Source organism: Episyrphus balteatus, chromosome 1, assembly GCF_945859705.1.
Source record: "Episyrphus balteatus chromosome 1, idEpiBalt1.1, whole genome shotgun sequence".
Lineage (NCBI taxonomy): Eukaryota > Metazoa > Arthropoda > Insecta > Diptera > Syrphidae > Episyrphus > Episyrphus balteatus.
Window position 1 is genome coordinate 112,922,140 of NC_079134.1, and position 65,662 is coordinate 112,987,801.

The 65,662-nt window shown below is 33.1% G+C and overlaps 2 protein-coding genes across 2 annotated transcripts; both read right to left on the reverse strand.

The window, feature by feature from the left end:
• Positions 1-13,429: 13,429 nt before the first annotated feature.
• LOC129906982 (protein takeout) lies at positions 13,430-18,155 on the reverse strand. Its single transcript, XM_055982987.1, has 4 exons — positions 17,766-18,155; positions 14,101-14,338; positions 13,898-14,031; positions 13,430-13,828 (listed from the first exon to the last, which is right to left on the reverse strand). The coding sequence occupies exons 1-4, from the start codon at positions 17,845-17,847 to the stop codon at positions 13,524-13,526; spliced, it is 759 nt and encodes a 252-aa protein (XP_055838962.1). The 5' UTR covers positions 17,848-18,155; the 3' UTR covers positions 13,430-13,523.
• Positions 18,156-33,330: 15,175 nt separating this feature from the next.
• Positions 33,331-52,233, reverse strand: LOC129906978 (Fanconi anemia group I protein). The gene is made up of 14 exons (XM_055982981.1): positions 52,017-52,233; positions 51,496-51,947; positions 46,520-46,755; positions 46,345-46,454; positions 44,260-44,710; positions 44,109-44,197; positions 43,788-43,900; positions 43,458-43,723; positions 43,060-43,391; positions 40,405-40,569; positions 40,176-40,342; positions 39,420-40,119; positions 38,969-39,363; positions 33,331-34,127 (listed from the first exon to the last, which is right to left on the reverse strand). The coding sequence occupies exons 1-14, from the start codon at positions 52,110-52,112 to the stop codon at positions 33,446-33,448; spliced, it is 4,254 nt and encodes a 1,417-aa protein (XP_055838956.1). The 5' UTR covers positions 52,113-52,233; the 3' UTR covers positions 33,331-33,445.
• Between the last annotated feature and the right edge of the window lie 13,429 nt (positions 52,234-65,662).

Sequence of the window (65,662 nt, forward strand, 5' to 3'; positions counted from 1 at the left end):
GGGGCGCAGTATAATAATACTACAGAACTTTTCACATTTATATGAGTCTGAATACAATTTAACTGTAGGTACTCTCTTTATTAGTTTGGATATGTTGTGTATCAATAGTAGGAACCTTAAATTGTTATTATTTAATTTATTACATAAATACGAAGTTTTTTTTTTGTAAAGGAGAGAAATAATTTGACGAGAACTAAACAAGTGTACTAAAAGCAATGAAGAAGCGAAGCGGTTCATCGTTCATGTCAACTATAGAACAATCAAAGTTGTGTTACATACCTAATTACTAATTGTTTTCGAAATAAATAATAGGATTTGTTTATTTCTCCGAAGTTCCAATGAAATCTATTTTGGGGTTGAAATAAACACCCATTGCTTGTTCACATACTCTCCGAAATACTTACTGCCAACATCATCAATGGCAGGATTAATAATCGATTAAGCTCTTTACACTCGAATAATCCAAAAGACTATAATACTGACGACCCCAAGCAGTAGAAAACGACAGCGACAAATGAATTATACATAACCAGGTACCGTTCATCGTGAGCCTGAAGTCCTGAAGGAACCCAACAAAAAATCGACGGGTGTCAGTATCATTGGCCGAATCATTAATTCAACGTATCTGATTTGGTATGCTTTGATTAATTCACCACATGTGAAATTAGCACAATTTTCTCTTGGCCGAGTTCCGTAAGACAAAAAGCATTACGAAAAATGATGTTTGTCTTTCGCCTTTCGAAGGCAAATCGCATTCATATATCCTTTCTAAAGTGTAATGATTGTTGGTGACAGATACTTTTTTCGACTTTCTTTCAAAAGGAATTAAATTCGAGGCTTAACCTCAATTTATTTAATAAAACGTACACTTATAAGAAATTAACTAATAGTATAAAGTTTATTTTTAAATTTGTTTTTAATACGCCTTAAATATTTATTTCTCGTATAAGACAAAGGTAACATCCTTAAAAGTTTTGAAGCTGGGTTCTTTACTCGTCCATATATTGTTCATTATTGGAAAAAAAACTTTGTCTGGTGTAGCTCGAAACGCTTTACATGATATGAAAAATTGTAAGAACTTTTATTTCCCAACAACTTTTTTCTTGTTTTCCCTACAAAGTATTCAACATTTTTAATATAAAAGTCAGAGAATACGGGACATTCCTGGACAAAGTAAAAAATACGGGTCACTTATACGTCCCGGGTTTTTTAAATAGAAACCCGAGACACTCTCGGGAAAACCGGGACAGAACGAGAATATGATTTAAGGTGAAAGATTGAACATTTTTTCGATTCACTTTTTCACAGAACCAAAATAGGCTCCCTGGGGCAGAGATACCCAGAAGGAGATCGACAACTTTCTTACGTTTTACCCCCCAAAACCGTGAAGCCAGAACTGCGACCTCTAAATTTTTGAACCAAACTTGTCTAATTCGTTTGTCCACTGTTTGTCCATGTTTGTCCAGCCAAAATTTTCGTTTGTCCACCCCTTCAAAAAAAATTTTAGAGCAAATTCTTTTTTTTTTTATAGGAAGTCTGAAAACGAAAAATCGTCTAAAACGCTCAAGTTTTGAGATAGACGTAAAAACTGCAATCGTTTGTTCAAACTCCCATAAAATCCCCAAAAATTACTTTTTTTCAAAATTTCAAATTTCTTTGAATTTTTCAGTACAAAATTTGTTTTTTAAATATCTCTTTAAACGTAGGGAGGACAAACGACGATTTTTGGGATAAGTAAAGAACTTGAGGTGGACAAACGATAGAAATTAGAATTTTTGAAAAAAAAACGTAAATTTTGGGGATATTATGGGACTTTGAATTTTTCAGTTCCAAATTTGTTTTTTTTTTAATATCTTCTAAACGTAGGGTGGACAAACAACGTTACGATTACGATGGTAAACGTAAAGAACTCGAGATGGACAAACGATGAATTTATGAAAAAAGCAATTTTTAGGGATTTTATGGGACTTTGAATTTTTTCAGTACAAAATTTGTTTTTTAAATGTCTCCTAAGCTTAGGGTGAACAAACGACGATTTTGGTTTGTATCCATTTCTCGAGGACAAACGATTGCCGTTTGAGTTTTTGAAAAAAGTAAAGTTTGAATTTTTGAATACAAAAAAATATTTATTGAGGATTTTAGAAAAAATGATATTTTGTAAGAGAGTTGCTATAAACAACAACAAACGACAGCATTTTGAAAAAAAATTGATTTTTGGGGATTTTCAGTGCAAAATTCTCCTAAACAGAGGGTTGATGAACGATAAAATTTGAGCGACACAATTTTTTTTTCTTGAACAAAACACGATTACCAATACCTACCAAATTGTTAAATTTGAAAAAATCAAGTGATTTTTCTAATAATATAAAGAAATAATAATTTTTAAAATATCAAGGACAAGAGATCAATGCGGTTCTGAATTCATATACTACGACCTACGAGTACCTAATATAGGTATCGAAATAAAACACTGTAGGTAGGTACCTACACAAATGCTAAATGCTTTTTGCATTTTCATGCTAGTCTCTTATTATCTTCATAATTTTGCTATAAATCTTGAAATAGGTAAGTGTTTGCGAATGCATAACTCATCCGAAAGTATATGTACATATGTAAATAATGTTTGTTAAAATAAACCAAATAACTAAATCCTGAAACCTGAATCGGATGTGCAGGTTAAATTAAGTGTAAATGAGCAATCGAAACTCAACTGAAATGGAAGATTTTAATTGCTCCGCACTCATCCGACATTTGTTCATTTAAATATAATTTCTTTCTTCTTTTGCATTTTCTTTGAGTTGTTTTTAATTTTATTTTTCTTCGAAATATGCAAACATCATATAAATTGAAATGAAAAAAAACCTTTGCCAAAAAAGTTTTCAATTTTGCTTTGAAAAATACGTTAAGGACTTTTTTTCTTAACTTTGCGTCTGGAAGTTTTGTTTACTATTTAGAAACTCAGCGAAAAGTTAATTTAATTAATAGCAAAGCCTTGGGTACAAGGATGTGGTCAACAGACTTATTTATTATGTCACAAACAGACGTAAAGACAATCATACCTATATATACACATTTGTGTAGCGTGCAGGCAAGGATGCTTGAAGATACATATTTCCAAATACAATTTGTTCACTGGCAATTTCGGGAACTTTAATTCGAGGTATTTGGTCTTTATAATGTAAAGAAACATTAGTCTTAAAATCTATGTGAATAAGCCAATTGCACTTTATTTTATGTTTCAAATAAAAGAACAAATCAAGCTTAAGAAAATCTCAATCCTGGTTTCTGGACTATATACAAACACGGATAAAAAAAAGGCACCTTAAAATAAGATAATTTTTTTTTGTCAGTTAATTCCGAGTCAAAATTGGTAACTTAACTCGAGGTTAACCTTAAATCCGCACTGAAAAACTGGCCCAAAGTGGCTATTTTTTAAACACATTTTTGTTTATTTGATTTTAAATAGAGTAACTTTAAAGTTGATCTTGCATGATGAATATGGCAATCTTCATGTCACATGTTTCATGTGAAATGTGGATGTCGCATGGGGAAGGAAGTGCAAATACAAATTTATCAACAATTTTTTTGACTCAGGAAGGTTACAGTGCTTAAACTCATATACATACTTCTAATAAAGTGGGTATAATTAAATTTGTGCTTATTGAATGATGATAGAGATTGGAAAAAAAAATAAAATTAGTGTCAAATAATAATGTTGATTACGAAAATATAAATGTTGTCATTTTTAAAACAAGAACTTCAAAGTGGCAACCCTATCTAAATAAAAAGATAGCTCATGTTATCACTATAGGTATTCACCTTTACATTGTAGCTTGGTGAAGTTGGGAAAAGCTTTGTATCTCAAACAAAAGCTAAAATGATAAACAAAAATAAAAAAAAATTTGTACAAAATTTAGATAAAAACTATGGTAACCATAATCAAGTGAAAAAAGATTTAATTGTTAAATCAAAAAGTTACGACTTTTGAAGATCATATGTAAGGCTAAATAACGCATTGAATTATAGATCATATTCTTTTTTATTTAAAAATCGTGGGGTGCCACCTCTAAAATATGAAAAAACACTCGTCAACTATGTTTGAATTCTTTCAAGACACAAAAAATATTATATTTTAAAGAGCTAGGCGCTTGGGGCTAAATTAAACGTCAAATTTAAGCTGTGAATCTTATTATATCAAAACGTAAAACGTGCTCGGCAACTCTGTTCAAAGGTAAAAAACTAATAAAAACTCTTTTTTTTCAGACAAATTTATTGAATTAAGTTGACAGCTACTGATTTTATTGGTCTAAAGGCGACTTAAAATAAATTGCACGACTGGGGTCGCACGTACTTGCTCTTAGAGTTAAAGTTGCTTAAATTTTTAAGACTTTTTATATAGAAATTTGGAAAAAAAAAATAAAATTCGTTTTTAAAAAAAAAATAAAAAAAAATCTGAAATTAAATTGCCCTCCAAAACAAGTATGCAGTTTTGATTGATATATTAACATGCATTTTTAGAAAAAAAATTTTCAAAATCGTTAGAGCCGTTTTTTAAAAAACTAATTTTTTATAAATAATTTTTTGGAAAAAAAGTTTTAAAATAAAATTGGTATGCCATTTTGTAGAAATCAGTAATCAACATCTAAAAACAAAATTTCAAAAAAATTCAATGTCCCGTTTTCGAAAATTTGATTTTTCAAAAAAAAATTTTCAAAATTTTTTAAAAATCCAAAAATATTTTTTTTTTAAATTTTATTTTTGGCGTATATTTAGATTATATAAATGCTTCTTCACAAAAAGTTTCGTTGAAATCGAATAAGCAGTTTCGGAGATAATCGGATTTGAAAAAAAACGGTTCTATGGCAGGTACCGTTAATAATGATTTTCGAAAAAAAATTTTTTCATTGAAAGATAGACCTTAGCTCAAAACTAACATTTGAATTTTTTAAACAAAATCGTTGGAGCCGTTTTCGAGATATTCCAATTTTACTAAAATCGGTATACGACAAGTACCGTTATTTTTGGTCCAAAAAAATTAATTCCAAAAACCCCTCTGGAGAGTCGCCAAATAACGCTACATACCAAGTTTGACATTAATCGGTCCATCCGTTTAGGCTGTAGCTCCTTATACAGACAGACAGACAGACTGACAGACTGACAGACTGACAGACAGACAGACAGACAGACAGACAGACAGACGGACTTCCGGGACCCACTTTTTTGGCATTGTCTACCATCGTAATGTCATGGAAAAATGTTATCTCAACTTTTTTTTTTTGTACGAATACATAACTTGATATATAGTACCTATATCGCAAGTAAAAATGTAACTGCACCGCTTCACTTTGATTGACGGCACCATGGTCTTTTGACAGCATACGACCAGGCACTGTGTGTTGTGTCGACTTTTTAAGAACTTAACTTCATGAAGAAACATTTAGTAAACATAAGAATCGTCCGACCGTTTTGGATTTACAATCGACTTGTAGGATTTCTAACACTGAACAAAAATGTATATGCACGCACCAAGATAAAGGAAAACATAAACTTATACACTTCGTAAACATTCTATCCACAGCTTGGTTTAGCTCGGCAGCTGCGTGTTGTTTTTGTAATGCATGCAAACGCCAACTGCGGAGCAGATACGGATAGCAATGCAAAAAAAATCACAGCCTATATAAAAATAACATTCTTCATTTCGTACGTTATTTCAAGCAAATATTTTATTCTTGCGTTTTTCGTAAATTTAAAAAATATGTTCACAATTTGAAAACGAAAAACATTCATTTATAATCCCATAGCAATTAAAAATAACAATATTTTGCTTTTTTTTTGTAGAGCGTCGAAATAAATCCTTCTCACAACGACACTGCCTATACAAAAAACATTATGCAACGTTCTTTTTTTAATCAAAAAATATCCTATTTCTGATTTTAAAAAGTATCCAACTGTCAACAAGTCAAAGGTGAAATGGTAGAAATATTCGAAACTAAAAGTTAATCTGACACATTTCATTGTTTAGAATTGCCAAGAATAGTCCCCCAGCCAAATACCCCATTGTATTTGCACTTTTACAATGATGAAGTGTTGACATTTAAATCGCCTTCAGCTAACATAAAAATAAAAATAAATTTGAATATTAAATTGCATTCAATTGTTGGAAAATAAAAAAAAATCGTCGCCTCATCAAACCACGATGACAGCTCTCGCTCACCTAACCAGGGGTAGTTATACTACATGTAGAACAAAAAAGTATATTCTTAAGTGGACAACGTTTACCTAACGAACCACAGTAGTCCCCTCTGACCAAATAAATATAAAAATTTCCCGTTTGACACACGGCTTGTAAAAAAGAAACAAAACAACCACTTTGAGGCATTTCCACTGAGTTTTCTCTAAATTAGATCCTAAAATTCAGTTTTGAATTCTAAATTTCCGCTGTAGTGATTTTTTGACAAGAATCCGTGTGACATATATCTATATTATATTGAAATAATCAATGTAACCAAAATGTATCGACATGAAAGTAGCACTCGAAATCAGATTACAAATCACTGAAAATTTCTTTTCATTATAATGAAGACCTCTCTGACCTCTTTTTTCTGCGAAATATTTATTGTTTGGAGTTATTTTCAAATAAAAACAGCATTTTTAACGGTTTTGTTTGCCTATATAGCTAAACCATCTGAGTTTTGTTTTTGAAAAAATCTATGTAAGTATTTTTAGGAGCTAGAAGTCATGTACTGAAACGAAATGGAAGAATTTAATTTAAGGCCGTGAATGCAAAAGAAGCTCGTAAGCGACTTTTTCACAACAGAGTCTTAAGCTTAGTAAGCAAATAGTGAAAAGACAAATTTTGTCTCTTCAATTTTAATATTTTAAACTCCGCGCAAAATTTTTAAGTTGGAGACATTAATTGAAATTTTAAAAGTTTTCCAAATTAAATACATAATACCATATTGAATATATGATAGTGAAATACAAAATAACGAAATTAATACATCATGACTTAAAGACTGCATTATTCAGCTCTGTCCATAACACGGTGTAACACTCAAAATATACGCGGGCGGAGACCTATCAGGTTTTGTAGAGCTAGTCGCACTGAATACGAAACGGTATTTGAAAATCCCCTTACACCCCCAAAATCTGGAGTTACGGGCAAAAAACGGTTTTTTGGACCTTCACCCATTGAAAAAATTCTAGCTTCGACAATTTTTTACCCATTTTCGATTTTTGAATAGTTTCTGATAGAAGATAAATATACCTTTTTAACAATGTATAAAACATGTAACTCGGTTAAACCACTTAGAATTTATAAGATGTCAAAGTTCAAAAATTCAATTTTTTTTGTCATTTGCCCAACTTCGGCATCAATTTAAAGTATATGTTTTCAAAACAACATGCTATTTAAAAAATATATTCTAAAACTATATCTATTTCCCAATTGATCGATGTATTTTTTATGAAAATCACTTCAAAATTGGCTCAGAAAAAAAAATTTTTCGATTTCAACCCAGATACAGAAATTCGAACTTTTAGGTATAGAACAAAAAAATGTTGTTTCGGCACGTAGAAGGATAAGTTGGATGCCAGGATTTGATGAAGGGTTTTTGTAGAGGAGCTCAATACAAACATTTTTTTTCTTTAAGAAAGGGGTCTATCTCCCCCCGTTTAGGTGGGAGGGGTATTTTTCTAAAAAAAAATTATCAAAATAAAAAAAAATTATTAAAAAACAACGGCAACACTTACAGTAATAAATGATACCATTTCCAAAAGGCAAAATTGTGCATTTGATTCTAATTTTTAAATCAATATAATATTACCAATAGTTTTTGAAATAATCGATTTCAAAGTTAAAAATAGGGGAAACAAAATTTTTGAAAACTCATTTTATACTATTTTTGTCCAGACTGTGAATTTTAGTAAATAAATTACTTAGACAGAAAACTGCCTCAATTAATTCCTTATCGAACAGTGAAAACTATATGTTTCTATGTCTTCTTGTTTTTGAGAAAATTGAAAAATAAAAACAAATAAAAACAAAAAATATTTTGAAAAAAGAAAAATCTGATAAAATAATTTTTCAATTTTCTCAAAAACTAGGAGACATACAAACATATAGTTTTCACTGTTCGATAAGGAATTAATTGAGGCAGTTTTCATTTGGTTTATCAAACTAAATAGTTTCTGCATGTGCGCGCGGTCCAGTTACAAGCCCATGTGTTTCATTTTTGAAACCAAACAGTTGAGAAACTAAAAGTTGCAAGTGCACAACTAACGTAAGATTTTATGTTAAACTTCGTTTTAGCAAATGCCACTTAATAGAATAGCGTTTGCTGGCAAAAAGAATGTCTTTTTAATAAAAAAAAAAGCCCCAACCCCAAATCCGAAAAAAAAATCCAAACAGTATAATACAATTGCAATACATTTCCAACACATTCAACAACTTTTTTGGGGGGAACAAATTGTTTGTTGAATGAACAGACTTCCTTTCTTTCGTCTTTGTTATATGTATTTTAAATAAAAATTTTGTTACAAGCTGTGGTTTTTACCTAGCCAAAGTGCCACAGAATCTATCATGTATTACAAAATCAGTAAACAGTTGTCGATAAGAATAGAAGCTAAGTCAAGCTGCAGATACATATAATTTTGACGAAGTCTCTTTTTTCCTGTATCTTGGCTCGTGCGTTTAAATTTTTATTCAATATTGATATTTGGGAAATCCTACTGCTGATAGTTAACTTATGCTTTAGAAGCTTCTTACTTGACGTAAGATTTTGACAGTAGCTTCCGACTGCATCCTCCAATTCGTTCTGCCCAGTGCCGGTTTAAGCACTAGCGGCGCCCCTGGGCAAGATTGCAAGTGGCGCCTCTCAACAAAAAAAAAATTAATTTTAAAACAATTTTTTTAAATCACGAAAAAAAGCAATAGCAGATTATGTCTTACCTCTCATAAACTTGTTAATGCAATTATGTAACAAAGTGAAGTTAATTAAAGTACATTAGCTTAACTTTAAAACAAAAATTTAATATTCATGTTATTCAGGCTCAATTGACAAGTTTACCTTTATATTTGACTTTTTTGACTAAACACATTTGAAGAGTAGCTCCAGTAGGTACAGTTGGTTTTATTTGAACAATATTTATTCAAAAACTTTTTCAACTAGGTACATTAATGTCATTTTCGATTGGAATCACTCAATTATTCACTCATTCTGAAACCCAATAAAAAAATTTGAATCGTTTCCACCCAATTCTGATATTTAAAATTTTTTTGGAAAAAAATCAAATAAATTTTTTTTGTTTTATCACTAGGAGAATAAAAAGCTTTCAGCAGGCTTCTGAATAATTTCGGTCACTTTCGGACGGCCAATCGTAGTTTTTATGAGAAATGGAGAAGCTGTCAATTTTTCAGAAATTGGAATATGAGCTCGGGAGTAGTTCTCGCGTCTATTTTGAAGTAAATGAACATTGTGGGCAATAAGACTAATAAATACCGAAAGTTAAAGAGTGCTTACGTTGCACCTATTTGCAATTATTTAAATCTTTACTTATTTAGTCTTTTAAAGTACAAAAAAATAACCCATTTCGTGAATAGGAACATATTAATTTTGTTTTGACACATAAATATGACTGTACAGCCGAGAGCTGATTGATATTCTTTTCGGTATAGTTCTTTACTCATTATTATTACAGTCTAGATATTCTCCATAAACTATTTTGTCTAGTCGGTTCTTTTCCATATCCGGAAAAAATAAAGAAACACACTCCATCTCCATATTACCAGCTATGATTTAGTGATTTATGCATAAGTATATAATTTAGTGATTTTGGAAAAATTAAATTGGTTGGAGGAGTATTAGCATTGCTTTAGTCTTTTAAAAGAAATTGGGGCGCCTTGTTCTTCAAAGATGAACGAAGATTTTGGACACTATTGTCCTTCCGGAAGCCAAACAAATCAACCCAAAATTTTGGGGCGCCTTCATTCTTCAAAAAGCTTAGGACAAAAAATTAAGAGCGGCTTTGAAAAAGTAAAATAGAAAAAAATTGGGGCGCCTTTGTGAAAGTAAAAATAAATAAAACATCGATTCGGCGCCCCTCAATTCTTGCGCCCCTAGGCGACGGCCCCCCCCCCCCCCTAACACCGGCCCTGGTTCTGCCCTCGGTTTAAGCCTATAATTACAATGAGTGTTAATTTTTTAACGCATTGATTGCAGAATATTTTCAAATATAAACCAACAAAACACTACCCATAAATAAAATCTCATTTATATCATATCTACCTCTATAGTACCTTATTGCTGAATAACACTTAAATACATATAAATAGAGAGAGAGAATTCGTAATTTAGTTTATTTAAATTAAACACAAGGTTATTTAATGAGGGACCTTTTGAACTTTGAAAAGTTTATGAAGTTATTTCGACTTGACTTCTACAGATTCTCGTAATGTAAGTCCATCAAAAAATGTATGTACAATACATAATATGTGTTTATGTACGTACAACGTACATACTTATATATGTAAGATTCCAAAAAATGTCAAGATTTACATAGATAAGTTTAATTAAACTTTTGAATGATTATTATTATTATTTCGTCAGTTGAAGCATAGAATCACATCTTTGAGTGGACCCACATTTGTTCAAATCATTCTTTGAAATCCAAGTTAGGCCACAAATTGGGGGTTTGAACCTACTAAAGTCATGTTTTTTTTTTGTATTTTATGTTGAAATTTTTAGCGATTCAAATAAATTGCTTGTTGAAGGATGTGCAACGGATAGAGAAAAAGTTTTAATTTGTATTTTTAAGAGTGATGCGGAGACTGTTCCATTGATGAAATGTCTCTGGATCTGGACCTCTGGTTGTATTATACTTACCTACATATTTTTTGCTATCAAATTTTCTTTTTTTTTAGGGAAATGTTTTTTGTGAAACGTGAGTTTTTCTCGCCTGCCTACTTTAACTTTATCAAAGTCTTAACAAGCAAAGAAAGTGAATATTCGTTGTTGGATATTTTCGAGTTTTATTGCCCTTCAAAGCTAATTAACAAACGTGATATTTGAGTTTTATTGAAGTTTTCTTCGCGTTTTGTTTTCTTTGAGAGTTTCAAAATCCTGTACCGTATTAAGTTGTAGGAATGAATGTTGGAGGTTTAAAAGTTTTTGGGGAAAGTGCTTCTTGGTTTTCAGTTTTTTCATGGGAGGATTCGGAGTTTTTATTACCTTTTTAAAGGTGGTACACGTTTATGATTTTAACAGCACATGATACCGATGGATATAGGTAACTATGTGACGAAGGTGGTTTAGCTTATAAGTGCCTTTGAATTCTATGAAACGAAGAATAAAAAAAAAAAAACTACAGGTGAGTTATCTAAGCTAAGATAATATTGCAAGTGTAATTACGTTTTGCTTTATGTGGATTTTTATTGCGGTTCTTGTGATGTGGGTTAACGATGATTCGCGTTTTATTACTTACTTTGTACAGAATGGATTTTTTTTACTGTAAGGCTTGGGCACAAATGGAACAGAGCTTCAATGTACTCAATATAAATGTGTACCTACCCATACGATTTTTTATTTAAAAAAATTGTTGTACATATACCTATAATATCTATAATATGTACATACATTACACAATGGTCGGAAAAAGTATTTTGACAAAATGAACATTTTTCTAACTGATGAGAATAATCTGTAACGGTTAAACATAAAATAAGGAAGTTGACGGTTATTTATTAAGTATATTATGGTGAATCTCACGATGGTCAATGTCAGTCATATAGTTGGTATTAGCTTCGTGGCTGCATTTTTTGTATAAAAAGTATTAATTTTTGAGGGAAAAAAGTATTTTGACAAACGTTCTTTTCCAACGTTGGTAAGGTAAGGCAATGCATTTTACGTGTTTCAAGCACGTATACAACTGACAGACTTGTTAAGGCCCCGATTTGTAAAAAATTGGGCAAAACGGCGGAACTTAACATTGAAATTAGTGCATCTTCTGTTGCAAGTCATAACTTCTGTGTGTCTGTTAAAAAATCTGTGGAGAACTGAATTTATCGCGGGAAACTAAAAATTACCAAATATACAAACACAAAAATATAATTATACTATTCAAAATTTACCACAAATGGACAAAAAATGAAAAAAATGCACTAAAAAAAATTGAAGCATTTTGAAGAATTCACTTTATCGCGGATTGACTCCAAAAAGTCTGAATTTGGAAATGCCATTCTTTCATCAAAATCTTTGTTAGCAAAAGTACCCTTTGCATTGAACTCAAAGAAGACAATTTTACCATGTTTATGGGAAGATAATACAGTATTTATCTCATAAAACAAAAATCGAAAAAAATTTAATTCTCAAAGGGACATGTTGTTGTGCTTTTCGCTTCTGGAATAAACTTGACCAAATTTTTACGGAGCTTCAACAGTTCCTTTTCGTTTCCCGGATCATTGAGATAGAAATTTATGAGAATGTGGTCTATAAAACTTTGTTTTTGGGTGAAAAAAGCATACCAATATGTTCTTTTGAGAATTCAGTTTTTTTCAATTTTTGTTTTATGAGATAAATACTGTATTATCTTTCCATAAACATGGTAAAATTGTCTTCTTTGAGTTCAATGCAAAGGGTACTTTTGCTAACAAAGTTTTTGATGAAAGAATGGCATTTCCAAATTCAGACTTTTTGGAGTCAATCCGCGATAAAGTGAATTCTTCAAAATGCTTCAATTTTTTTAGTGCATTTTTTTCATTTTTTGTCCATTTGTGGTAAATTTTGAATAGTATAATTATATTTTTGTGTTTGTATATTTGGTAATTTTTAGTTTCCCGCGATAAATTCAGTTCTCCACAGATTTTTTAACAGACACACCGAAATTATGACTTGCAACAGAAGATGCACTAATTTCAATGATAAGTTCCGCCGTTTTGCCCAATTTTTTACAAATCGGAGCCTTAATAAGTCCGTCAGTTTAATACGTGCTTGAAACTCGTAAAATGCATTACCTTACCATACCAACGTTGAAAAAGAACGTTTGACAAAATACTTTTTTCCCTCAAAAATTAGTACTTTGTATACAAAAAATGCAGCCTCGAAGCATAATACCAACTATATGATTGACATTGACCATCATAAGATTCACCATAATATACTTAATAAATAAACGTCAACTTCCTTATTTTATTATTAACCTTTACAGATTATTCTCATCAGTTAGAAAAATGTTCATTTTGTCAAAATACTTTTTCCGACTGTTGTATATATGTATCTATACTTTCAAAACTAAAAGTTTATACAACTTACTTTTTGTTTTTATATATTGTAGATGACAACGTTGTCTGAATAATAATGTATTTCTTTTATATGTTTTGTAGTATTAAAAAAAAATCAGTGAATCCCCAAATAAGTAAAACTCGATTTTTTCTTTAAATCCTTTTCAAAAGGTGTATTTTGTCGTTTTGATTCAAAGTTTAAATTCTATGAACAGTATTTTAATGATATTTTCAAATTAATTACGACTTAATTTGGTGGAAACATTTCATCATAAGTTGCTGTCTCAAGAATTTCATTTGCAATGAGGAGAAATTTTTGAGACAGACCCTTTTCAAGACCAGGTATTATTTCATTCAAATATAGATCCTGGTTGTCATTTATTATGGAGTTACCTACTTCTCCTAAAATTTTATCACCATTGAACAAATTGTCCAATTGTAACTTCATATTGCTCACTTTAATTCTAATAGGCATCTTAGTGAATCTCACATATTCAATGCCATTCTTGAAGTATTTCGATCCTCGCATTTGAACGTCAGCTTTTGCGTTTTCTGAAAAAAAGAAAATAATAATAATAAATATGTAAAAAAAAAATGCATGTTATTTTGTATTTTAATTACCGAAATATCCTTTCATGTCTCCGGCACCTTGAATATTTAATAGCAGAAGTTTTATACGAAGCGAGTATTTTCCAATAAATGAAATCTTCGGCAAGGTTATAGCAACATCAAAAGCTATAGTAGATGTGTTAGCGCTATAGAAATATATTTTTACAAATTCTGTGACGAATTAGAAAATGTACGAGTAGGTTTTTTGTATTTACCTCAATTTATCTATAATAAAATCACTTCCACCTCTGGCTTGGATATCGCTAAATGTTGCTCTGAATTGTCTACCTCTACCCATTTCAATATTGTCTAAAAGAAGAGGCTCCAAGGGTGGTGTATGATATCCATCGCCAAGATCACCAGTTGCCAATAAGGGACGCACTATATTAACGGCCTTTATAATGCACCCATTTATATCGGGATCATTTCGGGAACATTTCTTCAAAGTTGAGGCTAAAAGCAAAATGTGAAAATCAGATATAGGTAATAATCGTGAATAGGAGTATTTGTGTTAATGCTTTTATGTTCGTATTAAATTGCTGAATTTATATAAGAACAAAACTAAAATCTTCTTTTCAAACGCTTATAATATACTCGTAATAATAGATACCTATTCTTAGGGGAAATGGGAATGAGTTTATTTGTTTGAGGTTTAAGAACAAAATGCACGACTGGGTCGCACGAACTTGCTCTTTGAATTCAAAATTTTCTAGGGTTTTTATATGCAAATTTGTATTTAGGCTGTGGCTCCGGACAGATTAGTTGACCTTTAACTCGCTCCTTAAGGCCAGGCGCACACATGCGATAGTGATCGCGCGATTATTCAGTCGCAAATTAGATGACAACAATTTCAATGACTGTAGACACAATTTTCAAATTTTTAATGGCAGGAAGCATGTGTGTGCACAGGCCAGGGGCGTACACTCACTTGGGGCAAGCGGGGCGACGCCCCGGGGCCACCGACCGACCTCAGGGTCCCCACTGGAGACAGAAGGGTACCAAAAAAAAAATTTTCAGGAATCCCTTTAGTTGAGAGGCAATCAAATATAAATTTGGGGGCCCCCAAAATCTCTTACTAAGGAGCCCAAAAATATTCATCAAATTTTCTGATGACATGACAAAAATTTTTTGAGGGTCCTCAAGAGCTATTACTTCAGTGGTTCAAAACAATCAAATGGAAAATTAAATATCAATTTAGAGGCCCCAACATAAATACATCGGGGCCCAAGATAAAAACATTACATTATTGGTGGCATTCCGAATATTACATCAGAACAGAGGCCCCAAAACCTATTAATTCTTGGCTCCAAAAAAATTATATTATATTTTAGGGGCCTCTATAAGCACTTAATTTTGAGGCCCCAAAAATAAATTTTTCAGGGGCCCCAAAATAAATGAACTATGTTTGATGATGGAAAATCAAATGTGTACACATTATTTCAGAACAGAGGCCCCAAGAACTATCAATTCTAAGCTAAAAAAAAATTATTTTAGGGGTCTCTAAATATTTAATTTTGGGGGTCCATAGTACAAGTATTTAATACTTTTATGATAAAAATTTTAAGTAGGTACAGCAAAGTGCATTACGAACATATTAAAACATTAAAATAAACCTAAAAATAAATAAGCCATACAAAAATGTATGGCGTATACGTACTTTTTTTTTGTATCTAAGGGGCCACCAAATATCAAAGGGGCCCCAAAATTTAGTCTTGCCCCGGGGCCAAGACGACTCAACGTACGCCACTGGCACAGGCATTGAAATCCTTGTGATCCATTTTTGCGACTGAATAATCGCGCGACTAAAATCGCATGTGTGCGCCTAGCCTAAAGCTTTGATTTCCGATATATTAAAATTTGGATCTTAATCTTGTGAAATTGGAAATTTTAAGGCTCCTTTAGGTAAAATTAAAAAGTGAATTTTGGGTATTTCCATTGTAACGGGTGTGACACAGTTATTTCATTTTTTATCTTGGCTTGTGAACTATTCACTATATCAAAATAAGGTTTAATAGCTTCCAACACTAATGTATTTAGTTGTTTATATGTGTTAAAAATTACATTTTGTTAATCTGTCTTTCAAAGTCAAAATCTTTAAAGATTAGATTTAACGAGTGTGACGATAGAAAATCAATTCAATCTGCTTCGGTGGCTTTTAGAAGTCATATTGTAGATTTTTGAATGAAAAGTTTTGGATATCGTGTTCAATATGAAAGAAGATTTTATTACTTTTCTACTAGGGTCGAGCCGGCACCCTTCGACAGTGAAGCACCCCCGACAATCACTATTATCTCTGTGAGTAGACCTTTAAAAAATCTATAAAAAAATTGTGAATGTTCCAGCCAGATAGTGTCAAAAATTTTACACGGTGTCAACTATTTAACGCAATTCACACTCGGCCTTAGTATCAAAACAGCAAATTTCTGCAATATTAAGATAAAATATGTCTTAAAATGACTCCAAAATTTGGTTAAGATAAAAAAGAAACTTTCTCAAATTTAAAAAAAAGTGTCTCACTGTCCGCACATTTCCCCTACATGTATTTATCTAAGAGTGTCTGAATATAAAAAGGTGGCTGATGAGTTATAATTATTTTTCAATAAAAACATTGAACAATTAACATCAAAAATTACCTCTTTAAAAAAAAAAGGTTTCTTATTGTTATCGGCAAGTAGAAGTCGCGAAGTCGATACAAGGCCAATTTAGTTACCAGTCTAGAATAACTAATCACATATATTATTTTAATGCATATTATAAAAGTAGCTGGTTTTCATTTTTTTGTTTTGTTTTGACTACAAAATGACTTACGAGTATGAGCAAATCATCTATGGCTCAGAGCACCGAACACAAAAAAAAATATTGAAACAAAAAATGCATTGTTGACCACATCGTTCTGCTTTGAAAATGAATACTACATAGATATGTGTTGTAATTGTAACTGAATGTGCTATGTAGTGCTCTATTGTGTAAGTCTTGCCATCTCATCACGATTATTATCAACATCAACATGAGCCAATGCAAAATTCATGGACAAGTTGTTGTTAAATGCATTTGGCCATGATTATCACAAATATAACAAGATTTAGAAGAAAGCAAAAAAACAAAGCTCAGGTAAACTGCAATTAACGCAATTTATGGTTGCCGGTCAGTGTGTGCAAACAAAATATATGTTTTTATATTCTTTCTGTTCTATCTTCAATAAAATGCCCTTAATTCATTATTGAAGTTCATTGGGCTCGATGTCGACGTGCTTCGCGGCATTCAAATTTTACTTTGTATAATTTTATTCGCAAGGCTACATTTCTTTAAAAGCCAACGACGACTCACGATGCGCCGGCTGAATGTTGATCAATACGGCAATAAGGCGTTTATAGATTTAAGTGTTCTTGAAATCGTGTAATCGTCGTGATAGAGGGGTAGCAATAATGATAATGAAGCCACTGTTAACTGTTATTCTAATCAACATTGAGCAGAACCGTTTTATTCGGTAATAAGTTAAGTTTACAAATATTTGAAAACTCCCAATATCGCAATGAGAAAAAATATAAATAGCGAATATTTAAAAGAGTATATACCTACTTCCACCCTTCTTGTATGTTTCCCTAATAATGTTATTATTTACCTATCTAATTCATTCCGCATTATCATCAAAATTCAAACTTAAGAAAATAAATAAAATTAAATTAATCCTTCAAGTTCGCTATAAAACAAACCATTAAAAATAAATGGAATAATTTATTGTTGCATTCGAATAATTTTAACACAAACTCAATGAATTTTTTCATAGTTTTATTCTCAATATTGAGAGTTAATTTAACTCAGGAAAGTCTCAAAATTCAATCTTTAAACGTTAAAATTGTTTTAAAAAAATAACACTTACGCAACTTTCCATTAACACCAATGGCTTGAATAGAAATAACAGTAACTATTACTGTGACACTGAACACATTTTTAATTATCATTTTATCTTTTCTGTTCTCTAAGTATTCAAGTTTTTTAGCTTAATAAGAGTATAACTAAGAAACGCAAAAAATTTATAAGGATCAAAATATAACTCTCCCTACATTTGTATTCGGATTCAAATTAAAAAATGTAAAATACGGCGATGAGAAGCTACTTTATTCAGAAAACACGCACCACACTGTCTGCTCTTAGCCATTTGATTGAGGTTTTTATCGCACACCTTGTAGCTTGTACGTTATGCGATAAAGTAAAGCTTTGATCAACGTTTAACAAAGTTCATGTAATTTGGTTTAAGCTTTGTTTTAAATCTCTTAGTTCAAGAAACGAAGTTCTCTTAATTGGAAGATGTTTGCAACTGGTCAAACTAAAACTAATAAAACGTAACTATAAACTGCAAGTTGCTAAAATTAACTTTATTATTATTGTTCTAGATATAGTTAGTATAGCAACCATAGGTTAGGTTAGGTTAAATGGGCTGACAGTTGATCTTGTTACCGTCACACTTAGATCAATGTAGATCCTTTGTGATACCCTGAAGTATTGTAACTTCATGAAAAAGTGATAACCTATGAATGCTATGGTTGTTCGAGCCATTTGGAGGACTTTACAAAGTTCAGTAGGCTATTGCCTGAAAGTTCCGAAAGTTCTTCTAATTCATTAAAGAAGTAGTTTCCTAAGAATTTTTTCCTAGTGCGACAGAGTGCTGGGCAGTGACAGAGGAAGTGAACAGTGTTTTCCTGTTCGTCCTCATTGCCGCAGCCTCTGCATAGATCATCCGTACTAAGCCCCATTTTCTTTTTGTGGTATCCTAGTAGGTTATGTCCCGTTAAGATGCCTATTAGTGAAGGTTTACTAAGTAGTAAGATCTTGTTTGATTTTTTCTCGTCGAAGTTCGGCCATAGTTTCCTGGTGTGACCGCAGGATTCTAGGAGGTTCCATCTTTCATTTGTTTTTTGTGAAATATTGTTGACAATATTTCGTTTTATTTCACATTGTGGGATTCTGATGTTATGGTCTATGAGAGAGGGATCAAGAACTGAGCCCTCCCTTGCAAGCTCATCCGCTTTTTCGTTGCCGAACACATCACTGTGGCCGGGAACCCAGCAGAGTCTTACATTATGCTGCATACCAAGAACCCTAAGCTCTTCGCGACAGCAAGAAACAAGCTTTGACTTGATTAAGGTGGCAGAAATCGCTTTTATTGCCGCTTGGCTATCAATGAAAAAGGTGATGTCAGCAGGTGATATCGCCATCATGGATATTTGTTTAGCAGCATTTTTCACTGCCAATATCTCGGCTTGGAAGACACTGCTGTGATCGGGGAGCCTGAAAGAACTGGCAAGGTTAAGGTTTTCTGAGTAAAAACCTGCACCAACCCCAGTATTCATTTTCGAACCATCAGTAAAGATGGCGATAGTCGACTCATTTGAGAAAGGTACACTATTTTCCCAATCTTGTCTGTTTGGGAAACTGACATTAAAAGACTTGTTGAAGTCTAAGTAAGGGGTCATGTAATCTGTACTTACGTTGTTGCCAACGTAGTTAGAAAGGATCGTAGTGTGGCCGTTTTGACTAGTATTCCAAATGTTGGTTTGACTGAGTCGTAGGGCGCTGTTTGCTGCTAATTCTTGTACAAATAGATCTAAGGGAGTGAGATTAAGGATTGCTTCCAGCCCTGCGGTTGGAGTGGACCTCATCACCCCCGTAGTGCTAATGCATGCTGTTCTCTGTACTTTGGTTAGGGTCTTCAAGTTCGTGGATTTCTCCAGAGCTTGCCACCAGACTAAGCTGCCATAAGTCAGAATGGGTCTGACAATGGCGGTATACATCCACATGATTATTTTAGGATTTGGTCCCCAGTTTCTGCCAAGAATTCGATTGCATGAGTAAAGTGCAAACGTGGCTTTCTTATATCTTTCTTGAGTGTTTGGACCCCAGTTAAGTTTCTTATCCAAGATCACTCCGAGATATTTCGCTTTATCCGAAATCTTAAGTGGGGTGCCATCAATTTTTGGCACTGCAAAAGGAGGAATTTTCCTTCTGTTTGTGAAAAGTACCATTTCTGTTTTAAGGGGGTTTACTTTGAGACCGCATCTCCTGGTCCAGTTACTGACCTTGGATAATGCGCTTTCTAATTGTTCGCTTACAGTGGTTAGGTATTTACCTGTCGCTAGAAGAGCTAGATCGTCTGCGTAGGCTATAACCTTGACACCGCTGTTATTCAGTTTGATGAGAATCTCATTCATCACCAAAATCCAAAGAAGAGGTGATAAAATACCGCCTTGCGGAGTTCCTCTAGATGCGTACATTTTTATATGTGACCCACCTAATTCACTATTTATTTGTCTGTTTTTCAACATGCACACGATCCATTTTATGACCGTGTCTTCTATTTTAAGATCAGTAAGTGCTTTTTCAATTGCACTATTATGAACATTATTGAATGCTCCTTCTATGTCTAGAAATGCTGCGAGGGTATTTTCTTTAACCACAAGTGACTTTTCTATTGTTCTGACTGCACAGTGTAAGGCTGTTTCTACACTTCTACCTTTTGTGTATGCATGCTGAAAGGGTGATATAGTCTCCGGTCTTAAATAACTGCGGATATGTATATCGATTAATCTTTCAAGAGTTTTAAGTGTAAAAGAAGTTAGACTGATAGGTCTGAAATCTTTTGGTTCTGTGTAACTGGATTTACCAGCTTTAGGTATAAAGACAACTTTGACTTCACGCCATGTTTTAGGGACATATCCCAGTTGTAGGCTATTTTGGAATATTGAGATCAGGTATGGAATAATGAATTCACTACTTTTTTGCAGCATCAAGGGGAAGACGCCGTCCAGGCCTGGAGATTTATAAGGAGAGAAGGAGTTGATGGCCCAGATCAACTTTTCTTTCGTAATAATTTCTCTAGGAATTTCACAAAATGAGTGCAAAGAGTTTGTGGAAACATTTTCCAATTCAGAGTTACTACCTGGGAAGTGAGCTTGCACTAGGAGTTTTAAGCTGTCTTGACAAGATTCAGTCCATTGGTTATCAGGCCCTTTTAGGGAGCCTATAGGAGTGACTGTTTTGGAGAGGATCTTCCTTAGTCTTGCCGAATGATTTGTACATTCGATAGTACTACAAAAGTTTCTCCAAGAACAGCGTTTGGCTCGTTGAGTTTCTGTCTTAAATTTTCTTTGACTGGTTTTGTAGGATTCCCAATCACTTTCAGCTCTAGTGCGTTTAGCACGATTGAAAAGTTTTCTAGTTTCTTTTCTTATGTTACTGAGCTCAACTGTCCACCAGGGTGGTTTGTTGTTTTTCTTCGTCGCGGTAATAAGAGGACAACTTTTGTCCAATGCATCGCGTAGAATTCCTGTGAATTCCTCTGTCAATTTATCTAAGCCATTTGGGTCTAGATTATTATCAGTCCTCAGGGGACTGAGGTTCTTAACTATTTCCCTATTGAATACCTGCCAATCGGTACGCCTATTATTCCTAAAGGGCTTATTGTGCCTATCAGCATCAGGGATATAAAATTCTATTAGCCTATGATCGGAAAAAGAGATTTCATCTAAAACCTTCCATTTTTCTAATAGGCAAGTGTCTGAGTTATTCGTCAAAGTAATATCAAGAACCTCTTCACGTGTTTTTGTAACAAAGGTGGGGGTGTTGCCTCTGTTAGCTACCACAAGGTTATTTTCGATAATATACTCAAAGAGGGACTCGCCCCTAGTATTTATGTCAGTGCTTCCCCATTGCACATGATGTGAATTAGAATCACAACCTAAAATGATATCAAATTTGTTCTTACTTGCAAAAGATATCAACGTTTTAGTGATATCTGCCGGTGGTCCTTCTATGCTATCATACGGCATGTAGGTGGAAGATAAGATGAGCGTTGGAAGCCCATCGCGTTCCAGTTTAACCGTAGTCTGGTCAATGTTGCTGTAAGTAGTTAGAAGAAAAAGATTAAACTGTTTCTTAGCTACTATGCATGTTCTAGGGTTACTATTTTGACTGTCAAGATTTGACTTATACAACAGTAGTTCTTTAGATTGTAGACCCTTGATATTCCCTCTTACAACCCAGGGTTCCTGTATCAGGGCTACGTCGTATTGTCTACTCTCCATGAGGTAGACAAGGTTAGCAGTTGCGGCTTTACTATGATGAAGATTGATTTGTAAGATTTTCAATTCCATTTATATAATAAAGTTTAAGTTCAACGCATTACTAACCTGTTTTCTCTCGTTGCGAATCAATCTAAGTTTGCACCTAGTGATCCCAACGCGTACCTTAAAGTCAGCCTTCCTCAGGAGTGGTAAAGATTTGTGACTCAATCTCACCACCACTTCGGTGCCATCATTCGTTCTTTCGCACTTGACCCATTCCCATTCTCTGCTTAAGAGATCACTATTCAGGGATAGGATGTATCTCTCAAGCCGTTCGCTGGGAAGGGCCGGGCCTTTGACCAACAGCCTTCCAAGAGGTCTGTTGAGATCTTTTATCTCCTTTACGTCGATGAGACGTAGTTCGGCGCCTTGCCATGGAGCTGATGTTTTCTGCAAGAACTCCCGAAGCCATTCGAGAGTCACGTCATTCTCACAGCACATCACCTTGAAACCATGGACAGTCTTGAGGTTACCGAAGAGTGGAACCGTCCAGCTCTTGACGATAGCCTCATTGACTTGCTCCAGGATTCTTAGTTCAAGGAGATGCCATTCGTCTTCAGTCAGTTTACGTGTAGGCTTACCATAGTCAGCTATAGCGACGTGGTGACCTTTTACGTTATCCTGAGAGGTTCTATACTTCTTCTTCGTCTTGTTAGGCGAAGAGCTGGTAGGTGAATTAGCATCGTTCCTAGCTCTTTTGGAGGTGCTAGGTGTGCTTTCAATTCCCTGTTCTGCCACTGCACGTAAACGCTGTTGTGATTTGTCCAGTGCTACTCGCTCTTTTGCCGTGAGGGACTCGGGAGTCCTCTTAGCAAAGCGACGGACAATCTTCTCAGCGTTTCGGTTCTGACGGCGGCGAATCTCGCTTTCATCAATCGGTCTAGCCCTGGTCTTTTTGCGTATGACCGTAGCTAGGCTCTGGAACGTCGAATTGATCGATTGGTTTGCGGGGTCGGGTTCGGTGGTAGTGTTTCGGTTATCCTGTGGGCTGCGGCCCACCAAGTTAGCTTCGCATTCCACTTTGCCCTTTCCCTCGACAGTATTGTCTAACTCACCGACCAGACCAGCCGTACCACCAGGCGGTAGGACTGATTCGGCAGAAGAAAGGCTAGGCACAACGACGTGTGTCCGCGTGATCAAGTCCGTTTTTTTCTTTTGGCCTTTGGTCATACGGTTTACGGTTACGGAATCGATGGTGGTGTTTTGGGTAACCTGTGGGCTACGGCCCACCAAGTTATCCTTGCACCCCATTTTATCCATCCCCTCGACATTTGTGCCTTTTCCCTCTACTTTATCACTCGCACCACCAGACGATACGACCTTTTTGGTTGATGAGTTGTCAGACGCAACGCCGTGTGTCCTCACGCTCAGGTCGGTAGTGTCCTTTTCAGACGATTGCTCGTTTGCTATCAAGGCAGTAGCACCCGACGTAGATGGGAAGTCCCCTTTCCCTTGTTTTGAAACATGGGGGGCGGGTGGTCCCATCACGGTCTTACTACTCGGAATTTCTGAAGAGGGGGGGTTTGGGATAAGTTTAGCTTTTCCCAAGCCCTCCCTGTCCATAAAGGCACGAGCATTGTGCAGCCTCATTCTGTCATCCTCGGACATCTGGTCCCAGTCCAGCTTTCCTAACCTCCGGATTGTTCTCTTACAGGTAGAGATTCTACTCCGCCTTGTAGTATAGCAACCATAGTATTCACCTTTTTCATTTAGTTTTAACCTCCGCCGCAGAAGACAGCGACAGTATGTATTGTTGTATCTAATGTATTTTTTTTTTTACTTTTTATGGTCATTAAAAGATAATGTAGAAAAACGTTCTTGTGAATTTTACACTAAAGATATGCGCAGCAGAGATGCACACAGCGAAGATATGAAAAACCGAAGTTATTACAAACCAAAGTTATGAAGTTATGGCGGGCACTACATTTTCGTATGACTTTTAGGCTGATGGTTACAATTAAGAATCAGTTCGCAATATTGAGCTTTACACCTACATCCTACATATTTAGTTGCGTAAGCGGGACAAGAGCCCGAAAAAGGAGAAATTCGAATATAACCCGCGAATCGGCTCAGACAAGGTGCTTTTTAGATGCTTATTGAGCATTTTACTCTTCTTAATATTTCTCGATGACCTTTATTTAATTTTAGGCTTTCTCCCAGGAAGAATTGTACTCAACTCAATTGTACTAGAAAAAAAAAAACCAACATGATGCAACTCATGGCAAAACAGCAATACTGCAGTATAGATGGAATTCAAAGGTCAACAACAGAATTTTAAAAATTATTATCTTCAGAAATGGCTCATTTTTTGAGATTGAGACTTGTGGGAATTTTTTTAATTTATTTAATTTATTCGATATAAATAAAACAATTTTTTTTAATTTTCAATTTTTCGTTATTATGTTTTATGTTATTTAGTTAACTCCCGGGTTAAGCCACAACTATAATTGTCGGATGCGTCAGACAAAATGGAGGGGAACAGCGCCTCCCAACCGCATTCGACGGATGAAAACTTGTCAAAAAGTCAAAGAAATCAACAACAAATGTGTATTTGACATTAGCTTCCGACTGCTTCCTACAATTATAGTTCTGGCTTTAACCTTAATTCTACACTGAAAAATTTCAATTCAGAAATACAATATAACATAAGTCAATTGCCTGAAGGTACCGGAATAGCATACATCAATTTGAGTTAACACAACAAACAGATACAAAGATTTGCCGTGTGAGTTTTATTGATATTACCATATTAATTTTTCCTTTAAACAAAAAACATTTTTCTTAATTTTCATTCGATTTTTTTCCACTTTAGAGATGATTGATTTACTTATTACCAGACACGATATTAAATCCCCAAAAAGAACTGTACAACTTTGTGTGAATTCTAAAGGATTGACCACAACATGAAAGGTAGCGGTACAGGTAGTTGTATGACAAAAAAATCCACACCTGAACGTTGACGTTCCAGTTTTGAATTTTTCCATACAGTACCACTACCGCATACATTTCCGGTGTGGTCAAAAGCTTTAAACTCTAAATCTTTTCTACCTTTTCACTTTTGTTTACTTTAATTCCTTATGGTGACCTTGTTATCTACTTAATTTACCTTTTATCTATAAATTTATCCTACCGATAATGTACGTGCAAATAATTGCTAAGTTTCATAGAACATCACCGACGCGACGTGAACTCCATAAGTAATACACTTTGAGCACGAAGTTTCTTGCAGGTATTTTATATCGAAATCCAAAAGCCATCAAAGGTTTTACAAAACAAAAAACTTTTTTTAAAACATTAAACTGTCTTATGCTGATGGTTAAAGTTTGAGATTTTTTTCTTCAAAAAGGACATATGTACTTACATAGGAAAAGAGAGTTTTAGAATTTGTAAGGGATGGGAAATGGAAAAGAAGCGAAAAGTCTGATAAGGAATTTCCATCATTTGCCCTCTCTTTCTAACTAAATTAGGTAAATAAATTGTTTGGGCTTAGCAAAAAGGGTTTGTTGTGAATGGGATTTCATTCCAAATAGAAATACAAAAAAAGTGAAAAAAAATATACTTGTTACTACTGTATACATACTTGAGAAAAAAAAGCAGAAAATAAAACATTAAAGTAGGCGTAGGTTGCGTATTTAATAAATTTGATGTGAAAAATTTTCATTTTCGAAATAAACACTTCAAGCGAGACGTAATAAAATAAAACGGCAAAGAATAAATAGAATTTTCTGGAATGAAAATTTCCTGTTAACCGGATCACAACAAAAACATTACTGTTAAAAAAAGAGCCAAGTTCTCCTATGTTGAAATTATGCTGCACAAAAAGTACTGAGATGTAAAAGTGTACCAAGTTCTAAAGTTTGGATTCAAATTCGTATCAATAAAATTTTGATGTTCTCTTGACAATTTTTCTTTTAATTACCGATTTTCAAAGTTATTTCCAAAATAGCCAAGTAAACACCGTGTAAAATTTCAAGTTTCTACGATAGCGGTAACTTCTCCATAATTTTGATTTTGATCATCTGTCAGTGAGTCAGTGAGTCAGCTACGGTTTTCGCGATTTTTGAAGCCCTATATCTCAGAAACTACTCCTCTTTAGAAGCTGTAATTTTGTGAGGAGTTTGGCTTTGACCAGCTCAACAAAGCGAGTAGCGAGTTTGAAATTTCTGGCATCTTTGGTGCGGAAGTTAGAGGGGGGTCGAAAATGACCTGAGTTGTTTCCTGTAAATAAGGGTGTAGTGCCAAAGTTGCTAGAGAACATGGCTGGGCACTACCGTGCCCCTTGAATTAAATTGTTCACTTGTCAATTTTTCTTTTAATTTTCGATTTTTAAAGTTATTTCAAAAATTGCCAAGTAAACAATTAAAATTTTATTGATACGAATTAGAACCCAAACTTAAGAACTTGGTACACTTTTACATCTCAGTACTTTTTGTGCAGCATAATTTCAACATAGGAGAACTTGGCTCTTTTTTTAACAGCAATGTTTTTGTTGTGATTTCACTTCTTTTTGCAAGGTATGTCTGTAGAATTGAAAATCTCTATATGTATTTGATGAAAATTCAGTGAAAATGGGCGGTTGCCACGCCCCCTGTATGAAATTCTCAAATTTTAAACTTTTTCGTTTGTATAAACTACCATCTCTACCATTCTACCAAATTTCAAGATTCTGCGACAATCAGGAGTGCTCTATAATATTTGATGAAAATTCAGTGGAAATGGGCGGTTGCCACGCCCCCTAGCTGAAATTCTCAAATTTTAAATTTTTTCCTTTGTATAAACTACCATCTCTACCATTCTACCAAATTTCAAGATTCTGCGACAATCAGGAGTGCTCTATAATATTTGATGAAAATTCAGTGGAAATGGGCGGATGCCACGCCCCCTGAATTGAAAATCTCAAATTTTCGATTTTTTCCTTTGTATACACCACAAGTCTTATCACCGTATAGAATTTCAAGTTTCTACGATAGCGGGAAGTTCTCCATAATTTTGATGATCTGTCAGTGAGTCAGTGAATCAGTTACGGTTTTTGCGATTTTTGAAGCCCTATATCTCAGAAACTATTCATCGTAGGAGGCTGAAATTTTGTGAGGAGTTTGGTTTCAACCAGCTCAACAAATTTAGCGAGTTTGAAATTTCTAGAATTTTTGGTGTGGAAATTAGAGGGGGTCGAAAATGGCCTGAGTTGTTTCCTGTAAATAAGGTTGTAGTGCCAAAGTTGCTAGAGAACTTGGCTGGGCACTACCCCGTGCCCCTTGATTACGCCGGACTTATAGCGTTTTCGTTTGGTCGTCCGGGACTGTCCGGAATTCTTCCGAACGATTCTGAAACTGTTCGTTTGGCACTCAATGACAGTTCTAATTCTGAAAAGAAGAGAAAATCGATTCTGAATTTTGAGGCAGAATCAAAACCAGAATCACGCACACATGTTCACACTTAAGACGTCAAAGTAATAAAATGTCATTCTTTGTTGTTCATTTCTCAATTTTTAGATTTTTAACTACATATGCACAAACTTTAAACTATATTAAAATAAAGTGAATAAAACAAAAAAAGAATAGATAACTTAATAATAATAAAAAAATAAAAAAAAAACAAAACTTTCATCAGACGTTCGCATTTGATGTTTCACAAATACAAAGAAACCCAAACTTCAGAATCATTAAGAATTCCCAAACGAAAACGCTATTAATATCCGATATATTTGATCTGATTCAGTGAAATTATTAAATAAGATATAATCCTAATAAAAAATAAAATCATTTCGATGTTGTGGGTATTATAAAAATCAAGGATTTAATTGCCTTGTGAGAAGAATTAATGTTGAAACGAATTCTTAATTAAAACGATTCCTTCAAGAATAGTAATATAAAGCCTAGTGTTGGTAATTTAAAGCAGTGTCGATTTCCTGGATTTAAACCTTTTAAAATATGTCCTCTTTTTGGTTATGTATTAGAAGAATGGTCACCGTACATAAATATATTTAATTTTTTTTTTCATATTGTGGTGATACTATTCACAAGAGCTTACATAGAAGGAACATTGTTTCGTTTATAAACATCCGAAATTATTATGAGTGAGCTGCAAGTTTTCTTATCATATAAAATTATAAAAATGGTACAAAAAAGTAAAATAAATATTTCCATAAAAGCCTATTAGAAAAAAGCTCGCGGTGTTTGGCTGGATGGATTTGAATAATAATCTCAAAGGAGTTCTTATCAGTTTAATGTCAACTTGGGGGCTAATAAGCAGATTTCTTCCTTTTCTTACATCATTATGTCCCCCTTTCTTTTCATTGGTGTTGGAAGAAACTTTTGTTGTGTTGTTGTTACTTTTCTTGTATTATATTTGAAGAAGAATACCGATTTTAATGTTTTATACTCCCCATCCCCACCTCTCAGTTCATATAGGTATTCGTATTTCGAATTAAAGTGTCATTTTCATTTTTAAATACACTCAATAAGTAAGGTATCTATATACTTCGTGTTTTTTTAATGGTGGATCTCAAAAGAAAACCTCTTTTTTTTTTCTTAGGCGGAATTACAAACGTTAGTTTTGCTTACGACTTACGTAAATTTTACAAACGTTACCTACATTTTTAGATGAATGCTTACTTTAAAGAAGAATATACAGTTAAATGTTATGTTATAAACTACAAAACTAAAGAACACATACATACCTACTTTGGAACTTTTAAAACTAGAAAATTCAACGTACTGTAAGTTGAACAAAAAATAGCTTCACCGTGATTTGAATTGTTGAAAAGTGGAAAAGCACAATGATTTAAAAATACATTTTTTTTAACAATTTACAATATTACAATTTACATAAAAAAATACATGGAAGATACAAAAAACTGACAAACATCTTATTTGAATGCTGATTATTTTTTTTTAATGAAGTTATGCAATCATCAAAAAAAATAGGGGTTTTGGAAGTAGCTATGTAATTTTGTAGGACATTTTGGAAAAATAACAGAACCTCCCATATATTAGCGAGGTGTCCGTCGCCGTCGGAGCGGAAAATTCTTCGATTTTATTCGAATAATGCTTCTAGGTGTGCTTCCGACAGGTAAAAGCTATTCGACTCGTATGAAATCGGACAAATTTCCGCTCCGACGGATACCTCGCTAAGGCCGACCAATTTTGGAAAAGTTTAATTTTGTCAAAAAGGACTCGAAAGATTTTGTGTAAAAAACACAAGATCTATAATATAATTATGAACAATTCTTATTTTAAACGATTCCCGAACCGTTTTTAAAGTTCTGAATTTCTCCCAGAAACAGCTTTTTAACTACCTATACCTTTAAATAGAAAAAAAAAATAAAAATCAAATTTCTGAAAATGGCAGATTAATTTTTCTGAAATGAACTAACTGGTCTGCAAAATGTATTTTTTTTTCTCCTTCAAATAATTTTTTTTAATTATGAAAGATTTGACTTTCCTGAATCTTAATCTGGTTTCAGAAAAATTCTACTTTTTAAAAATATGAGTAGTTCGTAGAAAATAACTCTTTTAGATTCGGTTGTCAAATTTGTATTTATTTATTAAATTTTACACACATTTTAAGATATTAATTGATAAAAACAGCTAAAAGAAATTAATAAATTTCATTAAAATGAGCTGGTTTTTGTACCATTTTTTTGAAAATATAAAAGAGCACTTGCAGTGTTAAAAAATTTTGTTTTCTATATAACGAATTTTTTATAAAACTTCTTTATAACGAAGCAATTTTTCGTTCCCTTGAAGGTTCGTTTTAAAGAAGTTTGACTGTACATCTAAAAAACGAGAGCTGATCGAAATTTTTTAATTCGGATTCAAAATTACCATACTAAAATCCATTAAAAAAGTATACTTTTGTTCTGTGGAGAAAGAAATATGAATTTTTAATGATCAGTTTCTTTATGGTAAGACATGCCCAACCTACTTAACTTACTAAAATTTAGATATCTCGGAGAATAAATGAGAAGATTTAAACTGATTTTGAAAGAAAAAAAACATGTTCTTTCATAAACCGTGACAAATTTAGTTCAAAAAGATTACATTTCGCCAAAATATTTCTTCGAAAACAGCAAAAAATGGGGTTTCAAGATTTTCTAACGGGAATATATCTCAAAAACCTGACGTGCTAGGCCAATTTTGACTTCGGATTTGGAATCAGCACACAAAAATTCTTTAGAAAAGTATAGTTTTATTAAAAGGAGTGTTATTAATCAACTATTAGCTATTAGTACCTGTAAACAAAAAATAAAAATACAACGAACTAGGCCCAACACATCAGATTATATTTAAAGTAAAATGCAAAATACTACTAAAAAATACACTTGTTGGTGTATGAAAACCAAGACCTAAGCGACAAACGGATTCTAGGTGGGTCTGCACAAAAATAGGGTGCTTTCATAATTGCATGGTTGCTTTGTTTACATGCGGTCATTTGCGATCAGACTAATGTCAGAAAAACTATTTGCGCATGTATTTTACTTTGAATTTATGAACACTTTTTCTGATTTGCGTCATTTGTCAAAATTTTTAAGTTGCAATTCAGCCTCTTTTCCAAAATTAACAATATATTATCTTATTGCCATCCTTTAAGAAAAAAAAAACTTTTTTTAAACATTTCTGTCAATATTTACAAATTTATTATATCCAAGAAATTTGCGGCTATTTTTGTTATTTTGACTTGAACTTTGAATTTCCAATTAATATTTTGACAGAATTGAGAAACAAAGAAAAGTTGTATCATCTTTTACGTCATGTTCCTTCTTTCTTTAAGTTTAAATTCATTGCGTATGAGAATTTTTTCATTTGCACATTTGCGCTGCAAATATTTGCGTTTTACATTTATGAAAACCTGACATTTGTCATTTGCATTAATGAAAGCTTTGCATTCGTCAGACTTGCGCAACCATGCATTTATGAAAGCGCCCATACACACTTTTTATATTTTTTGTTGAAAAATTTTAACGCAATTCACACACGGTCTAACAAAGGTCGCATACTTTTTTGAGACTTAATTCTATTTTACTACGAAACTTATTTTTGATTTTGTTTCTTCTTTTGAATGACGAACTTATATTCAAAAAATTAACAAGAAATTAACAAGCAACCGTCCATCCCGTAAGAGACCAAGAGGGCACAACTCTGGCACTCATACCAGGAATGACATGTCTTTTCAATCATTCTTCAATTCTTGCAGTTATCTTCAGAATGATAGATGGACGATTGTCTCAAACAAAACACAGATTCCCCTGACGTAGTATACAGATGAGCCTGTATTTGTTGAGGACGCGGGATGACACCAAGATCTCATCAAACTCGTCGCTTTTGATGATCAGAGATTGTGGGATCTTATCTCGAGGTTGTGGAAAGGATGATTTCTCTTGCAGTCCGAAGGGTCGCATCAGGATCCCGGCTAAACAGTTCTGAAAAAGAAAGATGATGATATAACGTAATACGAAACGAGCGGCAAGTTAACGATACTGAAGTAAACAATAGTCACGACAAAGAGCGATTATGTATAACGATAAAGTCGTTTGGCCAAACTTAACCGAAAAAAATATTTTTTTGAGGCTCACATCCATTCTACCAGTATACGCAATAATAATTATGACAGCTAAACGAAAACGAAAGTCAAACGATATGTAAATAGCAGTCGTAAAGATTAACGAGTTTCGTTGAAGTTATGGTAATGCATCGATTCCCAATCATGAATGGAAAGTCGGTAAGTTGAAGATCCAATGGGATCGGATCCGGCACCCTGAAAACTACTAACAACTCTTAGAGCCAGTTTTCGGCCCTAGCGAGGTAATCCGTCGGAGCGGATTTTGTCCGATTTTATCCGAGTCGGACAGTTTTTACCTATTAGACAATTCTATGAAATGTCAGCTGTCACCGTGCACAGTCGATACAAACACAGGACTGATGAATACAGAATACTGTCGTTTAACTTGAACTACAAATTGATGCTCCAGATTTGTTGTCCTATATCGGGATATATTGTCGCGGAGGGGCCCACCACTTGCGAAGATTTGAACTCTTACGTCCCAAAATATCATAGAGCAAACGATGGAAAACATACATGAGTCCACAAATCGTATGAGTAAGCTCTTTAATCTAAATAAATTAATCTATAGGTTTTAACATGAGCAAAATGGGATTGAACATTGAAGGCGTTATTTCAAACCAACAGTCATAGTTTCTAAATCTGATTAAGTTGTTATATGTACATTACTTAACACATATTATGCATGTGTTATTTATTCTGGAATTTTATATGTATATACTACTAATGATAGTTGTTTTGCACATGCACACGATGTAGATCTGATTGTAGATCGCAGCTTGCTCTAAGCTCACTAAATCTCACTGAAATTCGGAAGTTTAAAGAATTCAGTTCAATGTTTAACAAAACCGTGATCTGAAACTTAAATTAAAGTCGTTTAAATTCTTCTCTGCAAGTTGTGATCAATAATAATCCAATGGAGACGTTTATACAGAAATCAGTCTCAGATCAGTATCAGATATCAGAAAATATTACTTTGCTGTCATATTATGACAAGAAATAAATAAAATTGTGGCACAATAATGATTTATAACACTACACTAATTTACAAGGGTTTTGTTGCCGAAACAAAAATATACTTTTCTGGAGGTTTTCGGTGTGCTGAATCGAATCCGAAGTCAGAAACAACTAATCAGCTCCCGTTTTTGAGATATTACCGTTAGAAAATGCAATAAAACGTTTTTTTTTTAGTTCTTCGGACCTTATTCTTTTGTATAAGAAAAATTGTTTGAGCATATTTAGTTACGTTTTCTATAAGAACTGTTTTCCATCTTTAGATACCTGTTTAAATCTTTTCAATATCTTTTGTATTGCCCGAGATATCTTAAAATGAAGTAAGTGGGTTTGGCTTCATATATCATAAAGGAGATAATGAAGTTATTAAATTTATAAAAATACCAAACAGCTGAGGATATCTCGGGCAGTAAAAAAGATATCGGAAAGATTTAAACAAATTTAAAAAGGTGGAAAATAGTTCTTACAAGAACCGTTACTAAATATGCTCAAACAATTTTACTTATATAAATGTATAAGGTCCGAAGTACAGCATTTTCTAACGGTAATATTTCTAAAACGGGAGCTGATGAATTTTTTTTGACTTCGGATTCGAGCTCAGCACACCGAAAAACCTTCAGAAAAGTATATTTTTGTTTCTGCAACAAAAAAAAGTTTAATTTTGTTAACCAGTGTAATTTATAAAACAGTGTGTGGTAAACATTTCCAAATTAAGAAAACCTAAAATTATCTACCGGTTCTTTTTTATTTCCAACGAAAACGCTCGTTTCTGCGTTAACTTAAAGAGAACATGACTACTCTTTTAAACTGTAAAAAAATATTTATTTGTAACACATCAAAATAACTTATAAAACCACTCATTTTATTATTTTCCCTTCTTAGATGGTCTTCCTTTTCCTTTCTTTGGTGGGGGAGCGGATGTCATAGAAACACCTTCAAGGCTTCTTATTGAACGTTTCTTGGACTGTGAATTGATTTTTGCCAAATTCTTTAAAAGCTGAGAGTTGGTTGAAGTAGCGCTTTCATGCTGGAGAACTTCATCATCCTCTTGTGCAACATGACCGCTTGAGGAGCTAGCTTTTGGCCTAGAATCTTCATTTACTTCATTTTCTAACACATCACTTGGAGTACTAGACTCTGCTTCGATTTCATCCAAAAGAGTTTCTTCTTCAATTTGTTGTGCATCAGTTTCCTCTTCATCTGAATTATCATTAATGCGGCTACTATGAGACATCGATTCATCAATTGCCTTTTTTAGTTCAGAGGTCTTAATGCGGAAATCTCGAACTGTACCCAAATGTAGAAAACTTGCTAGTTTATCATTCGTTTTTTTACTCAGCAAGATGACGTTTTTATTGAAGTTTTCAACAAAAAGAATCAATCTTGGTATGTGCTTGGTTTCTCTGAGGATTTTTGCCTTCTCTGCTTGAGGGTTTAACAATTTGCCTTTAGGGCGATTTTCAAAAATATTTGCTTCTATGTAAGTGATCAGAGCATATATATTAGTCGCCAATGGTTTTCCCACCACTTGCAAAAGGTGATCGAATCTGAAAGAATACATTTTTTAATTAAATCAAATTTAATCTAAGTAAAATATAAATGATTATTTTGAAAAACTTAAGTCTAACACACATTATGAGTTAAAGTAAAATCTTTATAAAAATTGTGAAAAAATAGGTATTTTTGTATGTGTTGCGTCGGGGTGCAATTTTCGATCTACCGGCCATTTTTAATTATATATAATGTAAGTGGAAAAAATTTGGTTATGATAGAAACTTTTTTATTGTTTAGAATGATTTATTTAGTGTCTTAAACCCATATGATGATGAATGATTATGCTCCATGGTTATTGGTTATAGAGGCTTACTTATCAGTGTCCCTCTATCTTTACAATGACAAACACTAACGTTACATATTTAAGCCTAGTATACAGCTGAAACGAAATTAATTTTTCCATGTAAAAACAGCACAACGAAATCTTAAACGAAAAATTTTGATATGGTTTTCTATTTCCAGTACGCTGCTGAAGTGAATTTCAGATTATATTTAGAGTTTTTTCTCAATTGTCATTTACTTTTTGTCGTTATAAACATTTTTCTTGATTCAAAGAGCTGTGATGACGGTTTTTTCAATTTTAATCAATTTTAGTACGAAGCCTGAAACGAACCGAGAAATATTCTGGTCTCCAAATTCGACAGCGAAAATGCTAGCGACTTTAAGCCTAGTACAGCCTAGTACGCAACTGAAACGAAACGAAATTTTTCAAACAAAAAAAGTACAACGAAATCTTGAACGAAAAATTTCGTTTTGCTTTTCGTTTTTCAGTACGCAGCTCTAGGGAAAAATTGAAGAGTTTTAACCCATTTGCCACTTACTTTTCATTGTACTGCACTTAGTTTTTTTATTTAAATATGTACAGAAATAAATAACATATTTTTTTGTTTATGTGCAGAAATGGAGTAATCAAAATAAATGACGAAATACAAAAAAAAAGTGGTTGTCTGTAAAGCCGGTTTACGGACGATGATTTTGCGTGATAAGTCATAAGAAAACAGGTAATGTGCTTTTATTAAAAAAAAATATCTAAAAATTATTTATTTGTCAACTTTTTTTTATATGAAAAGCTTACAAAAAAATTACGCCATTAAAAAGTTTAATATTTTTTCTAAAGAATAAAGCCATACTTAGATTTTTACAATGCGTAAAAGGAATACAAATAATTTATTGAAAACAATGATTTTTAATGAAAAAAGTGAAAAATCAAACTTTTTTTCTTCTATATAAATTGTATACCATCTGAAAGCCTATAATTTCAGCTCAAAATATTCATATCAACCATGTCTGCACGACATCTACAAAAGGAGCTAGATTTTTTGAACCCAATCAATTTTCATAAAAAAAAGCAAGAAAATCAATCTTCTTTTTTGCAATTACCTTGAAGTCCAATTTTTTAAATGACAACCTATAATAAATGTTATACCATCTGAAAGCCTATTATTTCAGCTCAAAATATTAATATCGACAATGTCTGTGTGACATCTACAAAGAACTAGAGTTTTTTGAACCCAATCAGTTTTCATAAAAAAAAAACAAAAGTATCAATCTTTTTTATCTTCTCACGCAATTAAATCAATTTTTTTGAGGTATTTCAGAATTTTTTTAATTTAACATTGTGTAGCTTGTGGTTAATGTACCGTTATGTGTGATATATAAAAAGAAAGGTAATATTATCAGCATGCTCAATAAAGTTAAATTATTTTTATCTGTTGAAAAATAGAATTTTATTTTACCGTTATCTCAAAATTGTGACTACAAAATTAATTGAAATTTTGCACTAATATAGTCCTGCCTGTTATCAGTATAAATTTTATTCATTTATCTGTTGAAGAAAAAAAAAGATAAAAATAAAAAACCGTTATAAACGGTTGGGACAAAAAAAATTGTTTATTTTTATTTGTTCAAAAATCCTTTTAAAATACCAATTTTTGCGCATGCAACCAAAAATTTGAAAAAAAAAATAAAAACTCATCCGAAAATACCCCCAAAAAGTAGGTGTTTTTCAAAAATTCATATTTCTAAACGCAGAGACTTAAAAAAAATCCGTAACAGACCCCTATATTTCTTTTTTCTTATCTTTTGAATGAAGTTTTTCAAATTGTCAAAAAAAATTCCCCTACCTATCACTACTTTTTCAAAGGTCTATCTCACGTTTTAGTTTTAAAAACCATTTATAACTTGGTTTTGAAATTTTTTAGAATTTTTCCAATACTATTGTCAGCCTTACTAAACGTCGCGTTTAGAAAATAGCCACTTTTTTCAATTTTGTGTTACCCCTATTTACCCTATTAAATGACGGAATTTTAAAAATTCCTTCATTCGTATTGAACTTTAGGTTGATATCTTTCAAATAAGCTATAGAAGATTTTGGTATCTCTAATAGTTTATTTTTAATTTTTAATTTAAATTTTTGCCGCACTGCTAAAAATTTTAAGTGGAACGGGAGAAAATGGCGTCACTTTTTCGTGGGTGTTAACCTGGTTCATCGATTTATAAGACGTTATCACGTCAAAAACGTTGGAAGAAGAAAACAATATAAAACATACATTAGAGGACAGCCAAAAAGAGTGAGATGAATACAAAATATAATTTTTAACAGATCCAGAAGTAATATCAATGTAAATTTTGATTTAAAACTCTATTTTCATAATGTATTTATAATACATTAAAAAAGTTAATAATTTCACCAAGTAGTTAATTTCATCTGAAATTCAGATGATTTTTTGCATTCGACATCAAAATAAAAATGAATCAGATGATGTGTTGAATCCGGCCATTATCTCGAATTTTTTTACTACCTTGCACTAACGTGAGCCTGGGTTGAAAAATCTGAGTGTAAAAGCAGAAATACGATTCGAAAGTTTGGGTGTTACGAGATATGGGATTGCCGATTTTAAAATTACAGAGCATTACTCACCAACTACGAAGTCTTAGTCAAGAAAGCGACGTAAGATAAATTATTTAATCGCAGCTTTTAAAATCGACAAAAGTTCATGCATCAACAAAATAGCTGCGCTGGCTGGACAAGATTAACTTGGTTTCTTGGTTAAAAATGAATTTCTCTTGATATCTTACGGAATATATGTATCTATTTATCCTTAAGTGCAACTGAAAAAGTTATGTCGTTTTCCTTCACTTTGTTTGGGAGTACTCTAAAATTTTACTCCTTTTTCTCGAGTGAAAGAACAAAATGGCCCTTAGTAATAGACCCGAATATATGTAGAAAAACTCTATTTTAACAAAAAAAAAAAAAAAAATGATAGTAAGAATTACATCTAAATACTAAACTTAAAATTGACTTATAGCGTTTTCGTTTGGTCGTCCGGGACTGTCCGGAATTCTTCCGAACGATTCTGAAACTGTTCGTTTGGCACTCAATGACAGTTCTAATTCTGAAAAGAAGAGAAAATCGATTCTGAATTTTGAGGCAGAATCAAAACCAGAATCACGCACACATGTTCACACTTAAGACGTCAAAGTAATAAAATGTCATTCTTTGTTGTTCATTTCTCAATTTTTAGATTTTTAACTATGCACAAACTTTAAACTATATTAAAATAAATTGAAGAAAACAAAAAAAGAATAGATAACTTAATAATAATAAAAAAAATAAAAAAAAAAACACAACTTTCATCAGACGTTCGCATTTGATGTTTCACAAATACAAAGAAACCCAAACTTCAGAATCAAAGAAAAGTATACAACTCTGATCGTTTGGCATTCCGGATCGGACAGTTCTAAGAATTCCCAAACGAAAACGCTATTAGAGGCAGTTCACCTATAAATAAGTCAATTTTAAAATCATAGTACTTTTTTCACTTGGAAGTGAGATGTAAAGTGATGGACAAAACAATAAGACCACTTTTTCTTACTTTGAAAACAAATCATAAAACATATATTTTATGTCGGCAATTGAGCAAGCCAAGGCATAACATCAATTCTATGCTCCTCAAGCCTTATTTGAATTAAACGCTATGTATGTTTAAGATCATTATCATGCATAAACTGCAATTTTAGGGGCAATTCGCATTCCGCATAGGGAAGCATTACATCTTCTAAGATTTTGGCATATAAATGCTGGCCCATGTTTTCTTTAATCCAAAAAATTAGACCTAATCCGAACCAAGGAAAAAACCCCCACACCATTATGTTTTCTCCACCATATTTATGCGTTTGTCTTGTGTATTGTGGTTTGAATTTTGTGTTCTCTGGACGTCTACGTCCCACTAATTTGAGTTTACTTTCGTCGAACCCCTCCAATGCTAATGCCACTCCAGGTTAAATGATTTTTGGCAAAAGATTCGATTTTTGTGAGGAGTGGAACTTCCCTGGGGCCTCTTTCAAAGCGACAATGTACTATGCGTTCTCTCACTTATGGGCAAGTTAAGCTCTAATTTTATGTCCGTACATGATTTGAAAGTGTTTTTTTTGGGACAATTGCTTTATTTTGAAGACGTGTCTTTTTTAAGTTTTTCGCGGTGTGCCTATTTTATCATGTTCTTTTGAATTTAATCGAAATTTCGTTTTTATATGTTGAAAAATATTTTCTTAAAAATGGCATACCATTTCTTTTTAAATGGCATTAACGATTTTCAATTTTTTTTTCGAAAAATTCCTTTTTATACAAGAATTCAGAAAATGTCATACCTGTTTTTTCGAAAAAGATTATTTAAAACGGTGTTTAATTAATTATAAACAATTTTTTTTTTATATTACTTATGAAATTCCTTAAAAAAATCAAATTAAAAATTTTTCATTAGAGTTACTTTTACCATAAGAGCAAGTACGTGCGAGCCAGTCGTGCATTTTGTTTTATTAATAATATACTTACTTTGTTCCCTGTATTGAAAGCTTGGAAGTTGAACTCCGACATAAAAAGTGTTTTGCTAGATTTTTTAAGCATGTGTACATCTGAATAAGGATACGCAATAGACTTTCCATGCAAGTACCCAAAGGGAGACTAACATTTGAAAGATGCAGCAAAGTGTTTGAAATATGTATTAATTGAGAGCAAACTGATCGTTCCTTCCTCTTCAATGAAGCTAAACACATTTCACGTTCATCTTCCGCGATTATTTTTAGCTTATAATGTAAACTATTCGCCTTTGAGATAAAATATTCAACTTCTTCAATTTGTTTACGCAAAGTTGCATACAAATAGGTGATACAAGACTCTGCACTGGTCAAAGTAATGGATTTTAATTGGAAATTCAGAATCAGATCCGGCTAAAATTTGTTATTTAAATCAGATTAAAAAAAAAATTGTTTTTTTAAGTTCTTACCTGATCCGTAACTTGTCCAATAACCTTTTCAAGATGCATAGCAATTGTATTGAAAAACATTCCTGAATGTGTTTTTTGTCGCTGGATAAATAGTAATTTATGAACAATTCCCATTTCTTTGGTGAAAACTTCGTTATTTTTACAAAAGTCTATAAGCCAAGTGTAGCTTTCTATAGTTAATCGATCACTGTACGATATTTTATCGTAAAGAATTTCCAAGCACTGGAGAAGTGTACTAGGAATTATAGCTCCAAAACTAGCATCAGTGTCTTCACGTAATTCCTCTTCATCAGCCATGTATTGGTCTATTGTTTCTTGAATTATTGTTGTTGCATCTCTATTAGATGATATATTCATAGGATGATAATCTACACCTTTTAAAAATTCATCGAATTTTTTTAAAAATACAACGTTTGCTGTATTTAGACACTGATAAAAACATTCTACACACAATGCAGCCGCTTTCAGATCAAAATTTTTCCACAACGATGGCAGCTGTTTTATGCAATGTTCGTATATGATTTTTGTTATGTCTGTTAAAATTTTCAATGTCCGTCGACTGTGTGAAACCTGCTTATACGCAGGCTGATTTCGGAGGTTTTCAACTGCTGAAGCTGTGACTTTATAAATATACCGAACAAACTCGCGATTACTTCTAAGTGGTGCTATTGCACTAGAATTGGCAAATTTGACTGGTTCTCTATAAAAAGTTGTAGTAGAATTGTTGTGAGAGTAAGAGAGTTTTTTTATACTTACTCATGTAAAAGTCTTAAGAACAACTCGATGTCGGAGAGATGCCATATATTTTCAGGTTTTGAATTAATTTTCTTTACAACAATACCGTTTACTGTCGAATTGTGATGCTCAGTTTCATTATTCCCTTTTGGTTTTGTTTTGATGTTCTTTTTTCCACCGCTAAGACTCTATTAAATAGAATATTAATAAAAGTGTGTGAAAGGTGGAGTGTAATCGCGAGAATAATTACTTTGAGTCCTTCGGCAATCGAATGATGTAGCTTAAAGAGTGCATACATGGTTGTAACGTTACTATTTTCAGATGTTGATGTTAGAATCAAATAAGACATAAGTCCTTCAAGAAAGTTTAATTGCTGCATAACTGTTTCATTCTTGAGAAGCGTTAAAGGCCCACTCTGCAAAAGTATACAAAATAGTTACGAATCTACATTTTCGTGGAAGCAATAATAAATTAATATTACATAAATGTACATTATATAAGCCTGCCGTTTCAAGACGATTTAAATTAGAAACTATTTCAAACGATAAAAAAAACTTTCCTTAAACCAAGGGGTCGTTACGTAACTCGATTATCGAAAAACGATATAGTTTCGACGATGGTTTGATTTCCGTAACTTCAATAATCTTTATCGTCGAAAATGAAAACGTCATTTTGGCTGTTTCGAGGTTATATTTTTTTGTGAAGTAATACATTATAAATAAATTTGTAACGGTGTCTATAAAAACTGGTTTTATTCTTCTAAAAAATATCCGATATCTTTTACTGCCCGAGATATTTTAAATTTAAGTATGTCTTTGGCTCAAAAACAGCACTGGTCAACCAAATTAAACTTTTTTTGTCGTAAGAACCAGAACATACTTTTCTGATGGCTTTAGGATTGCTAAACTCAAATCCGAAATCAGAAAAATTCTATTTGAAATAAAACCGTTATGAAATTAATAAAAAGGTTTTCTTATATACTAAAAAAAAAAAAAACGGAGGCTAATAGAATATTTATGACTTCGGATTCGAGTTAACCAATTTTAAAACCTTCAGAAAAATATATTTTGGTCCTTTGGCAAACATTTTATCACCAGTGACTGAAACTTTTGATTAATGGCGTTTTTAATTGGCAATCTGGAAGCAAAAAAAAGCAATCTAAATGCGTTCAATTTTTTCACTTACACTCCTTTTCATAAAGAATATGTACACAAGTTTTCAAGTTTTCTAATGTTCATCATGCAATCGAGATTATTATTTGTTTATTTTAGAGTTTTTGCATTCGAGATCTTTGTCGTTTTAAATAGTTTTATGATCCGTAACTAAATACTTGAAACACAATTAAATATTTTTTGGGGAAATTGTATAGTTTGCTCGGTATTAAGTAAAATATGAGTTTTTTGGTTTAAATCAGAGATCAGAAATAAATCTCAACTTTTGAAAGGTTCCTTAATAACTCTTATTTGTCGCCATTTTCAATAAAGATCATAAAATAACCTTTATTTTTAAAAAAGAAAAATTTCGGTCAAGGTCTGAGAGAAAACTTTATTTTGTATTTTTTTATGTTTCGGTCAACCAGTGAGATTTATCGCTGAGAGAAAAAAATAAATCTCATCTGCAAATGTATCAATTCCTAGAGACATGAGAGTGGTGCCATCTGAAAGCTTATATTCTCAGCTACCCGATAGTGGTATAATCCGGTTTCTCGATTTTTTTCAAAATTCTGAGAAAATCGCGTTTGAAAGTTGGGGTACAATTTTTTTTCGAAAAATCCCCGAATCTTTGAACGCTCCTGGAAGCTAAACCGCTTGAGAGCAATTTTTGGGAGTGACGCCAAATGATAGCTTGTGTCATGGGCCTACGCTTTGCACATTGTCAGATTTTTAAAAAATCATCTTCCATGTTAAACCGCCACATCATGCCTATTTTTTTAGAATCGGACTTAACTTTTTTTTACCTTAAAATTCTCCCGGTTTGAGAACGCGTGCACCTACAGGGATGGGAGTTGTACCCAAATGTAGGCTACCTTTTGGCAACAAACAAATTTTTTTCATCTTTTCAAAATTCCGAGATATAGCCGCTTGAAGTTGGGCGGGCGAAAACGCTTCTGGAAGCTGAACGCTTTGACTTAGATATTAGAACATCGGTCTCCTGAAATATTCGAAATTGCATTGGTTGTGCTTGTCGTTGCAGCGACTGAAATCACAGTGGAAAACACATTTTCGTCTTTAGATTTTACTTTAAACGAAAAGAGATATAATCTTGGGTCTAAAGAACTTTGAGAGCCTATTTAGATCATACTTTATTTAATACATAAACTTAGAAAAACCATCCTTTTCATACTTATTTTTGCAATATAAAGACATTCTTGACATATTCGACATTTTATTTTGAATTGACCATTTTTTATTTATTTTCAGCGATTAAAGGTTAACCTTTTCCATTTATTTTTTTGTAAAAATCTCAACCATTGAGAGATATTTGAAAAAAATAAAAAATAAATCCCAACCGATAACCAAAACTATTTAAAGTAATGTGGTAACTCTCAGAGAGAAACCGATTGAAAATAAAGGTTGACTGTTATTTCTGGTCTCTGGTTTAAATTATGTTAGTCTAATATTGTCATTTCGTCGGTGAAACCAGAAAACTGTGTAACTCCATTTTAGCAAATTTTATAGGAGAGCAAAAAAACAAAATCGTTTTGAAGGCATTTGTATGAGTTTTCATTTTCTAATTTGCTAATAAAATAAAAACTATGAACTTTAGGGGATTATAAGTTTAAGGAACGGTAGATATTAGGTTTGTCTAACAGATGGCATTCAAATCTAATTTTCAGAAAATTTGGAGTTACAAACTTTTCTGGTTTCACCGACGATTTGTCACTCAATATGGAAAAAAAACTTACGATCGTTTCGAACTTAAATTCCTTTATTCGTATTTGTTCGCTTATTGTATTTAGTATCTTACACATCTTAGTTGTATCATACGCGTGCTCAAATCGATCATATGCCTTTAAACAATGTGCAACAAAATGTGTGAGTTTGCCCAAATTATCTTTTACTTCGATTTCATTGCCATTGTCACCAACACTGTGCAGTAGTTTGGAAAAATTAATATTTATCACAAATTTTTCTTCATCGTCTGTTTTCGTATCAAAAAAGGACCGAAAATGGCCGTCAATAAATTGCAAAACGTGTGGAATAAGTTTTGGATTTAGTTCCACTGCTCTTTGTAAGTCTAAAACAAAAAAAAAATTAATAATTAGATGAAGCGGTTAAACTTTATAAAGGTTAATATATGTACTTTCATAAAGTGTGTATTTGATTTCTATTTTTTGGTTGAAACAATTCCTCAAAAGTCCAATTATTTCTAATGTTAGCATATCAAAATGTCGCTGTGGGTTATTACGATTGCCAAGTGTTGCTTGTGACATGAGAGAAAAACCCGATATACTCTGCTGCGTACATATTCCAGAAGCATTCATTGAAGTACGTTGGGAGTTACTGTTATTCAATTGTTTGAGTACCATACAAAAACCATAAACACCCATGCGACAAGTTTTTGCATCGCTATTTATAATAAATTCAAAAATGTGAGTTAAAAAAGTCTAAAAATAATCAATAAACAATTTACCTTGAATTAATGGCTTTTCGAAGAATTTCTATGAAAGAATCGCGTATTGCAGGTGAAATTTTCAGAATAGGCAGAATAAAAGTCATCATTCGCATAGCATGATCACCAGGAATCTTTAAATATACCAAGATAATGTCGAGATATAATACATAATTAAACATATCAGTGCCCATATTATGAAAATGATTTGTTTTTGGAAAAATAATAATAATGCCATCTTGCATACTAGGTTTTCTTGTCGATATAAGCAAAATAGTATCTATCAGTACTGTTCCAAAATTCTGAAGTATGTATATAAATTTAAATTATGTCAAAACTTACCCAAAGTAGAAAGTCCAAAATATAGTTTACGGAATTTTCACACTCTGAGACAGTATATGTGTCATTTGTACTAAGAAGAGTTAGACAATCTATACAAAAATATATTAACAGATTATGTAGTTATAGAAAATCTTTCTATACACGAACGAACCTGCATATTGTACTGCTTCTTGATCCAAAACCATCCATTCGGCTAATTTTCTTACGACTCCTTTACCAAATACAAAACGCTTTCGAACAAATTTAATCAAAAAATTCATACCAAGCTCATATATGACAGAGGAGTTCTTTTCCTTGAGTAAAACAAAAGCCAAATTTACCAAACCCGGGGTTATGGTGTCTTTTCCTTCTTTATTTTGATCAATCATTATAGTAAACGTTCGATCTAAGTCGACTCGTCTTATCTGTAAACAATCCCGACACCATACTGAATATTGGGCATACTTTTTTTCATCTTCGTTGTTTTTTATTACAGTGCGGAGAAAGGGCAAAATTACAGATGTGGATAAACGAGTATCTGGTTCACGATTGGCCCGAGTCATTGATAAAACAGCACTAAGCACAAAAGGAGTAAGAAGCACATCGGGAGTAGATAAGAAATTCTGAAAATAAAATTCGGAAGCTAAAGCTTAAGACATAAATTAACAAAAAGTTGGAAAATCATTTTTTTAGCATGAGGTCATGAAGTATGAATAACTAGAAGCCAGAAAGAGCTAAATTAAACTCTACCATGTAGTTCTTGCTGGTATGGTCACATTTTTTAAGTACATATAATACCATAATATGGGTCGTTTTATTTGAAATTGGAAAAAATACAAAGTGGAGTAACTCACACATTTAATGGATGCAATATTTTATTTAGAAAAGAGATTCGGTTCAAGAGCGGTTAGCTTGAAAGTCAATTTATTCGTTTTTTTTGTCTATGAACTTATACCACTTGCAAATGTAACGACTCATATATACATATCAGACGGATAGGGTCACAACTCCAAAAACACTATCAGGAGAAGTAAAATAAGAAAATTATAAAACTAATGTGTTTTTCTTCACTCCAAATGTGAGTACCCTTTAACTTAACTTATTAACTTTTACTTATTTTGGCACTTTTATATGTTTTGTGTTCCTTCACGCCACAAAAGTGTAAAAAAAAAATTACTCCGGAGTAATTTTAGTAATCCGGATTTACTCCACATTTTTAGTTAGATTTACACCTATTTGCACAAGGACTTGCATACACACTAATGAATTTGAAGTTTTACATTTTAAAATTTTGTTTGAAAAGTGAAAAATATGTGTTTCTTTCAATATAAATGAATATATTTTGTATTATATTACATACCGGCAGATTTATTTTATCCATTATTTTAGTTAATTCTTAACTTTTAAAAATTTTTTCGAAAATCAAATTGGAAAACCGAATAAAGGAATTTTTCACCAAGTGTTTTTCATCAACAAAAAAAATCCTGTGCCAGCTAGTGTTTTTTTTTTCTGCGCCGATGGGATATTTTGATTTTAGAATTATAAAATCAAACTAAGGGTGTGCCAATTAATCTGAACAAACCCAATATGGAAAAATAACCTAATAAAAAAAGTCGGATTTCTTAACAAAAATATTTTTATTTCCGTTATTTATGGAATACTCTCAACAATGTTATACCATTTTGAAAAGAGAATTGAACACAACAACTTTAAAGGTAACTAGCCGAAACATCGTAGTGCATTTTTTGTACACTACGGTTCATTGAATTAGAGTCATGTAAAATTTGTTAGTACTTAGTTGCATTTTTTAGCAGGGTTATCCAAGAAAATAAAAATCTGATAAGGAAAGTAGTTTTCCTATTTTTTAATTTCCACAAAAACCAGAAGGCATAGGAACATATGGTTTTCAGTCTTTGATAAGGACTTCATTTAGGCAATTTATTTCATTGATATATTTCGTATTGAAATCCACTGTCTTGACAGACCAAAACCTCATTTTTAGTTTTTGTCGTCATTTTAGGTCAAACTTTAACTTGTTCAGGATCACTGTGATCCGTCTCAACGTGCGATATGCACATACATTTTTTTCAATCAACTGTTTATTAAAATTAACAGTAGTTATTTCTTTTAAGTATAAAAGAAATAACTACTATATATAATTATAATTTGCTATAGATCAATTTTTAATAGGTTACGCAGTCTTAATGAATAAATAAAGGTTTTTTCTAATTTTATCTTATTAACATAATAAACTTACTCTGAGAACAATGCATAACTGTATTTCATTAATCTTATACTGTGTGCAGTAGTTAAGATGATGTAAAACGGTCTCTTCGGCCTCCCTGAGCTCCTTGTCTGAATAAACATCTGAAATCAATTAAAAACCAAATAAATTTTCAGAACTTAAATAATTTTTAATTCTTTGGTGAGACCTATACTATTGAAATCAGTTGAATTACTATCCAAATCTGCGAAAAGTTTTTTATAGTAAAACCGATAGAAGTATTTTTCCAGAGCTAGAATAGGAATAATGATTTGACCTGCCGTGGTGCACATTGAGAAGAGTTGATACGATAAGGCTGGCACCTCTGACGGTATGATACTCTCAAGACTCGCAGAAAATTTATTCAGAACGATAAGTTTTTCGCTGGGTGACATCGTAAGTTCTCTAAAAAAAATTAAAAAAATGATAAAATTACAAAATTAAAGTAAAAAAATAAAAAATTCAATTGAGGAGTGACTTTTTAAAAGAGGATAAAAACAATTTTTGGTTATAAACTCAGTGCATATGCAGTTTTTTCCTTGAGTGAAGAAACACAAGAATATGTCCAATCTTGAAAGAAGTACCGCAAATCCACTTAAACAAAAATTTACTGGATGAAAATGATATGGTGGAAATTCTGAATGGAAAAAATTGCCAAGTTCTCTGCAAATATGTATGTAGACAAAGCACAAAAATACAGACTTAAAATAACTAACCAAGAATTTTGAAATTAATAAGGCACATATTCAACATTTTATTTTTTACTTTTACAATGAATTATAATTTATCAAAGCTCAAAACCTGGCAGATGGCTATAACGCCATTATTGATTAAGTTAGTACTAATGTAAAAAAAAAAGAAAATTGTCAATGGAAAATAAATCAAATCTATCTATCTAGGAAACACATTTGATTCACTTTAAACATAGGAAAAGTGCACTAAAAGACATTAAACTTCGGATCAAAAAGGGATACAATTATGTATATACATTCATAAGAAACCAAGGTCTTATATAAACTTTAGAAATCATGCGCTGCAAAAACTATACCAATGAAAACGGATCCGATAAGGTTTTTTGATAATAAATAATATAATAATACCTATAATATCTTGGTCCTCATCTTTAAAAGAAGGTTTGTGTTTTATAAAATAAAAATAAATTAATATTTTTCGTTGGTATATATTCCTAACATATATGTATAAATAAAAATTAAACATAATATGATAGCGACTCGATCCTGTGCAATGCTTTCAAAATTTAAAGAGGACAAAATTAACTTTATTTTAATAGGGTGTTTGAAAGGCCTTTAAATTAAAAGCTTTTGATTAAACCCAAAAACATTAATTAAATTTTAAAATACCTTCATGAAATTGGACATTGTACTTTTAAAAATGAACAGACTGTCTCTAACAACAAAACTCGGAACGAAAAAGGACATAAGCAACTGAGTTTTTTACAAACTGGGATATATGTAATAACATTTCCCTACCAAAAGGGGTTACATACATTTTATAAACTGCCTGCTGTAAAATCGGTTGTAAAATTTGAAGATATTGCTCATACACTTTTTTATTCAAACCTTTTAGAGGGTTGAAAAACTTAATTTACCAGTCAATATTAAAAGAATAAATTGATTTTAATTTCCAAATTAAATACATGGAGACTAAAAGCTGTAGTGGACCAAGTCCAAATCTAAAGCCAAATTTTAAATTTACTTTATTAGAGTTTGCAATGAGAAGTGTTAAAAAGGGAAATTATTTCAGATGAAATCTTTCGACAAAACTGATCGAGTAGGGTAAGAATGGAATCCAGGTACTAGTTAAAACTTTCTTACCGAAACTAGGACATACAAGTCACAAAATTTTATACAAGATGATAATAGAATTTGGAACAGGGAACGATTTATGTATTCGAAAACACAACCTTTTGAAGGAAAATAGTCCAGTAAGCATTTTCAAATAGAAACAATGTGAATTTTTGGTACCAATTAAAAATCAGTTATTTTCCATCATATTTTTAGAGTTCAGTTGGGGAACTTAACTCTTTATAACTCAAGAGCATGTATTTTAAAATTAACCACCTGTAAGCACTTGCCATTAATAATTAAAAAACACGTCTTAAAAAAAATAATTCATTATTTAGTCATATACATATGTATTTCGATATGTAGGGGTCAAAAGTGTTTATAGCCCTTTCAAGTACAAAAATGTGAAAATTTAAAGAACAAACTATTAGATATTTACTTTTAGACATTTCCCTAGAATCCAAAAAGAAAACCCTTTAAGTTAAGAGAGACAAACCATGTTTTTCAAATTTCTTACTTTTGTAGGCATTGGTATATCTTTTCAAGAAAACCAATTTTTCAAAATAAACTGTCAATAACAAAATATTATAGACAATTCTGTGTAGCATGTTGAATTATTTCGATAAAGTAGTATTTAGAAATTAAGTTATTGACGTCAAAAGCAATTCACATAATTTATTGTCATATCAAACAGGATTGAGAAAATTGGTGAGAAAAAATATATAAGGGAAATAAGATCTTACTAATCCTAACTAAGTTTTCCGATTTTAATTACAAAAAAGCGGATGTAAATTATAAAATAACTCGATACAGAGCTAGATGAATGAATGAAAGCTTTAGTCAAAGAAAAAGAATGAACTCTTATTGTTACCCTCTACTGTAATGAGATAAAAATCCGTTAGATGTCAGCTGACTTAAGCTGAACAAATCTTAACAATGAACAAATGGAACTTCTTACTTACAAAGAGATATGATAAGAGTGGTATTTGTAGATACGAAAAGTATTAAGGTTACGAAATGGAAACAATGCTATTAAAAAAATGTACATATATGTTTTGAAATAGCCTTCCCGTATGTGGGAATCAATTATAGCTGCGTTCCTATGGAAAAATTTATCTACTGCTTAATAGGTACCTAATTAGAGCTGCTTTGAACATCATATTTTTAGAGTTCAGTTGGGGAACTTAACTCTTTATAACTCAAGAGCATGTATTTTAAAATTAACCACCTGTAAGCACTTGCCATTAATAATTAAAAAACACGTCTTAAAAAAAAAAATTCATTATTTAGTTATATACATATGTATTTCGATATGTAGGGGTCAAAAGTGTTTATAGCACTTTTCAAGTACAAAAATGTGAAAATTTAAAGAACAAACTATTAGATATTTACTTTTAGACATTTCCCTAGAATCCAAAAAGAAAACCCTTTAAGTTAAGAGAGACAAAACATGTTTTTCAAATTTCTTACTTTTGTAGGCATTGGTATATCTTTTCAAGAAAACCAATTTTTCAAAATAAACTGTCAATAACAAAATATTATAGACAATTCTGTGTAGTATGTTGAATTATTTCGATAAAGTAGTATTTAGAAATTAAGTTATTGACGTCAAAAGCAATTCACATAATTTATTGTCATATCAAACAGGATTGAGAAAATTGGTGAGAAAAAATATATAAGGGAAATAAGATCTTACTAATCCTAACTAAGTTTTCCGATTTTAATTACAAAAAAGCGGATGTAAATTATAAAATAACTCGATACAGAGCTAGATGAATGAATGAAAGCTTTAGTCAAAGAAAAAGAATGAACTCTTATTGTTACCCTCTACTGTAATGAGATAAAAATCCGTTAGATGTCAGCTGACTTAAGCTGAACAAATCTTAACAATGAACAAATGGAACTTCTTACTTACAAAGAGATATGATAAGAGTGGTATTTGTAGATACGAAAAGTATTAAGGTTACGAAATGGAAACAATGCTATTAAAAAAATGTACATATATGTTTTGAAATAGCCTTCCCGTATGTGGGAATCAATTATAGCTGCGTTCCTATGGAAAAATTTATCTACTGCTTAATAGGTACCTAATTAGAGCTGCTTTGAACTACTTTTTCAATAGAGCAAAAGTAGTTCAAAGTAGCTTTAAGTAGGTTACGGCCAATTTCTTCACACAAGTCCTAAGTCAGCCTGGAACCCGGTCTAACTAGACCACCACTAGTACTCGGTCCTAACGAAAAGTTAGTACCTGAGCATTTCTTCACATTTATAGGACCCGACCTAAAATCACAAAGCAGTACTAAGAATTAATACGTCTAAACTGGTCTAACCCTGATTTTGACAATATTTTGACATTTTAAATAATTTATTTTGATATTTCATCAAATTGAGTATGAAGAAAAAAGAATATTAATTACAAATTATAATCGAAAATTTGAAAAACAAAAATGAATGAAGTTTAGGATCAAGGTAAGAACTAATTTTTTATTTAACGCGTTAAAAACTTATTTCAATATTCGTATTAAAGCAACAGTCAGAGTGACGTCCTGGCTATTGAATATAATACTGTGAATTTTCAAAATACTCACGAATTTAACAACATGGTTGCATGTCTATTCCATTATTTATTTTGCTCTGACGAAAAAAAAAATCGTAGTGCCAATTGGAATCAATTCGACATCGATTTGTTCTGCGATCTCGTGCGTGAGATACACTACAAATACAATCACAATTTCAAAATGTCGAATGAAATCAATATCATCCCAATTGTCGACAGTATTGCGTTGAGGCATATGGTAATTCATCGTTTTCGAAGTAGCGAAACTAATTTTCCCATCAAAAATTAAATCGTTTTTTTTTTGCACAAAAAATGGAAAAAAATCAAACCGAATTAAATACTATTCCTTCTAGAGACTGCCGATTTTTAGGTTCTAACAATTACGAAGTCCTAAGTAAAACTCGGTACCAATTTGACAGTACTAGGGCTTAGAACTTGTGTTAAGAAATCATTTGGTACCGATTTGAGAGCTGATTTTGAGCAGCTAGCTAGTACCGAGTCCTAACTTGTACTCGGTCCTAAATTTACAGTTCTAAGGCTAGTAACCTGAGTTAAGAAATGAGTTGATACCGATTTAAGTACTAACTTTAGGACTAGGACCGGTACTAGTGCAAGGACTCTGTGAAGAAATTGGCCGTTTATGTTCTCAAAGGACCACAGCCTTTAAATTATTAAAAATAATTGCCACCTTTTGAATCAAAAACAGGACACACATGAATTTAAAAGTAATTTAACATATTAACATATTCGTTGTGGTCTCTTGGAGTGTAACTAAATACTCACCGGAACATATCTGCAATTGGAGTGAGTATCTCAATTGGCCATTTCATAAAGCAAATATTTTTAACAATAGTGTCTCGATATTCGCTTCCTGGAATCACCATGCCATTTACATCCAACGCACTCACATTTGAAAGAACGGAAATGGTCTCTGGTAGGAGTTCCTTCCAGCCAACGCATTTTGGATCACCAATTTTTATTGCGTCGACACAGTGGTCAACAATGTTTATCAATTGTTCGCTGGTAAAACTAGGCAAATCTAAACAAAGTCTTGTAATGAGGTCATACATTTGCTTATAGGTAAGTTCGACTTTGGATATTTCGGTAAGAAATGCCTGCACACAGGTAAAGCGTTTTGCTTTGGATTCCGCATTTCGGGAGAATCCTTGAAGTAGGTAATTCCAGAATGCAGCACAATCGGAACGTCCTAATTTATTTTTGATTGATTCTATAAGCTTTTTGGATGAAATAAAGAAAATAATTTGTTTATTGAAAGTGTTTTGGTGAATAATTTTTAGATTTACGTCTTTTGATGAGGTTTTTTCGATAAGTTGCTGGAGTTCTTGTGTGCTGTGCTTTTCTCCATGTCTAAGAAGTTCTTTATCAAATGATGATATCATTATAAACAATACAATATTTAAATACTTTTATTTGAATAAATCTTTTATAGATTGAACAAAAGCAAAACGGAACATGAACAAATTTGAATACGCTCAGCGGCGTTTTCAAAATATTTGTGGGAAATTTAGTGACAGTTTTATCCGTATCCAGTTTATCCGAAATCCAGCTACACAGCTTCTCAAACTGTTTTGTGGCAATGTAGTGTGGTGTGATAGTGCAGTGCCTCTCAAAAACATCTAAGGGTGTGTTTTCACAAGATGAATGGTTTTCGTATTTTATTTGTATTTGTTTTTATTGAAAATTTGTTCTTTGGGCGCCCCACAATGTGACAATTCGCACATTTAGATGGATTTAATTAATAACGCTCACAGATTATAACTTTTCGAGGATTTTTTTATAGAATTTATAACAAATATATGCAAAATGAAATTGAACAACGATTTTCATATTTTTAAACAAAAGAGGTTTAATGGGGGTCATTTTTGTGCAAAAGTACGAGTACCTTATGAGTTAGGTGAAGAATTGTAACGAATTCTTGTAGAGGAGGTAAATACAAGCATTTTTTATTCCAGGAGAGGGGGTCAATGTCCCCCGTTTAAGAGGTAGGGGCAATTTTCTAAAAAATTGCTTAAAATTAATAAAAAAATATTTCAAAACGGTGGCAACACTTACAATTATGAATGATACCTTTTTCAAAAGCCAACATTTTATACTAAATTCTTGTTTTTAAATCAAGTTATTTTAATAAATAGTTTTTGAAATAACCAATTTTAAAGTCAAAGTTTGAAAAAAAAAGTTTTAAAAAACACATAGAACACCATTTTTTTAAAGACTGTGGCTGTCAATACAAAATTGATTGATAAATCCAACTGCTTCAATTCACTCATTATCAAACACTAAAAACCATATGTTCCTATGCCTTCTAGTTTTTGAGAAAATTGAAAAATAAGGAATCTACTTTCTTATTAGATTTTTATTTTTTGGCTATTTTCCATAACCTTGGCTTTTACAGTGCCACTATCAAAAATGGTCTTTAATATTTAACTTTATGAATACTTGCTGGCATATAAAACCAGCTATAGTTTCTGATATATAGCTCCCTCGGTTCTCTTGCAAATGTTTCAAAGGAATCCCAAGCGCTTCTTAAATAATGTGAAACATTTTTATGATTTCAATATCGATTCCTGTAATATCAGCAGTTTTTTCTTCATCTCTGAAAAATCTTCTGGCCGTGTTGCCATCTAACATCTAGTCTATAAGCGATGTGCAGGATACATTCCATAAACCGGATCCAAGAGTGTAGCGGACATTGCTTGTTGGTCCACTTCCTTTTGCGAAAGTTTGGCTGAATGTTCATTTCAGATGGTTTTGCTGCGCAAATGTAGCCGGTTTGTGACGAAGATGTTATAGATGATAAGAGAATTTCATCTAAAACAATTTGTGGAAGTTTAATGATTTCATTTAACCAATCACAATTATTGCTTTCAAAGCGTTCTCTATGACGACCACATTTGGCCATTTTTTTCTTAAACGTAAAGTTTTGATGGTTGCCTTTATTGACTTAGGGCTCAGTTATAGCTATCAGTAAATCCATCAGTAAAAATTTTTTTTTGCTATTTTGAATACTTCAATCTTATATTTTGTGGAAAATTTTGATGAAATAAATTGAAAACATATTTCCACTAATTTTTTCAAAGAGAATCAATTCATTTTGTGTTAAATTTTTGTACACAAATTCATTTTATAAATTTTACTGATGAAATTTCATTTTACTGAACAGCTGACTGCTAAATGCCAAAAAAAAATCATTTCGTTTTACTGATGACGTTTCATTTTTTTACTCATCCGGCGCCATCATTAAAAAATTAAAAAAATTACTGATGAAATCAACAGTAAAAAAATTGCTTGAGGCGCGAATGTCAAATAAACATTTAATTTAATGACGTAAATTTACTGATTGCTATAAACGCTCATCAGTAAAAGATTTCAGATTCCTGATGTTTCAATTTTTACTAATAGTCCAGTAATTTTAGGTTTTATCTGCGGAAAAATTCCTACTGGGCTGAATTTTGGTATACAGCTTAATGACGGCTTTGTTATGAAGATGTGAAAAATCGACATTGATATCGTGTCCGCGTTAAGAGTTATAGGGGTCAAAAGGTCACAAAAACTGGTTTTTCACGATTTTCAGCAAAACGGTAAGTCTTATCAAAAAATTTTCAATGCAAGAATTGTAGACCAGATTATTATATATAAAAAGTGTCATGACACTTTTTTTCCTAAGACCCACCGTTTCTTAGGTATAACGATTCAAAAAGTTGAAGTTTAGTTGTAATCGTCATAATCCTATTCCTGAAAAAAAAACTCCTAACTGAAAAGTTCCTGAAATTTCATTATTTTTTTAAGCTTGAATTTCGTTCTTCAACGGTTAAGAATATGGGAAAGCAAAAAAAAATGGAATTTTTCGCCATTTTTCCGATTGGGGCCCTTCTCCCGAAACCATTTCCCTGCTAATTTTTGTTTATAATATGTCTGAATATATACAGGGTGTGCAATAGAGAATGGACAACCCTAAAACGGCTGATAGCTACACTTATGATTGTTCTAAAAACAGATAGAAAAAAGTTCTATCGCAACCAGTTCATAAAATATGGACTTTTTTTCGTTCAGTGTATTGTAATGTTTTATTCCGGGTTCACAATAAAACTTATTTCGTTTATTTTAATTTCCACTTATCTTTCCGTTCAAATAAGAACACACTTTATTTCAAATCAATTTACTTTTATTATTCGCTCAAACAAACACACTTTTCAATCACTTTATTTACTACTAACAATTTCCAACACTTTATTTCACTTTGTACTGTACTCTTTCACATTCAAGATTAAACTGTCTCCGGTCGGTGTCCACGCTGCCCTTTTATACCTGAAATTCGGAATTCGAGAATGTCTTCGAAGGTTCTCGTCTTTGCTTCTCGAAGCTTCCTTTCCAAGAGGGGGCGCTTCATACTTCCAGTCCAGTGGGATATTTTGGGATATTCAGCAGTCGAGGGAATTTCTTTGGATGCGTTCAGAGGGTAGTTTCTTAATTACTAAAGGTCCGTTCACATTTCTACCTTTACTGTAGCAGGTAGTGTGTTCAGACTTTTATCTTAAAAGTAGTTCGGTAATTCATCGTTCATTGTTCGTCCCGAACAACTCCATTGCTACTTTCACCATTATAACGATGTAAACGGTCACAATGAACTACCTTTAATTTGCCTCTTACCCCTCTCTGTATACGGTAAACCACGTCGTTGATTCTGGTTATTACTGTGTAAGGGCCTTCCCAGTTTTGTTGTAGCTTCGGTGATAGTCCCTTTTGTCGGTGGGGATTGTAAAACCACACAAGTTCTCCTTCTTGAAACCCTGTTGCTGTCGCTCGCGCGTCATATCTTGTTTTCATCCTGTCACTAGACGCTTTTATATTTGTCCTTGTCCGTTGGTGAATGTCAGCCAGTGTTTCTTTCAGGTTATCAACATACTCATCTATTTCCTGTGGCTCATTTGGAACACATCCGAATTTTATCTCACTTGGCAGCCGTATTGTAGAACCAAAAAGGACTTCCGATGGTGTATGTCCAGTGGAACTATGTGTTGCACTTCTATAAGCCATCAAGAATAATGGAATATGTCGATCCCAGTCTCGTTGATTATCGTTGACTACTTTTGACAGGTGTTCTTTAAGTGTCCTGTTAAATCGCTCAACCATCCCATCAGATTGTGGATGAAGCGGTGTTGTTCGCGTCTTCTTGATGCCAAGGAGTGAGCAAACCTCTTGAAAAATCTTAGATTCGAAGTTCCTTCCTTGGTCGGAATGAAGTTCCATGGGTACTCCGAACCTGCTCACCCAATGAAAGACAATCTTATCCACAACTGTTTTGGTTTCCTGGTTTGGGATGGCAAATGCCTCAGGCCACTTGCTGAAGTAATCCATCACTACGAGGATATACCGGTTTCCTTTGTTGGTTTCGGGAAAAGGACCTGCCACGTCTATTGCAATCCTCTCAAAAGGTGTGCCCACATTGTACTGATGCATCTTGCTTTGCATTTTTCTAGCTGGTCCTTTGCTAGCGGCACAAGTATCACATTTTCGGCACCACTTTTCAACGTCTTCTCTCATACGTAACCAGTAGAATTGCTGGCGTACCTTTTCCAGCGTCTTGTTGATGCCTAAATGGCCTCCAGAAGTTCCCTCGTGCATCTCTCGGAGAACATCATTAACCTTTGACTGAGGTACGATTAGTTGCATTACATAAGATTTACCATCTGCGGATTCCCACTTACGCCTGAGTAACCCTTCTTGCACATGAAGTGAGTCCCATTGTGCCCAATATGCTTTGAGATTGGGGCTTCGGTCGGAGATGTCGGCCCATTCTGGTTTCTCTTCATGTTCCTTCCATGCAAGGATGGGTTCGATGTCCGAATCTTCCTGTTGGGCCATCCTGAGTTCTTCATTACTCCAGCCGCAAATGGGATCAGCTCTCGTTCTTCTTACAGCGACAACTTCCTTTTCCTCTAGCCGTGTGCAATGCTTGCAGTCTTGCTTGCACGGGCGCCGAGATAATGCGTCTGCATTTGAATGTAGCTTTCCTCTTCGATGTTGAATCTGACATTGATACGTCTGGAGTATCTCGATCCATCTTGCTACTTGACCCTCTGGATTTTTGAAGTTCAAAAGCCAATTTAGTGCACCATGATCTGTGCGAAGAAGGAACTTCTGTCCATAGATGTACTTATGGAAGTGCTTTGTTGCCAATACCAGAGCTAGAAGTTCCCTTCTGGTCACGCAATAGTTTCTTTCTTGTTTCGAGAGTACCTTGCTGAAATAGGCAACGACCTTTTCTTCTCCGTCATGAACTTGCGATAAAACAGCACCAACTCCAACATTACTTGCATCTGCGTCGATGATGAATTGTTTGCCTGGAGTCGGATAGGCCAACACAGGAGCTTCACATAACCGTAGCTTCAGTTCCTGAAAGCTTTTCTCACACTCACCTGACCATTTAAAGGGTTTACCCTTCTCCGTAAGCTGGTGCAAGCTTTTGGCGATTCTCGCAAAATCCTTCACGAACCGTCGATAGTACGTTGCCAGACCCAGGAAACTCCGAAGTTGATGCTTGTCCTGAGGGGTTGGCCAGTTCTTCACAGTGTCAACTTTTTCAGGATCAGTCTTCACTCCTTGGGATGAGATGATATGCCCCAAATATTTAACCTCGGTCTTGAAAAGTGCACATTTCTTTGGATTCAACTTAAGATGTGCTTCTCGTAGCCTCTGGAATACAGCCTTTAGGTTTTCACAGTGGTCATCAAATGTTTTTCCGTAAACGATGACATCATCCAAATAGACTAGGCAAGATTTCCAGGTTAATCCATTCAAAACGCACTCCATCAAGCGCTCAAAAGTAGCTGGGGCATTACATAGCCCAAACGGCATGACATTAAACTGCCACAGACCATTTCCTGTGGAGAAAGCCGTCTTTTCCCGATCTTCTGGATGGATTTCTACCTGCCAGTAGCCACTCTTCAAGTCCAAAGTCGAAAACCATTGTGCTCCTTCCATTGCATCTAGAGTATCGCTGATTCTTGGCAGTGGGTAGCTGTCTTTCTTCGTCACATCATTCAGCCTGCGGTAATCGACACAAAATCGAGTGCTTCCATCTTTCTTTTTGACGAGAACTACCGGTGATGCCCAAGGGCTTTTGGAATTTTCGATCAGCCCATCTTTCTTCATTGTCGATATCATTTCTTCAACTTCACCTTGTTTGGCCAAGGGGAGACGTCTTGCTGGTTGACGAATCGGCCTAGCATCTCCTGTATCGATTCGATGCTGCACGAGTTGTGTTCGGCCGTACTGCCCGCTGGGTGAAGAGAAGATATCCGAATATTCGTGAAGAAGCCTTCCCGCAACATTAAGCTGATGTTGACTCAAGTTGTCTGATTTAAGAATTTGAGTCTTTAGTTTCTCCGAGTTCATAGTCATCTGTGTGTCCACCTCGTTGATCTTAGTTATTGCGGCCACAGATTCACATTGCCCAACAACTTCGCCTTTCTTAAGCTTGATTGGGTACGGTTTGATGTTAACTATCCGTACAGGTACCATGTTGTTCTTTGGTGCCACAAGAGTCTTCCCGATGATGATGTTTTCGGAACTTTGCTCAACTTCTGGTTCAACCATGAGGTATCGATGGCTTCCAAAGTTCCCCTTTAACTTGGTCCACACAAAAACTTCTGAAGAAGGAGGCAGGCACATGTCTTCTTTGATGACAGTTCTAATTGTTGTCGAGTTTTCAGTGCCATAGACCATTGGAATCTCTACATTTCTGTATTTCAGGACTTGATTACCGATATCCAAAATGATTCCATGCTCCTTCATGAAGTCGATTCCAATGATGCACTCGTCACATATATCTGCCACCAAAAACACATGCGAAAACTCTAGTTCTGCCATACGGATCGTAAGACGAACTTCACCGTACACCCTTGCTGCTTCTCCTGTGGCGGTCTTCAGACGGTAGCTGTTGGTGTTATGTAGCCATGTCATCTTCACCAAGTCTCTTCGTACAATAGAGGCGGTGGCACCGGTGTCAATTGTAGCCACGTGTTGTTTGTTGTTTATGGTCGCTTCCACTGTCAGACTTTTGTTGTCTCGTTTAGTCTGTGAGACTTGAATTGTGGTTCTGGAGCCATTGATACCAGAAACCAGCTTCTGCCCCTCGAAGTTGGTTCTTACTCGTTTTCCCGAATGGGAATCAAGATGAGCATGAGTGTTAGTTGTATCGCTTACCTGTTGTTGGGCAATGTTCCTGTTTCCACAGTGTTGGCAAGCAGTTCTTCTTGGTGGCAATCTGCACTGCCGCTGGAGATGTCCGGTCTTGTTACAGTTCCAGCATCGAGCAGCTCCGTCCCTCTGGTTTCTTTGGAATGCGAGTTTTTGACAAGAGCATTCTTCCACTGTAACTTCTCTTACCCGATGAACGCCTTGAGAAGCCTGTTCTGCTGCTTCCATAGTGAGTGCAAACGCTAATGCTTCAGGAAGGGAACGTTTTCCAGCTGTTCGTATCGCTCGCTGAAGATTTATATCAGATACAGCACGTACAAAGGCTTCTGTCGCAAACTGATTGATAATGTCGTCTCCTGCTGTCGGATATGCCAGATGAGCTAACCTTTCAATATCTGCTTGGAGTTGTTGCAGAGTTTCTCCTCTTTTCTGGACTCTTGTATTGAGTTGGACGCGGAAGACTTCCTGCATATGGCCATCTCCAAAGCGTTTTTCAATGACCTGGACAAGAGCGTTAAAGTTACCATTCTTTTCTGGTGGTAAAGTTTGTAACAACTCAGCAGCAGGACCTCTAAGAGCAAGAGTCAGCGCTATACATTTGTCTTCGTCATCCCAGCCATTTGTTGTGGCAGCTGCCTCAAACTGTTTCTTGTAGATCGACCAAGAACTTTGTCCATCAAAGGTTGGTGGATGCATTTCCTTCTTCTTTGAATACTCACCAGAACTTTCTCGGGCCTTAATTTTTCGAACCTTGTCCAACTCTTTAGTAATGTCTTGGAATTTCTCTTCGAACTTTGTGTCCATTGCCAACAGCTTTTCTTTGTTTTCTTCAACACGCTCGTCAAGAGCAGTGAACTTCTTCTCGAAATCACCAAGCTTTCCCTCTAAAAGATTTTTCTGTTCTTCTAGAAGATTCTTTTGCTCATCGCGATGTTCTTCTAGATGTTTCTCCATTTTTTCGAGAAGATTCTGTTGTTCACTCTTTTGCTCGGTACGTTGTTTCTCAATTTTTTCGAGAAGATTCTGTTGTTCACTCTTTTGCTCTGTTCGTTGTTGTTCCATTTGTTCTCTTTGTTCATTGCGTTGTGTCTCAATTTTTTCAAGAAGATTTTTCTGTTCATCCTTTTGTTCTTTACGTTGCTGTTCCATTTGATCTTTCTGTTCTTCAAATTTTGCAAGGAGAACAGCCATCATGGATGACATATCGGAACTAGTACTTACTCGTTCTTCTACCATTTCAACTTCGAATTGAAATGTATCCAAATCTTCGTTTTTCTGGGTTAAATAATCCTGCAGGCGAATAATGAGGTCATTTTTCGATCCAGCAGTAGGAAGACCTCGTTTAGTTAATTCCGCCTTCAGCTCAGTCAAACTTAACTGATTCAATGTCTTACCCATTTTAACTTTTCAAAACGCGAGCACTTTTACTTATTTCAAAATGTTTTACACTTTGTTTATTGTTAAAACACACGCGCACTTTTTTATTTTATTCGCGAAATTATCTGATTCGCACAAATAAATAAGTTTTATCCCACTTCTGACACCAATGTAATGTTTTATTCCGGGTTCACAATAAAACTTATTTCGTTTATTTTAATTTCCACTTATCTTTCCGTTCAAATAAGAACACACTTTATTTCAAATCAATTTACTTTTATTATTCGCTCAAACAAACACACTTTTCAATCACTTTATTTACTACTAACAATTTCCAACACTTTATTTCACTTTGTACTGTACTCTTTCACATTCAAGATTAAACTGTCTCCGGTCGGTGTCCACGCTCACAGTACACATAATAAGGTAATATATTCCGAACGTTGTCAAAATTTGTTTGTCAAAAATGGGCACCAATCTGTCAGGTCGGCCTTTAATTTTTATATTTCAATCGCAGTAAACAGGAAATTTGTTTTTGTTTTAATTTATAAAATGTCATTTAAAAATATTATAAATTGAAAAATAACAAATTTTCTTCGTGTTTCATCGCGGAAAATGGTAAATAATTGTTTAAAAATTAGTGGTGTGCGTGGTTTATCGGTTTTTGTGCGTTTTTCGTCGGTATTTTAAACAATTAAGAATTCGGTAGCTGACATTGGTCGCCAAAGTGTCATGTTTTGACAATCTGGCGACCAATGTCAGTTCGGAATATATTACCTCTTTATGTGTACTGTGGTCCACGCTGCCCTTTTATACCTGAAATTCGGAATTCGAGAATGTCTTCGAAGGTTCTCGTCTTTGCTTCTCGAAGCTTCCTTTCCAAGAGGGGGCGCTTCATACTTCCAGTCCAGTGGGATATTTTGGGATATTCAGCAGTCGAGGGAATTTCTTTGGATGCGTTCAGAGGGTAGTTTCTTAATTACTAAAGGTCCGTTCACATTTCTACCTTTACTGTAGCAGGTAGTGTGTTCAGACTTTTATCTTAAAAGTAGTTCGGTAATTCATCGTTACAGTATTTTAAATTTTATCATCTTATGTTTTCGTTCACTACAACCACGAATGAATGAATTTTATTTATTTCTTTTTTTTTATAATTTTCTACAATAATTGGATGAGTACATAAACACTTTAAATATTTCATAGCTATTGCACATTTGTGTAAAAAAAATTTTGAAATCTGTTTTTTGATGCAAAATGTAAAAAAAGTATTTTATGAAAAATTTTAAACACCTGTGGTATAAAATAAATCTATAGAAACCTAGGTGGCCAACTTTCTTAAAAATATTCTGGTATAAGGAGAATATTTTTAAGAAAGATGGCCACCTAGGTTTCTATAGATTTATTTTATACCACAGGTGTTTAACATTTTTCATAAAATACTTTTTTTACATTTTGCATCAAAAAACAGATTTCAAAATTTTTTTTTTCACAAATGTGCAATAGCTATGAAATTTTTAAAGTGTTTATGTACTCATCCAATTATTGTAGAAAATTATAAAAAAAAAGAAATAAATAAAATTCATTAATTCGTGGTTGTAGTGAAAGAAAACATAAGATGATAAAATTTAAAATACACTGAACGAAAAAAAGTCCATATTTTATGAACTGGTTGCGATAGAACTTTTTTCTATCTGTTTTTAGAACAATCATAGGTGTAGCTATAAGCGGTTTTAGGTCTGTCCATTCTCTATTGCACACCCTGTATATTTTCAGACATATTCTAAACAAAAATTCCCAGGGAAATGGTTTCGGGAGAAGGGCCCCAATGGGAAAAATGGCGAAAATTTCCATTTTTTTTTTGGTTTCCCCATATTCTTAACAGTTGAGGAACGAAATTCAAGCTAAAAAAATAATGAAATTTCAGGAACTTTTCAGTTAGGAGTTTTTTTTTCAGGAATAGGATTATGACGATTACAACTAAACTTCAACTTTTTGAATCGTTATACCTAAGAAACGGTGGGTCTTAGGAAAAAAAGTGTCATGACACTTTTTATATATAATAATCTGGTCTACAATTCTTGCATTGAAAATTTTTTGATAAGACTTACCGTTTTGCTGAAAATCGTGAAAAACCAGTTTTTGTGACCTTTTGACCCCTATAACTCTTAACGCGGACACGATATCAATGTCGATTTTTCACATCTTCATTACAAAGCCGTCATTAAGCTGTATACCAAAATTCAGCCCAGTAGGAATTTTTCCGCAGATTGGGCTTAAAAATGACTAAAATGACTGGGCTATAATGGATTTTACTGATAGCTATAACTGAGGCCTTAATTGCCTCTTCAGAAAATGAAAAATTATTAAAATTATCCATAACGAAGGAAAACACAAATCGAAACGCTTAATTTTGATTTTGTAAATCCAAATATCAAAAATTTGTTTTTTCCTAATTTCAGTTGGCATCTTAGAATATAAAAAATTTTGTATGAGTGTCGCACCTATGCGCAAAAAGACAAAACACTTTTTGGTTCCACATATGTACAGCTTTAAAACAAAAAGGGTCTCAACCTTGAAAAACACTGTAAAATTATACTTTTTGTCTAATGAACACATAAAACAGATAATTTTTCACTAATGTTTTGCTTCCAAGCACCCCCATTTTTTATGACAACTCTTTATAAAAAAAAAACTAAAGTTTATAATCACAAATATTATATTAAATATAAAAAAATAAACTTTTCCTTTAAATCTCACGAACCACTTGCAACAGAAGCTAATCCACTTGACACTAAATCACACCATTCTCCTAAAAATTATACAAAAGTTAATTTCTAAGGTAATTTTTTGTTGTTGTGCTTAGTACCAACTCATAAAAATGTGCAATAAGAAAACACAAGAATACTCTAAGAAAGAATATAAGAAAACACAAGAATACTCTTTCTCTTCTGATTTAATATCGCAAGCGCAATGCAACGCTTTACTCGTTCACAAATCACAAGAAGTTGAACAAGAAACAGAAGAATGCGAAGAGAAAAGAAAAGAAAATACAGATAATTTTTTTTTTCTGATTTATTCTGCAGACACAGCATTTATGGTCTTCTTCCTTACTCCTCTCTTTGTTGTCTAACACAATTTTTATAACCCTCTCCAGGGGCGGATCCAGGATTTTTTTCTGGGGGGGGCACAAGGGACGGATTGGCAAAAAAAACAGCAATAACAGTTAGAAATAAAGTGAAGTATCATACGACTGACTAACAAGCAGAAAATTTTAACGACCCACAGTGGTCTAAAACCTGGCCAAAAATATTTAGGCACATTTCCCACATCAAATAGGTACCAAATGACCAAAAAGTTATTCGGAAGGAAAAATTTTCATTTTCTTGTTACAGTAAAAGCCACTTAAGTGCTTACCCACTTACCCCTGGATTAGCCGGAAGAAAGAAAATATAAAAATCAGAGCATGCACTTACTTTCCTGTGCTATATTAAAGTAAGTAATCTATTCTTTATTTAATTTTTTTACTTAAGTTGTTTCATCAAATAGTTTTTGAGAAATTAAGTTTTCTAATTGATTTTGTATAAAATTTTGCAATATTATGGACATAATTATACCATTAGTTAATGACCTAGTAGTTTTTAGTCAAATACTAAAGACTTCATTCTAATAAATATTAAAGTTCCTAAGAATAACAAAAAAAACTGAATCATACTTTTTTGCTGGGAAACCCAGTTTTGTTTTTTTTATTTGCATCAACCTTTTGTAACCCAAGCTCGTAAATTAATAAGTCAATCGATTGGCCTTTATCTTTAATAAAACACGTATTTTTTTTTAAATTCAATAAAATCATTATTTACTGAGTTATTTCGATATTTATGGAGTAAAAAAAAATTTAAATAATTTATTTTTATATAAAAATGCAAAAATTCAAGCAAAAAAAATAAAACCCCGTGGGTTTACTAATAAAAACTTTTTTCTGAATTTCGTAGTTTTTACACAAATTAGCTTATTTTCAAAAAAACCCAACTTTCAACATTAACTGTCAATTAAAAACTATTGGTGTTATTTATTAGAAATTTGAAGTACTATCTCGATAAAGCAATACTTAAAGATTATATTAGAAGCTTCAAAAGAGAAAAAAATAGTTCGTAGAGCTTTTATGAAATCTTTTTCGGTTTGTTACAGAAATGTCACATGGGGCTATAAGGGGTTAAATTGTTTTATATCTCAAGAATATTGTGTTCAAATTGTAGGAGCCAAATTGACCAAGTTATGAGTATTTTAATACTTCCCTTAGGAACGTTTTAGTCTTTTAGTCCAGAGTTCAAAACTTTAAATTGTTATCCCCACAACTAATATTTTCAATGCCGGTGATCCTCATTACTTTAAAACTACTGCACCGATTCTTTTGAAATTTGAAACACTATTTTTTTTACATATTTTTAAAGGTATCCCTGGAGAAATTTTCTCAATAAAATAATATTTATAAAAATCTATAAGTAAGGGTCGCTTTTAAGAAGTTTTTTTCAAAGGGTCTTTATTTTCGGGGTGCAAACTTGGACAAACTTCTGAAATGCAAGTTTGTTCTACATATCTAGCAGTTCTATAATATATAGTTTATGCAATGTTGTGGCGTGTTCCGCTATTTAAAACAAAAATAATGTTAAAAAAAAACAACGAGAAAAGTGCAAATTTTTAACCCCTCCGTATGAAAAAATAGAGTTGCATATACAATTATTTTTTTTTTTAGAATATCATTCAATGTCATTCGATGTCCATATCAAAATTTTTCACCAAAATCATTTTGAAAATTCACTTTTTTTTAAATCGAAAAAAAAAAAATTCGTGTGTACCCAACAAATAGCCATTTATTTATTTTTGAGGTGGAGCTTTTCATGGGAAAGGGATGCAACAAACAATAAAATTCGCATTTTCAGCCAGAAATAGACAAGAGTTTCACTCAAGTTATTTCTGTTACTATTCATATATTTTAAAAACTCTTAAAGTTTGATTTCCTTTAAGTATGAACTTTAAGTTCTGGGGGGGGCACGTGCCCCCGTGCCCCCCCCCTGGATCCGCCTATGACCCTCTCTGTCTGACAAGGAAGTTGAACAAGAATCAGAAGAAAATAATAAAATACATAGACACCATACCATACACGTATAGCGAATTATCTATGTGTGGGGTGTAATAATTTTTCGCTACGAAATTTATTGGTTAGCTCCCCATGCCAGGCTATGCAATAGCTTAAAAAAAAAAAAATGTCAGATGCTAGCTCCTTCCGTCCTGTTAATTTTAGTTTTTGTTTTGACCACCGGTAGCGCATTTCAACGTTATCAATCGCCAATTGATT

What these genes read in the sequence shown, in the direction of transcription:
- LOC129906982 (XM_055982987.1), bottom strand. Translation starts at nt 17,847, where the DNA reads ATGATAATTAAAAATGTGTTCAGTGTCACAGTAATAGTTACTGTTATT. An exon ending in TGGTGTTAATGGAAAGTTGC is followed by an intron (nt 14,339 to 17,765) that starts GTAAGTGTTATT and finishes TTTTGCTTTTAG; the next exon opens with CCTCAACTTTGAAGAAATGT. An exon ending in TTTATTATAGATAAATTGAG is followed by an intron (nt 14,032 to 14,100) that starts GTAAATACAAAA and finishes ATATTTCTATAG; the next exon opens with CGCTAACACATCTACTATAG.
- LOC129906978 (XM_055982981.1), bottom strand. Translation starts at nt 52,112, where the DNA reads ATGATATCATCATTTGATAAAGAACTTCTTAGACATGGAGAAAAGCAC. An exon ending in AAAAAACCTCATCAAAAGAC is followed by an intron (nt 51,948 to 52,016) that starts GTAAATCTAAAA and finishes TCATCCAAAAAG; the next exon opens with CTTATAGAATCAATCAAAAA. An exon ending in AGAAGCAGTACAATATGCAG is followed by an intron (nt 44,198 to 44,259) that starts GTTCGTTCGTGT and finishes ATTTTTGTATAG; the next exon opens with ATTGTCTAACTCTTCTTAGT.